Consider the following 71,437-nt stretch of genomic DNA (forward strand, 5'->3'; position numbering starts at 1 on the left):
TCCTTCAGGGTCTCTGGGCTCCAGATTGTCTGGGTCTGACAAGAGTGACTTTTCTGTTGATATTTGAAATTTTCACAGCCCTTTATAGAAAAAAGTTTGCCAACCCCTGCTGTACATTCACCTCACATCACTCTCCAGCGTAGCCAAGCCAAACGGAGCTATTACACTTGCAGTTCCTAACAGACTACCCTTTTGTCTCTGACCTGTACTTCCCCCCACCTCCCCCAACCTGCTCCCACCGAACTAACCAACCCCATCTTGGCATTTAACAGTCATTCTAATTATCTTTTCACTTGTCTGGTGCACATGTTCCCCACTGAATCCTCAGCACCCAGCATGATCCCCTCATTTGGTGCTTAATAAATGTATTTTGATTGAATGAGCAGCATCCTGAACAGATGAACAAGAGTGGGTCACAGGCTGGGCGAGGTGGCTCACGCCTGTAATCCTAGCACTCTGGGAGGTCGAGGGGGGCGGATTGCTCGAGGTCAGGAGTTCGAAACCAGCCTGAGCAAGAGCAAGACCCCGTCTCTACTATAAAAATAGAAAGAAATGAATTGGCCAACTAATATATATAGAAAAAATTAGCCGGGCATGGTGGTGCATGCCTGTAGTCCCAGCTACTCAGGAGGCTGAGGCAGGAGGATTGCTTGAGCCCAGGAGTTTGAGGTTGCTGTGAGCTAGGCTGACGCCACGGCACTCACTCTCGCCTGGGCAACAAAGTGAGACTGTGTCTCAAAAAAAAAAAAAAAAAAAGAGTGGGTTCCAGCTTGCAAAGAGCTTACAAAGGTAAGTTAGACATATGAACAGCAAATTAATCTACAAGTTAGAAAGAAAAAGCACTAAAAAGCACCCAGTACCCTGCAGCAGAACCAAAAAGAGATAATTCCACCTAAGGAAAGGTGCCCCTTCCTTAGAATTCTTTCCGATTTATTTATTGGCATGGAGTGTCTTCAGCTGTAAAATAAGGCTGAATAATTCTGACTTCGCAGGATTATAATGAATATGGCTAATTATCGAAATAAAGCATGGAAAGCTCGCGGCTCAGTGCGTGCTTCACTAACAGCGCTCAACTGTTGGAGCCTCTAAAACGCTGTTTGATGTCAACGGAGTCCGTATCCATCCACCGGGCTCTCCAAGAATGCACCGCCAAGTGTACGGCCCAGCATCCAACGCATGCCTTCTGGAAGAGCAGCGATCTCTCAGAACTCCCTTTGTCACAGGACAGTCCTCCGCTTGGGGCGTCGCTGCTGGGCTGCCCGCAGGGAAGAAACTCCCTAGAAACCGCCCGGAGCTCCGCTGGGTGGGTGGGTGGGTGGGGCAGCGCCCGCGGAGTGGAAGAACTACAACTCCCGTCGTGCTTCGCCCGAGCTTAGGGCTTCTCTACATTTTATCACACCCAGCCTCTGCCGCGCAGTCCTCGGTGACTCCGCCCCAGCAGGGCTCTCTTGTTTCCTTGTGTGTAGTTCAGGGCGTGGCCACGCTCCGGCCACCGGAAACCTCCTTGTGACGACACGAAAACCTACGCGTCACGCGGGGTGCGGGAGTTGGTGGACGGTCCCTGGCTGGCTTCTGGAGGCCCTGAGACCGCGGAAGAGGCTTCTGAGGGCTGCCGCAATGCCTCGCCCACGGCGGGTCAGTCAGCTTCTGGATCTGTGAGTCCACCCCGCCGGCCTTCCCTTCGCGCCGCCCGGGCACCTCCTCCGAACGGCCAGGCCCCGCGCTGCTCTTCCTCCCCGCCCCTTTCCCACCTCCCGGCCTGTGAAGAGGCCCCGATTGTGTTTCCATCCCTGGGTTTCTGACGTGTCGCCTCCACGCTGAGGACAGCTGTGCGGAGTGGGCTGCCGGGCGGGCTGGGCCCTCCGCCCTCTGCCCTGGGCGCGCCTGGGTGAGCGTCCCGGGTCTGCAGTCAGCCTGGACAGCTCCGCGCCTCGTCGGTCGTCCCGGCAGTGGCTTGTCTCTGACAGGAGCTGGAAAGCCGGGTTAGAACAAAACAAAACACTAGATGGGGCTCGCAAAAGCCTGCAGCAAAATGCCACCCGGTTACTGTCCGTGGGATAAATACGGAGTCTTTGTTTTTTGTTTGTTTTTTTTTTTTTTTTTTTTTTTTTTTGAGACAGAGTCTCACTTTGTTGCCCAGGCTAGAGTGAGTGCTGTGGCGTCAGCCTAGCTCACAGCAACCTCACACTCCTGAGCTCAAGCGATCCTGCTGCCTCAGCCTCCTGAGTAGCTGGGACTACAAGCATGCGCCACCATGCCTGGCTAATTTTTTCTCTATATATATTAGTTGGCCAATTAATTTCTTTCTATTTATAGTAGAGACGGGGTCTCGCTCTTGCTCAGGCTGGTTTCGAACTCCTGACCTGGAGCAATCCCCCGGTCTCGGCCTCCCAGAGTGCTAGGATCACAGGCGTGAGCCACCGCGCCGGCCAAATACGGAGTCCTTGAGGCAGTGGGTAGCCGAGCTAAGGGCGCCGATCCTTGACGGGGACTGCGGGCCTCAGCCCCCGGCTCTGCCAGTCAGCAGCCACGTGACCAGGGACGGGTAGCTTACCCTCTCCCCGTTGCCTGGGTCCTTTATCTCTAAAGTTAGTACAGTGAGAGTACCTGTCTCATGGAGTTGTCCTGAGGAATAAATGTAACACAAGCTCTTGGGAGGCTGCCTAGCAAATAATCAACCCCGCTGAGTGCCGATTATTTCACATCGGAAATTGTGCTGGAAATTGCGGTTACGCGGGCAATGAATGGTATCTCTCCAGGAGCTTTCAGTCCACCAGTATTGCCATGTAAAAAGCAGACATCATGACGCTAAGGAGAACAACCTCCTTAATCTGTCGAAGGTTTTCTGAAACAATGGGGTTTGACATTTTACATTATATCTCAGAAACTCCTGGCCCACAGTCCACAGTCTTTTTTTTTTTTTTTTTGACAGAGTCTCACTCTGTTGCCTGGGCTAGAGTGCCGTGGCGTCAGCCTAGCTCACAGCAACCTCAAACTCCTGGGCTCAAGCGGTCCTCCTGCCTCAGCCTCCCGAGTAGCTGGGACTACAGGCATGCGCCACCATGCCCAGCTAATTTTTTTTCTATATATTTTTAGTTGACCAATTAATTTCTTTCTATTTTTTTTTTAAGTAGAGACGGGGGTCTCTTGTTCAGGCTAGTCTCTAACTCCTGACCTTGAGTGATCTTCCCACTTCGGCCTCCCAGAGTGCTAGGATTACAGGCGTGAGCCTCACTTTTCATAACAGAGGAATCACTTAGTTCTCCTTTCTGTAGGCTCAGGCTTGCGTAGAGTCCTGAGGAAAAAAAAAATCTTGCTTTAATTCTTGGCACAAATTTTACACCTGATCCAAATGGGAGTTTATTTCTGTCAGTAAAGGCGGTTTAAAGTAATAGTACAAGCTAGGGCCAGGCTCACACCTGTAATCCTAGCACTCTTGAGAGGCCAAGGCGGGTGGATTGTTTGAGCTCAGGAGTTCAAGACCAGCCTAAGCGAGACCTCGTCTCTACTAAAAATAGAAAGAAATTAGCTGGACAACTAAAAATGTATAGAAAAACATTAGTTGGGTACAGTGGCGTGTGATTGTAGTCCCAGCTACTTGGGAGGCTGAGGTAGAAGGATTGGTTGAGCCCAGGAGTTTGAGGTTGCAGTGAGCTAGACTGACACCACGGTACTCTAGCCTGGGCAACAGAGCGAGACTATGTCTCAAAAAATAAATAAAGAGTACAAGCTAGGAAGACAGACTATCTGGGTTCTATTCATAATCTAACATTTACTAGTGATACAATCTTGAGCAAATAATATAATCTGTCCGGGTTCCAGTTTTCTTGTCTGTAAATGGAAGACAGTAGTAATATAACCTACCTATTGAACTGTTGTGAAGATTAAAAGCCAGTATATGTAATGCCCATGGAACAGTGAGTGGTTGGCCATAGTTAAATATTCATTTGTGTTAGTTATAGATATTATTTTCTGCCTACCATGGAAAGTTTATAACAAGGGCTATGCTACCTTAGTCCTGACCTTTCTTCTAAGGCTTAATTACACTCTCTTAATTCCTATCTCTTTCCTGAAAGCTTCCTAATGGGTCCATAGAAATTATCCTCTGTACTCCTGTGGCTGGAATCAAGTCTTCCGTCTCTCTGTACCCATGGTTCCTAATTTTTAGGATTTGTTCAGTATTCAGTTGTTCAGTATTCAGCGTGTATTTAAAGAGCATATGTGGCATGTGAAACATTATGCTGAAGATTGTGGGAAATAGCTAGCATCAAAGACATGCAATCTTAGAGGACTCATGCAAGACAAATATGTAAATATCTATGATATAGGTAGAATAATACCACAAAAAAGAGATTAATAAAGTGTTTCAAATTTTCTGATGAGGGAAATAATATATGACTTTAGGAGAAAGCTTTGTAAAGGGGTTGCATTTGAAGATTGGTAGCATCTAACAGTTGCAAATGGGAGGAAATACATCCAAAAGAGAGTAAAATAATAAGAGTAAAAACTTGACAGGCAGGAAAGTTAAAAATATATGAGAAGAACAGAAAGTAATTTTCCAGTTTGAATGAAAGATACAATATGAATAGCAGAGTAGTGAGACATAAAGTTAGATAATTAGGAGTAGGGACCAGAATGAATAAGAGCATTTAATTTTGTAGCAGTTGGAAGCTATCAAAGGTTTTGAACTTTACTGGGAGCAGAGAGAGATTTGAATTAGGGAGAGGTTGGGAATAGAGAGATACTTAGGAAACTGTTACAGAATCTTATGAAGAGGTAAGGAGAGCCCAGACTAGAAGACATGTGAAGATGTTCTTTGCAGAATTATTTCTGATGACAAGAAGTTGAAGTGGGAGAGGTACCATGGAATATGCAGCTGTTAGAAAAGTAAAGGGTAGATATATACAGATTTATACGGATGGAACTTTAAAACACAGTGTTTAGTGAAAAAGGAGGAAACAGAATAACATATTTAAGAAAAACTATCCAGAACTTGGGGGTAAGGCAAAATGATGAGGCTATATGACCTTCAATGCCATAATAGTGTGTTGTCCCCATGTAAGAGTCCATTTTTGCCTTTAGAACCATATTTTATACCCTTTTGGGACAAGGTATGGTCTGAGATTGGGAGCTGGTCAGCAAGCTATTTCTAGTTTGTAACAAAGTAAGGAGCTTGAGCCACAATAGTGATCAACTGTGTCACTAAGCACACTATTTAGTCCTGCTGGTAGGAACTTCTTTTTCTTTTTTTTTTTTTTTTGAGACAGGGTCTCACTTTGTTGCCCAGGCTAGAGTGAGTGGCTAGAGTGAGTGCCGTGGGGTCAGCCTAGCTCACAGCAACCTCAAACTCCTGGGCTCAAGCAATCCTGCTGCCTCAGCCTCCCGAGTAACTGGGACTACAGGCATGTGCCACCATGCCCGGCTAATTTTTTCTCTATATATTAGTTGGCCAATTAATTTATTTCTATTTATAGTAGAGATGGGGTCTTGCTGTTGCTCAGGCTGGTTTTGAATTCCTGACCTCCAGTAATCCACCGGCCTGGCCAGGAACTTCTCTATGAAGGAAATAGTGCTTGGTCTACATTCTTGCATAATCTCCTTATTTCCTTTGGATCTGGGACATGATGAATAGTTTTGAATAGAGGGACCAAGGAAAGGGAAGAATTAGAAATTACTCCAAAGTTTTCAGTTTTGTTGATTGGGAGAATTGTGGTTAGACAGTTAGGAGGAGGAAGTGTCTTATGGGGAAAATGAATCAGAACATCTAGTAGAAATATCGAGCAGGCTGTTGGAATATAATTTTGAATCTTGAAAGAGAGATCAGGGATTGAGACTAAGATTGGGGATAAATATAGATGATAGGTGAAGCCATGGTTACGTTTAAGGGAGAGGACATAGGAAAAAAGAAAGCTGAAGACAAAATTTTATGTAACACTTAGGTTAGAAGAAGACCATTTTGCCAAAAAGTATTTGTTTATTAGAGCAATTCACCATATAACCGATTGGCCAAATACTAATAAGTTGTTTCTTTTAACTGTAAAATTTAGAGCATTGCATATTGGATAGGATATCTCCATGCCCCTACCCCCAGCCCAATTGTTTTACAGCTTTTCAAGATTTTAAGTTTTAGCTGACTGCTTTTCATTTTGTTTTGAGGAATGAGACCACGTATGTTGACTGTTGGGCCTGAGAATTGAGACTACTTATGTCAACATTAACTTATTGCTCTAGGAAATTTTTACAAATCAATATCTAAATAAACAGCTATCAAGACAGACATTTTGATGGTTTAGGGCAAACATGTTTATCATGCCCATATACATAAATTAGAAATGAATGCATACAACAAATATCTTAAAAGGAAACACAACAAAAGGATATGCATTAAATATTAGAATTGTTTCCTGGATTAGTGGGGAATGGGAGTGGGAAATGGAGATAACAAATAAATGGAAAAATAAATGTTATAAAATGAGCTGTAAAACCTATTGCTGGAAGAATGTGGAGGAAAGGAACCTTCCAGCACTATTGATAGAAATTGAGGTGTTACAAACTTTCTCGAAAATAATTTGACAATATATGTTAACATATCCTAGAAATAGTGGTAATTCTCATCAATAGGAAAATGACTAAATAAATCATCCATACAGTGAAATATTATGTAGCCATTAAAGGAGAATTAGAGCTATTCTTGATACCTTAAAGAGATTTCGTAAGATATTGAATTGAAAGAAGGTGTAGACAAGTGAGTATACTGTGATGCAATTTTAGGAGACAATGACCCCCTCCCAGACCTTTAAATGTGTGTGTGTGTGTGTGTGTGTGTGTGTGTGTGTAATAAGCATAGAGAAAAATAAGAAAGAATATGTATTAGGGTAGCATTGGGAAGTAAGCTAATGGGGGAAGAAGGATAAGAGAGGGAAAGGCATAGATAATCAAAGGAGGAAAAGAAAAAATAAAAATTGCATTAAAAAATGATCACAAGTACTTGATCACATTCATTCATGAATGTAAAATTTTGTATATGTGAAGGTATTTATAGACAGAAATGAAATAACATTTTGAAAAATGTACTTATTTGCCTAAAGTATGAGTTTCTCAGATGGTTGGAATTTCAGGGTACAACTGAGAGATATTGGTCATATGAGTCTTGCTTGTTGCCTGCTCTGATAACTATATTTTCATGCATATATATCAGTCAGTAGGTTCCTAGTTTTATGTTTATTTGACTGAAATCTTTTAAAAGAGATGAGGTCTTGCTCTGGTTCCTATGCTGGAATACAGTAAAGTGATTATAGCACATTGCAGCCTCGAACTCCTGAGCTCAAACAATTCTCCCACTTCAGCCTCCCACGTATCTGGGACTACAATGCATGCCACCACGTCTGCCTAATTTTTAAAATATTTTGTAAAGACTATGTTGCCCAAGCTGGTCTCCAACTCCTGGCCTCAAGTGATCCTCTCACCTTGTCCTCCCAAAGTGCTAGGATTACAATTGTGAAGCCACAGTGCCCAGCCTAAAATGCATTATGATAAATTAGGTATGCTGAGAAAAAATATAAGAATGAGCATCTTATTGGTAAAATTTTTTAAAAATAGGCTGCTCTGGAGGTAGTGAGTTATTTCAGTTGATTGTTCATCATGGTTAGAAATAAAACTCCTTTTTCTATTCTTGCCCCTATTTTCTCACTACTATATTTGAGTAGTCTTTAAAAAATTGTAAATAACAGTAATCATCCTATCTCATATAGGAGTAAACTTTCTATGCTACCAGGGGGAGGGGAAATCTGTCAATGTAGGGAAAAGCAATGGAAAAGCACGAGGGATGGGATGGAAAGATCAGTTAAAACAGAAAAAATGCAAAAGCGAAACTCATCAAGAGAAGGATATTTCATAAATTTTATTGTTTATCTTGATGTGAATCTTAAAACTTTTATATTAAATATTTTTCCTTTGAATACTAAAAAGAAAAAAAAAGAGCATCTTGTCCATAACTGAGCAAAGACTAAGCTTTTTAGTCTTCCTGAGCTGAAGTTGTAAATACAGCATTAATATAAAATGTACACTTCTTAATGAAAGGGCTAAGTGCTAAGAAAAAGCATTAAGCCAAGTGTTAGAAATCAGTACAAGAGTTTAATTGACCATATTGTATTTGTATTTCAGGTGCCTTTGGTGCTTCATGAAGAATATTTCCAGATACATCACAGATATTAAACCTTTGCCTCCCAACATAAAAGATAGACTGATTAAAATAATGAGCATGCAGGGACGAATAACAGATTCAAATATAAGTGAGGTAAGAGTATATATAACTGTAAAGCAAGCATACTATATTTTACTGTTTAGATATGATTTTAGTTTTTCAAGCAATGGTATATACTAGGATTGGTAATCATTTAAAAATATTATAAAGCATCAGGGTTTTTTAACTCCAGATAACCAAATTGTAATTCAAGGAGCACAGATTCCAGAAGCATGTGAAATTGTATCCTGACTAGCTAATTTTGGATAGGATTTTTTAAAGAAACATGAAGAAATTGGAACTTATTAGTTCATTCATAACCTATTGTTTTGATTGGTAGGAAACTGTTATCAAAGCAATTCATTGGTTAGAGTAAGGGTTTCTAGGCAAAAGTCCTTGATTCAAGGGTTAGAAAAAGTTCTGTCATCAGCATAAAGTCTTTTTGTAAGTGGCAGCAATTTTGCCTGCAGCATCAGCAAGTATATTCTGGGGTCCGGCAATCACGAAATGGCATTCAGGGACAAAATGGCATTGCTCTGGTCAGCTCAGTTAGCCTTCCATCCATTCTTGTCTTCATGGTACCAGCACCCTTGATCTCTGTGTTTTCAAAATGTTTAAAGCTTTTTGGTCAAGACTCACAAGAAGAAATATGTGTTACATCACGACTCCAGTACATAAACCACGCTTATGTGTAACAATACTGTGTGGAGTATACATTGATATTTTCTTTTATTCCATTTCATCTTATTTCATTTAAAAAAAAAAAACAACATTGATCACAGCCTACTAAATTAACAACCAGCAGTTAAAAATCACTCTTCTAAACTATGGTAGTCTCATTCTTCTGGATACCTCATTTCTTACTGCTAATTTATATTTACTCCCCTTCCCTACAACTAAGCTAACCTTCTTCAGGACACCTATGCCTTTCGTTGGTGGCTTTTCTATAAGGCAGCAAGTCCAGCAAGGGCCTCCAGTCTGAATTAAAATTCCACCTTTGCTGCTTTTTCTGACATGGCGCCTCAGTTCTCCGAACTGTCAAACAGGAGGTGAAAGCAACTATTCGCAGGGATTTGGGGAGGACTCCTTCATAGTGGCTAATTGTTGCTTGGAAAACCAAGTGATCTTAAAACTGAGGGCATAGCTGGACCAGTAGTAGGAACACAGGTCCTCAACACAAGAACAGGTGGGAAGCCGGGCGCGGTGGCTCACGCCTGTAATCCTAGCTCTTGGGAGGCTGAGGCGGGCGGATTGCTCAAGGTCAGGAGTTCAAAACCAGCCTGAGCAAGAGCGAGACCCCGTCTCTACTATAAATACAAAGAAATTAATTGGCCAACTGATATATATATAAAAAATTAGCCAGGCATGGTGGCGCATGCCTGTAGTCCCAGCTACTCGGGAGGCTGAGGCAGAAGGATTGCTTGAGCCTAGGAGTTTGAGGTTGCTGTGAGCTAGGCTGACGCCATGGCACTCACTCTAGCCTGGGCAACAAAGCAAGACTCTGTCTCAAAAAAAAAAAAAAAAAAAAAGAACAGGTGGGAAAAGTGCTAATAATGGAAGGGAGGTGGCCTAATGTTAAGAGACTGTTGTTAGAAGCAGTGGGAGGTTGATTATTTTCTTGATTGAAAGAGAGGGTTCGTACTTTTTACATTTACTAAATAATTTATTAACTTTATGAAAGTCATGTTGTGGGAAAACTATCCTTTTGCGCTAATCTTTCAGTCAAATTATGTCAAAATAGAATTTTTAAAATGTTAAAAACAGGCCGGGTGCGGTGGCTCACGCCTGTAATCCTAGCACTCTGGGAGGCCGAGGCGGGAGGATTGCTCAAGGTCAGGAGTTCGAAACCAGCCTGAGCAAGAGCGAGACCCCGTCTCTACTATAAATAGAAAGAAATTAATTGGCCAACTAATATATACAGAAAAAATTAGCCGGACATGGTGGCGCATGCCTGTAGTCCCAGCTACTAGGGAGGCTGAGGCAGAAGGATTGCTTGAGCCCAGGAGATTGAGGTTGCTATGAGCTAAGCTGACGCCATGGCACTCACTCTAGCCTGGGCAACAAAGTGAGACTCTGTCTCAAAAAAAAAAAAAATGTTAAAAACATAATTCTTACACAAATAGTAAACATGTGCCTAAGTTTTAAATAACTCATTAATAAAAGAACTAGTAGGCTCACGCCTGTAATCCTAGCACTCTGGGAGACAGAGGGGGCAGATTGCTCGAGGTCAGGAGTTTGAAACCAGTCTGAGCAAGAGTGAGACCCCCGTCTCTACTGTAAATAAAAAGAAATTAATTGGCCAACTAATATATATAGAAAAAATTAGCCGGGCATAGTGGCACATGTCTGTAGTCCTAGCTACTGAGGAGGCTGAGGCAGAAGGATTTCTTGAGCCCAGGAGTTTGAAGTTGTGGCTGACGCCACAGCACTTACTCTAGCCTGGGCAATAAAGTGAGACTCTGTTTCAAAAAAAAAAAAAAAAAAAAAAAGAACTAGCAGGAATGCAAAACTAGTTCACAAGAGTATTCAAGAAACTAAGATCTATTTATCTATGCATGAACACCCATACACACACACACACACAAATGAAGCTGGAATAAGTTTACTGAATTAGATACAAAATTAGATAATATTTTACAGGACAATAAAATGAATTACTAAGGCTGTTTTTTTTTTTCTACTGAACAGAAATCTTTGCATCTCTATAGAAAATATAAACATTTTCATTTTTTCAGTTTCTACAAGTTAACAACTCACTTTACAGAATTATAAAATAGAATCTTTGCTTCAATTAATAGGGCTGGGCACAGTGGCTCATGCCTGTAATCCTAGCCCTCTGGGAGTCCACGGTAGGAGTTCAAGATCAATTAATAATAAATAGGAGATCAAACAATGCTATATTTTCCTAGAAATTGATCACTAGGTGGTGTTAGGTATTAGGGGTTGAATTGTGTCCCCCTTCCAAAAATATGTTGAAGTCCTAATATTCAGTACCTCAGAATGTGACCTTATTTTGAAATACGTTCTTCGCAAATGTAATTAGTTATGGTGAGGTGGTGCTGGAGTCGAGTCCCTAATCCAATATGCCTGGTGTCCTTATAAGAAGAGGGCCATAAGAAGACACAGAGATAGATACAGATAGATAGAGAACACCGTATCTTCAGATGGAGGCAAGACTGGAGTGATGCTTGTACAAGTCAAGGAATACCCAGGATTGCCAGTCATTATCAGAAGCTAAGAAGGCAACATGGAACAGATTCTCCCTCAGAGTCATCAGAAGGAACCTACCCTGTCAGCACCTTGATTTGGGACTTCTAGCCTCCACATCTATGAGAGAATAAATTTCTGTTGTTTTAAGCCACCCAGTTAGTGGTACTTTGCTATGGCAGTCCTAGAAAACCAATACAGGTGGGCTTCTTAAGACAGCTCTCTAGCTTGTTATTAAAAGTGGTGTAGGGCAGGACACAGTGGCTCTTGTCTGTAATCAAACTCTGGGAGGCTGAAGTGGGAGGATTGCTTGAGGCCAGGAGTTCGAGACCAGTCTGAGCAAGAGTGAGACTCCATCTCTACCAAAAATTAAAAAAAAATTAGGCAGGCATGGTAGCACACGCCTGTAGTCCCAGCTACTCAGGAGACTGAGGCAGGAGAATAGCTTGAGCCCAGGAGTTTGAGGTTTCAGTGAGCTAGGCTGACACCACTGCACTCTAGCTTGGGCAACAGAGCAAGACTCTTATCTAAAAAAAACAACCCTGATGTATCTTTAATGCTTTATTTCCTTTGTATTACCTTGCATTTGAACATAGACATTTTAGTGGTGTAGTCTGCTTGACTTTATGGAGGTAGGATGATATCTCTGGGTTCTTATTGTTGATAGTTCTGTTGATGTATGTAATGTTGTGCGTGACTCATAGATGAAACATTATGACACTACAGAAAACTGGTGGTTTTCTTCTCTCCCCCACCATATCCATTTCTTTTTATCCCTTTAGCTTATATTTCAATGACTTATGTTTTTGTTGATGGCAATCTTTAACATTTAAACCTAATTTTATCTGAATAGAAAGATGTAAAGGGGTAAATGAGATAGAGAAACAAAACATGATTTTTCTTGGTGCCCTACCACTAATCCCCATCCTTGCAATAGTCCTACTTGTGAAATTACTCAAAAGTTAGATACAACATTTGTTAAAAAGCTACACACATCTTTGGATGGTCTCCATACTTTTTGAAGTATTTCCTAAATCTTTTTATAGTCTCTGGATGAAGGCAGCCTTTTAAAATATGATTCCATAGTTAGAAACCAAGAAAAAATTAATGGATAGATTTGATTACATAACAATATAAACTTCTTTATCAGAAGAAGGAAAAAAGAAACTAAGTCAAATAACAGGCTTGGAAAGTATTTGCAGTATAAAATCTAGGGTTTTTAAAGCAATCTTGACAATATAAAGAATCCCTACAAACCAATTAAAAAAAAATCAGGAAATACGCAAAGGAAAAAATGCAAAATTTTTTTGCCAGTAACATTATAAAAAAATATTTAACCTCAGTAGTAATAAAAATCATAGTTTGCCTTTCAGTTTGGCAGAGATTTAAAAAAATAATACCCAATGATTTCAATAGTGTGGAGAAACTGTCACTTGTATCCCATGTTAATGAGTGTTAATTGATAAAAAAAAAAACCTTTTAGGTGAACAGTTTGGCATTAACCTATCAAAATTACTTCTGTTAGAAATCTCAGGAAAATAATAGAAAAGCACACAGGGTATGTTCATCATAATATCATTTATAATAATAAAAAGTTATGTATAATATATATTATAAATGAGGCACCTTTATTTCTCATAATATATTATCCCTGTTTTAATAATGGGGCTAGTGGAGCATAGAGAGAAAACAGAGCTTGGTCACAATCCTTGGGTTCAAACTCAGGCAGTCAGCCTCCAGAGCACATGTTCTTAATCATGACACTGTATTGTCTTCCAAAGCAACCTAAATGTTCAGTGTTCGCCAGTGTAGGATGCATTTACTAAGTATGGTACTTGTATAAAATGGAATAGGATACAACCACAATCAATTGATTTTATAAAAAGTACTCATATATGATCTGATCCCATTTTTCTTCAATGGATCTTTTTATTTTATTTTATTTTATTTTATTTTATTTTATTTTATTTTAGAGACAGAGTCTCACTTTGTCTGGGCTAGAGTGCCATGGCGTCAGCCTAGCTCACAGCAACCTCAAACTCCTGAGCTCAAGCGATCCTTCTGCCTCAGCCACCCCAGTAGCTGGGACTACAGGCATGTGCCACCATGCCCGGCTAATTTTTTCTCTATATATTTTTAGTTGGCCAATTAATTTCTTTGAATTTTTAGTAGAGATGGGGTCTCACTCTTGCTTAGGCTGGTCTTGAACTCCTGAGCTCAAAATGATCCGCCTGCCTCGGCCTTCCAGCAACAGATCTTTTTAAAAACTAAAAAAACACCAAAACTAATGTAACTTTATCTGTGGATATTGGTATTAAGGGTAATTTTAGTTATAGTAGTTAAAAGTATAGGATTTGGAATTAGAAGGACAGAGGTTCCAATCCCAGCTCTGTTCCTTTTGGCTGTGTTCTTTATGTTAGCTACTTAAGTTCTTGGGGCCTCAATTCCATCATTTATCAAATGGCAATGACCAATCCTTCAGGATGCGTGTGTGTGTGTGTGTGTGTGTGTGTGTGTGTGTGTGTGTGAAAGAGGAACAGAGAGACTGAGAAAGAGAGAGAATATGAAATAACATAATGATACTTAGTACCCTTCCTGGTAAGCATCTAATAAATAGAAATAGTTATTCTTGTCATTTATTATAATTTTTCTAGACTGTCTGAATGTTTTGCAATAATAGTACATTATTTTTATATTCAGAAAGATAAAGTCATTTCTATTTTGGAAAAAAATAAAGTAAGAGAAAAGAAAAATACCTCCAGGAAAGAACTCAGATTTCTTAGAAATTTATCTTTATTAATTGTTGGCCTCAAGAAAATGCTTAATAATGCTAGGTTTGTACTGGCTCCCCAAAATAATGATGTAGAAGGTAAATGTTCTAGATAAGCAATACACCTAGGCATTTGGCAGATAGTGATTCAAGACTTAGCTCTGCTGAGCAAAGAGGCACATAGGTAGAGTCTCTGGTAATAGTCAGGAACTACCAGAAGATAATTACTCACTACCTTGGTTATTCTTCTCAGGTTAGGGGTCTTTGCTCTGTACAAGCCATCTCAATAGTGCTTCATGTCCCAGTAAGGACTTTAGGGGCACTGAAAGCTGCACCTCCAGCTGGAAGTACACTTGGTTTCCTTCTCTTTACGTATCTGTCTCCACATGGATGTTTCCATATTCTTTGCCGTATTTTGCACCAGCCACTTGTCTGTTTTGACTACCAAAAGACTGAATATGGAATACGTATTTATAGAAAAAGTTACTTTTTGAAAATCATGTCTATGTTACAGATTTTACATCCTGAAGTCCAAACTTTAGATTTAAGGAGCTGTGATATTTCAGATACTGCTCTCCTGCACCTGTGTAACTGCAGAAAACTGAAGAAACTTAATTTAAATTCCTCAAAAGGAAACAGAGTTTCCATAACTTCAGAAGGTATGTGTATTAACACTGAATAAATTGGCAAATTACTACTCACCATCTGGTATAGTTGTGGAACAAGGAAGGGGAAAAATATGTCAAAAAAGAGTATGATGATATCAAAGAAATAGAAATTATATTTGTTGGGTCCAGAGCTGAGAGACATGCTAAGCCTCATGTGTAGCAAGTGCTGTTTATCTTGAGCATCTGGGTGCAGATGGACGTCCAAGAGAGAAAATGGGAGAGCCTTGGGTTTTATAGAGAGTTTTTCCGGGGGGAGCAAGTAAGCAGGCCAGAACAGCAGTTTGCAATTAATTCTTTCTCAAACAACCAGCTCCTAGCACCCCTGCCTCAGTCACATCCATCCTTCAGCTCTGACATGGTCCTTATCAGGAGAGCTAGGGAGGGATAAACTTTGTCTCTATCAGGGAGAGGAGGAGAGAATGCTGGCTGCAGCTATCTGTTAGATTTACAAAGTCCGGAACTCTCCAGACTCCTGTGGCTATTATTTTACAAGTCTAAGTTTTGTATTAACCAAATTGTATCCTATACATACTTTTCGGGTTCCCACCTGGAACAAATCTGACAAGATTTATTGGTAAAAATATTCAGAAAATGGCCAGGCGCAGTGGCTCACGCCTGTAATCCTAGCACTCTGGGAGGCCGAGGCAGGCAGATTGCTCGAGGTCAGGAGTTCAAAACCAGCCTGAGCAAGAGTGAGACCCTGTCTCTACTATAAATAGAAAGAAATCAATTGGCCAACTAATATATATAGAAAAAATTAGCTGGGCATGATGGCACATGCCTTTAGCCCCAGCTACTTAGGAGGCTGAGGCAGAAGGGTTGCTTGAGCCCAGGAGATTGAGGTTGCTGTGAGCTAGGCTGACCCCACAGCACTCTAGCCCAGGCGACAGAGCAAGACTCTGTCTCAAAAAAAAAAAAAAGAAAAGAAAAATAATCCAAATTAGAATTCTTGCTTATAATCAGTGCTGCAAGTTAGGAAATACATTGAGTAAATCATTCCCTTGTATATTAGACATATTTAAATAAACAAGAATGTATACATCTATATTTTAAATATTTTCCCTGGTGTAGCGGAATAAGAAATGACCAGTTAGTATTTTGTTGAGGGCTTTTTGATGCCATATTATTAATACAACAGAATTACTCATCAGATTAAATTTGCAAGCACTTTCCTATCAGTCTGTTCGATGCATAGTTTTTTATAGCCAAATTACATTTTTCATTGTTACTATTACATGAATTAGTAGATTTTTGTTTTTTCTTTTTAGACCATTTGTGTCCAATATAGGATTTGTACTTCTTTTTTCAGTATAAGAAAGAGGGACTTATTTGGCTAAATAGGTTTCTGGAAAATTTTGTGGGTAGCTGGGTATATTTTGCACTCATCTTGGTTAGCGAATTAGGATATTCATAATATTAAAAACAAACATAAGGTTTTAAATGTTTACATAACTAATAACTCACTAGAAGGAACTCCTCCCCCAAACAAAGCATTTTCCTATACTCACACAACACTTCTACAGCAAGTGTGTGGGTTTTTTTCCATACCAGTTCTCCAACTCTCAGGATACCAGCTGAGTGTCCTACAATTGAATTTCAATTTTGACACTATCTACCTGGAGTGAGCATCAGATACCACAAGTTAAGGGCTCAGTCCCACAAGACTGCCCCCACTTCAGATGCCAAACACAAGTCTGGGCCTCTGGTACTTCCGACTGACCAGCTATAAATCAGGGGTTCCCACAACCTCCTCTCTGAGTTCAGTAACTTCGCAGAATGGCTCACAGAACTCAAGGAAACACTTAGATATACCAGTTTATTATAAAAAATTATAAAGGATACAGATGAACAGCCAGAAGAATTCATAGTGTAAGGTCTGGAAGGGTCCTCAGGGGCAGGAGCTTCTTGTTAGGGGTACACCATGTGAAGAAAGCTCATCAAGTCTTTTTCAAGAGCTTTTATAAAGCTTATTCCCCATACCTCCTTCCCAGAGGTCAGTGGGTGGGGCTGAAAGTTCTAACCCTCTAATCACTTGGTATTTCTGGAGAGGACCCCACCCTGAAGCTAAGGACCCTACCCATCACCTCATTAGCATAAACTCCAGTGTGATCAAAAGGGAGTCATTATGGGTTTTTTTTTTTAGTTTTTTTTTTGAGACAGATTCTCGCTTTGTTGCCCAGGCTAAAGTGAGTGCTGTCAGCCTAGCTCACAGCAACCTCAAACTCCTGGGCTCAAGCAATCCTCCTGCCTCAGCCTCCTGAGTAGCTGGGAATACAGGCATGCGCCACCATGGCCAGTTCATTTTTTCTATATATATTAGTTGGCCAATTGATTTCTTTCTATTTATAGTAGAGACAGGGTCTCGCTCTTGCTCAGGCTGGTTTCGAACTCCTGACCTCGAGCAATCCACCCGCCTTGGCCTCCCAGAGTGCTAGGATTACAGGCATAGGGAGTCATTGTGAATAATGGTAGACACTCCTGTCATTCAAGAAATTCCAGGAGCTCTGTGCCAGGGACTGAGGACAAAGACCAAATATATGTCTTCTTATATCACAGCTTCCATGCTGGACACTGGTAAATAAAATAACCATTCTTTTTTTTTTTTTTTTTTTTTTTGAGACAGAGTCTCGCTTTGTTGCCCAGGCTAGAGTGAGTGCCGTGGCGTCAGCCTAGCTCACAGCAACCTCAAACTCCTGGGCTCGAGTGATCCTTCTGCCTCAGCCTCCCGGGTAGCTGGGACTACAGGCATGCGCCACCATGCCCGGCTAATTTTTTATATATATATCAGTTGACCAATTAATTTCTTTCTATTTATAGTAGAGACGGGGTCTCACTCTTGCTCAGGCTGGTTTTGAACTCCTGACCTTGAGCAATCCGCCCGCCTCGGCCTCCCAAGAGCTAGGATTACAGGCGTGAGCCACAGCGCCCGGCCTAAAATAACCATTCTTTAAAAAATAAATAAATATTCTTTCTTAAGATATGAAAAATTGTAAAAATGACCTACCCATGAATTTACTCTTCTATTTATGGGGCAGTGTTGTGCACCCATCTCCAATGTGCATTTATATCATCAGTTCACTTGGATTTAAGAACTTCTCTTTTCTTGATCCTCAGGAAAATATAAGGTTGGTCCAGGCTAACAGAGGAGCATGGTGGTAGAAAAGAAATCCACGTTTGAGGACAAAGTGGGGCGAGAGAGAATGCATAGGTATAGCTATGAATTTCTAACAATAAGCATGAAGACCATTACTTAAAACATTTGGGCAATTTAACTTTCGATTTCCCTCCAGAGTGCTCAAGAAAGTTAACTTTACTACTTTAAAATTTTTGTTTAACCAAAAGGAGAATCATCTACTATTTAACTAACTAATTTAGTTTCTGATTCTTGGCTATTTCCTAAAAGCAAATCTACCTGTGCACAATAAAGGCTCGCCATTAATTGCAAATACTACAGGCTGTGTAGGGAATTCCAAAAGAGTTTTGAGTAATGACAGCATCACTGGAAAATAAATATATTCTCACAGAATACTTTGAAAAAGGATAACCTACAATTGGTGATTGCTAAAATGAAAATCAGTCAGATTTCTCATAGATATGTACATACATAGCTCATCAACATATAATTATGTTTTCCCCAGGAATAAAAGCTGTGGCTTCATCTTGTTCATACCTGCATGAAGCGTTGTTGAAAAGATGCTGCAATCTCACTGATGAAGGAGTCCTTGCTCTTGCACTCAATTGCCGGCTGCTAAAGATCATTGATTTAGGTGGCTGCTTAAGTATTACTGATGTGTCCTTACATGCATTAGGAAAAAACTGCCCATTTTTGCAGTGTGTGGACTTTTCAGCTACTCAGGTAAATGAAATATAGGCTTGAAACATATAATGATGTGTTTGCCCAGTGTATCTCCATGACCAATAAAAAGAATACAATTAATTGTTTTCGTTTTTGTTGAAATTTTTGACCACTTCATGCTTTTGGTGGTTAAATTACTGCAATATGATTTTGCATATTTCCCTCAATTATTTTAAGTAACAAGGGTGGGAGGTATGTATGGCTAAAACACATGGTTGTTGAATGGGAGGCAATAAAACTATATTTACATGATTACTTTTAGAAAATCTATTTCCACCATTTATGGGCTGTTTCTTTTTCCCTTTGCTTAGGTATCTGACAGTGGTGTGGTTGCGCTTGTTAGTGGACCTTGTGCCAAGATATTAGAGGTAATTTAAAAATAACTATGAAGGTAATGGTAACTAAATTTTTGTATTATTCTTTGAAATTATTTTTTAAACCTAGCAGACAACCAGTGACTTATCAATTGGGTATTTTACGGACTTTTTTTTTTATTTTCTTCTTTTTCCTTTTTTTGGCCTCCACCTCTTTATCCCAGAGTAAAGAAAAACTGGTAAAGTTAGGAGATAAAATAAATGTGCTTTAAAAGAAAAACTTAGATGGGTGCAGTGGCTCACACCTGTAATCCCAGTGCTTTGGGAGGGCAAGGTGGGAGGATCACTTGAAACCAGGAGTTCAAGACCACCCTGGGCAACACAGCAAGAACCCATCTCTACAAAAAATTTGAAAATTAGCCAGACATAGTGGTGTACATTGGTAGTCCCAGCTACTCTGGAAGCTGAAGTGGGAGATGGCTTGAGCCCAGGGGTTGGAAGCTACAGTGAGCTACGATTGTACCACTGCACTTCAGCCTGGGTGACAGAGTGAGACCCTGTATAAAATAAAATTTAATAAAGTAAAGTACATGAAATGAAATAAAATTTTAAAAATTTCATTTTACTTCCAATGAAAGTTTTCATTTACCAGAAGTTTTAGTTTCTAACAGATTTAAGGATGGTCTTATTATGGGAGAACATTGTGAAAGTTTATCGATGTGTTCTTTAGGATTAATATATTCTTTAGGATTTGATGTCTGACTGATATTTCTACTAGGACTACTAATTTTCTTGGTATCCTATTTATTTATTTATTTATTTATTTTTTTTTTGAGACAGAGTCTCGCTTTCTTGCCTAGGCTAGAGTGAGTGCCGTGGCATCAGCCTAGCTCACAGCAACCTCAAACTCCTGGGCTCAAGTGATCCTCCTGCCTCAGCCTCCCGAGTAGCTGGGACTACAGGCACAAGCCACCATGCCCGGCTGATTTTTATATTATATATATTAGTTGGCCAATTAATTTCTTTCTATTTTTATGGTAGAGACGGGGTCTCGCTCAGGCTGGTTTTGAACTCCTGACCTTGAGCAATCCGCCCGCCTCGGCCTCCCAGAGTGCTAGGATTACAGGCGTGAGCCACCGCGCCCGGCCTGGTATCCTATTTATTTTGATAGCCACAGTGTACAGCCATTTAAGAAGATCTTAAATTAGTGTTCAGCCTTTGAATTTAATGATTGATGTAGCACCTATAACCTGTTTCTAACTCTGTTCGGAAGGCTTTTATCCCAGGATTTTGTTTTCTTCCTTTCCCAATTGACAGTGGTTTGTTTGTTTAATATAACTGTGCTTTTTACAGTAAACCACATCAAATCCTTTTTTGGAAGTAGGCAGGCTATTATTAAAGTTATTAATAATAACTGTTGTAATAGAATGACAGTGCTGTATTTTTGCCAAACTATTTCTCCTTAAGTTATTGCTCAAAGAGACTCTTTTTTGTGATATTTATATATCTGGGTCCTGCTTGCCTTGTTAACATATATATTTCTAGAAATCTTTTTATTAAGAAATTACCATATTATTCTTACACCAAGTTCCAAATTCTAATAATTTTTTTTTTTTTTTTTTTTTTTTTTTTTTTGACAGAGTCTCGCTTTGTTGCCCAGGCTAGAGTGAGTGCCATGGCGTCAGCCTAGCTCACAGCAACCTCAAACTCCTAGGCTCGAGCGATCCTTCTGCCTCAGCCTCCCAAGTAGCTGGGACTACAGGCATGCGCCACCATGCCCGGCTAATTTTTTTATATATATATCAGTTGGTCAATTAATTTCTTTCTATTTATAGTAGAGACGGGGTCTCACTCTTGCTCAGGCTGGTTTTGAACTCCTGACCTTGAGCAATCCGCCCGCCTCGGCCTCCCAAGAGCTAGGATTACAGGCGTGAGCCACCACGCCCGGCCTAAGTTCCAAATTCTAAATTGCATCCTAAACCAGGGGCAGTAATTTTTACTATTTTATTTTATTTTTTTATATCACAGGCACTGTCAAGTTTTATTAAAGAAAACATTTGCACAATTTACTTTTCACCAGTCTGGCATGCTTCTAATGACATCAGAGTCACCTGGATCAATGATAGCCAGTGTGCATACTCTGTAGTATTTTCCACATGCTGTGCCCAGTTCAATATTATTTCCTACTTCCAAAAAAGGATTTGATGTGGTTTACTGTAAAAAGCACAGTTATGGCCGGGCGTGGTGGCTCACGCCTATAATCCTAGCACTTTGGGAGGCCGAGGCGGGCAGATTGCTCAAGGTCAGGAGTTCGAAACCAGCCTGAGCGAGACCCCGTCTCTACCAAAAATAGAAATAAATTAATTGACCGACTAAAACTATATATACAAAAAATTAGCCGGGCATGGTGGTGCATGCCTGTAGTCCCAGCTACTCGGGAGGCTGAGGCAGTAGGATCACTGAGCCCCGGAGATTGAGGTTGCTGTGAGCCAGGCTGACGCCATGGCACTCACTCTAGCCTGGGCAACAAAGTGAGACTCTGTCTCAAAAAAAAAAAAAAAAAAAAAAGCACAGTTATATTAAACAAACAAACCACTGTCAATTGGGAAAGGAAGAAAACAAAATCCTGGGATAAAAGGCTTCCGAACAGAGTTAGAAACAGGTAATAGGTGCTACATCAATCATTAAATTCAAAGGCTGAACACTAATTTAATAACACTGTAGTGATGGACACCAGTTTTGGCTAACATGGCATAATAGTACTCTATTTCAGATTACCTCAACGCTGGGCAGTTGTTGGCGAGGATGACCAATTTCACTTTGCTTTGTCTGATAATCTTTAGAGTCTGCTTGTACCCCAGCATATACTTTCCACTTTTCATAACGAGTTGGAGCCTTGAGTTGATCGACTCCAACGACTTTTTTGTCTTCTTTGCAGCCACCATCTTCCTGCCTTAGGTGCCGGCCAAGATGGCTGGGGAACCAGTTTTCACTATTTTTAATGTGAACGTTTGTTGAGCACTTACTATATTTCAGGCTCCGTGCTAACTGCCTTACATTAATTAGGTTGTTTAATTATTGTAACATTATCCTATAATCACCATAATTTTCAGTAAAATTGTCAAATAGTTAACTTAGTTTATCACCATCTAATAAAACCATGAGGAAATTAGTTGTTATGTAGTGCTATGCTAGAAAGTATACTTACATATTTATCTCAATATTATAAAATTAAGAATACCAACCTAAGCAGAATTAGGAAAAAATACAATTACCAATAAGTGTTCGTGATTGTAGTGCCACATCATAGATTTTTTCAATTTTCCCAGCTACTTGGGAGACTGAGGCAGGAGTTTGAGGTTGCAGTGAGCTATGATGACACCACTGTACTCTAGACCAATAGACAAAGCAAGATCCTGTCTCAAAAAAAAAAAAAAAAAGATTCATCAAATGCTTGATATGTACATTTGTTGTAGTATTGTTTCTTTTCTTCTGAAAAGTTGATACTAAATGGTATACATATTATAATCAATCACATCTTACAAATAAAGGAAACCTGTGCATTGAAAACTCATAAAAATTGAGGCAAAAAGCATCCTATGTTATAAATTGGCAAAGATAGCCTATGATATAAACTGGTAAAGGCTACAAAGAAATTTTTTTTTTTTTTTTTTTTTTTGAGACAGAATCTCACTTTGTTGCCCAGGCTAGAGTGAGTGCCATGGCGTCAGCCTAGCTCATAGCAACCTCAAACTCCTGGGCTCAAGCAATCCTGCTGCCTCAGCCTCCCAAGTAGCTGGGACTACAGGCATGTGCCACCATGCCCGGCTAATTTTTTCTATATATATTAGTTGGCCAATTAATTTTTTTCTATTTATAGTAGAGACGGGGTCTCACTCTTGCTCAGGCTGGTTTTGAACTCCTGACCTTGAGCAATCCACCCGCCTCGGCCTCCCTGAGTGCTAGGATTACAGGCGTGAGCCACCGCGCCCAGCCTACAAAGAAATTTTTATACTGCCGTGTAAACCACCACCACAATCAAGATATGGAACATTTCCATCATATTAAAAAGGTTTCTCCTGTCCTTTTGTAGTTGATCCCTTTCTGTGACCCTCTCCCGGGCAACCACTGGTTTACTTTGTCATAGTTTTTCCTTTTCTACAATTTCGTATAAATGAAATAATGCAGAAAATAGTCTGTTTTTTACTTCTTTCTTTTACTTTACTTTTTTCACTTAGTGTAATGTTTTGAGATTGATCCATGCTGTTGCATGTATTGATATTTCATTGCATTTTATTGCTGAGTAGTATTCCATAGAATGGATATGGCACAATTTGTTTATACTTTCACCTGAATCTGATAGACATTTGGGTCTTTCCAATATTATACTATTATGAATACTGCTACAGACATTTTCATGCAAGTCTCTATGTAGACATACATTTTTATTTTTCTTTGGCAAATACCTCGGAGTAAAATTGTTAGGGCATATAGTAAGTACATATTTTAGCTTCATAAGATACTACCATACAGTTTTCCAAAGGGTCTGAACTGACATGCTTGAGATTTATGACTATTAGTACAAGTAGATATTTTTCATTTTAAATGTTTTATCTTAATCTGTTATATTAATAAACCATTTATTTACCCATTCTCCACTTCTATACTATTACATGTAATATTGCAATGGGCATATTTATTAATTGTTTCATTGTGCACATGTTTCTCTAGAGTATACATCTATAATTGGAATTGCTGGGTTCTAGGGTATACTTATATTCAGCTTTAATAGATATTGCCACATTTCTTTATAAAATGATTGGGCATTTAGCTTTTTTTTTTTTTTTTTTTTTGAGACCAAGTCTCACTTTGTTGCCCAGGCTAAAGTGAGTGCCGTGGCGTCAGCCTACCTCACAGCAACCTCAATCTCCTGGGCTCAAGCGATCCTTCTGCCTCAGGCTCGCGAGTAGCTGGGACTACAGGCATGTGCCACCATGCCCGGCTAATATTTTCTATATATATTAGTTGGCCAATTAATTTCTTTCTATTTATGGTAGAGATGGGGTATCGCTCTTGCTCAGACTGGTTTCAAACTCCTGACCTGGAGCAATCCGCCCACCTCGGCCTCCCAGAGTGCTAGGATTACAGGCGTGAGCCGCCACGCCCAGCCTGGGCATTTAGCTTTTAAGGCTGCTTTACCTTCTAAATTTCTTCAGACTTATATTGGTTCTTTTCTATATAGTTTTTTTCTTATAAGTAGACGTTTGGTTCTTTTTGTGTCAGAGTGTTTTCCAAACTTTTCCATACCACTATACCTCCTTTTGTTTTGATTTTGTTTTCTTTATTTTTAAATAGGAAATCCACATGGGACATTGTGTAAATCTAACTGATGGAGCTGTAGAAGCTGTCCTTACTTACTGTCCTCAGATACGTATATTACTCTTCCATGGATGCCCCCTAATAACAGGTTAGTTTGATAGACTGCTTGGGTTCAAATCCTGGCTTCATCTTTTACTGTGTAACTTTGAGTAAATTATTTAACCCATTGCATTATTCAGTTTCTTCATGTGTAAAATGGGCATGATGATGGTACCTACTTCATAGGCTTGGTTATGATGATTATCTCACAACTCTTTATATGGTGCCTTGCACATAATAATAGCTCAATAAATGTTAATTATGATGGTGGTGGTAGTGGTGATGGTGATGGTGGTGGTGGTAAATGCTCAATATTATCTATGATGAGGATGGTGATGGCAGCAATGGTCATGATCATGATATTGAATATGATGCTTCATGCAGACAATAAAAATTTTCAAGTTTATGTATATTGCATTTATCAAATGTGCTAAATGATCTATTAACTGTTATCAAGCTGTAGATACTGAGATCAGAATAATTTGGATTCTTAGGCTAATGTGGTTCTTCACTAAAGGAGAACAAAGTAGACATAGCCCATTTGGCCTGTTTGAGAGCCATGATACTATATATCACCCTACTCTAGAAACCATGGTACCTCGCTGTTTCACATTACCCCTATAATGGTTCCATAGCATAATATAAACTGGATCTCACTTGTAAGTCAGTGGTTATGCCCAGTCCTTCCCACTCATTTCTCTAATTATAGTCTAAACAATTATTCTCTAGCTCAAGTTACTATCCTGGAAATCTCTTTGACAACTTTTCTATCCTTTCTTATGTTTGGACTCCCAGTCTTAACCAAGGCAGTAACCTTGAGTTGTATTTGGGTACCAGTGGCATCTGTAGTGCAGATTAGATCTTGTTTTAGGCAAAGAAATTTCTCAAGAAACTAGAGCCAAAAGAGTGACATAAGAAGCTGTTAACAGTGGTTACCTCTAAGGAAAGTTGTGAAGGGACAAGAGTAGGAAGACTTCACCATATACCCTTTTATATCTTTTGAATTTTGTATCATGAATAATAAAATGAATAATAATAATGCAGCCCACATCTACCCATAGGAAACTCATGCTTTAGACCAGCCAACTGCAGCCTGGGGTTTGAGGACAAAGGTTTAGACAATGAGTTTGCTGGTATTTTCCAACCTCAGTCCTCTCTTTAGCTGCCTGGACTCTCACTACAGCCTTTTGCCCTTTAGTTTTCTTAGGTGTGGCTCTGATATTAGCACACTGTGTCCCCCAAGCTCCAAGGACATATCAGACTCTCCAACTAATCTCCGTAGAGCCCCTTTTACTAGGCTTGAGGGGAAGAGAAAGCATCCCCAGCCTTCTTTCTAAAACTCAAATTGTAGCTGTCTTCAAAGAAATACTCTTTTAAATTTCTAACTCTCTATCCCTTTCTACTTTAACACTTTCATATATTTTAATGGATGAAACCATGGATTCAAAATACATTTTAAGCCAAGCATTTACAAATAGTCATGAATAGGTTTATCTGGTATCTCATTTTGGAATAAGAGTACCTGGTACCTCTAATCCTGGAACCGTAGCTAATAGTTCTATTTTAATGATCTGTTATATTTATCTTAGGGTAGCTTGGGCTACACAGCATGTTATAAAATCAAACTTTATTAATTTTACCTTAATTGTCTTTCTGATTACCATTTGAAAATAATTAAATTGGCATTTTCCTTCTACTTTTAATAGATGTCAAGTCATAAAAAAATATGCAATCAACTAAGAAAACTTATTCTTAGGTAAACTGCTTAAAGCAATTATCAAAGAACTTATAATTAATGAAATCTTTAGAAGGAAATACCAAAAATTTGTACATTTAAAACCAATATTAAAAGTTTAGGCCAGGCGCAGTGGCTCACGCCTGTAATCCTAGCATTCTGGGAGGCTGAGGCGGGCGGATTGCTCAAGGTCAGGTGTTCGAAACTAGTCTGAGCAAGAGCGAGACCCCATCTCTACTATAAATAGAAAGAAATTAATTGGCCAACTAATATATACAGAAAAAATTAGCCGGGCATGGTGGTGCATGCCTGTAGTCCCAGCTACTCAGGAGGCTGAGGCAGGAGAATCGCTTGAGCCCAGGAGTTTGAGGTTGCTGTGAGCTAGGCTGATGCCATGGCACTCACTCTAGCCTGGGCAACAAAGTGAGACTCTGTCTCAAAAAAAAAAAAAGTTTAAATGTTTATGGATTAATATACAGGTGGTTCCTGACTTATTAAGCAATGATCCAATTTATAATTTTTCACCTTTACAATGATGTGTGAAATCGTGACACATTTGGTGGAAATTATACTTCACGTACCCATGCAACCATGCTGTTTTTCACTTTCAGTATAGTATTCAGTAAATTATATGAGATAGTCAACATTTTATCATAAGATAGGCTTAGGGTAGGTGTGATGGCTCACTCCTATAATCCTGGCACTTTGGGAGGCTAAGGAGAGAGGATCATTTGAGGCCATAAGCTCAGGACCAGCCTGACAAACATAGCAAGACCCTGATCTCCACAAATAAATAGGAAAAAAAAAATTAGCTGACCATGGTAGCACACAACTGTAGTCCCAGCTACTTAGGATACTGAGGCAGGGGGATCATTTGAGCCCAGGAATTTGAGGGTTGTAGTAAACTATGATGATACTACTGCACTCTAGCCTAGGCAACAGAGCAAGACCCTGTCTCAAAACATAATAATAACAATTAAAAAATATGTTTTGTGTCAGATGATTTTTTTTTTTTTTGAGTCAGAGTCTCACTCTGTTGCCTGGGCTAGAGTGCCATGGCATCAGCCTAGCTCACAGCAACCTGAAACTTCTGGGCTCAGGCAATCCTTCTGCCTCAGCCTCCTGAGTAGCTGGGACTATGGGCATGCACCACAATGCCTGGATAATTTATTTATTTATTAATATTTTTGAGACAGAGTCTTACTCTGTTGCCCTGGCTAGAGTGCTGTGGCATCAGCCTAGCTCATAGTAACCTCAAACTCCTGGGCTAAAGCAATCCTTCTGCCTCAACCTCCCAAGTAGCTGGGACTACAGGCATGCACCACCAGGCCCGGCTAGTTTTTTCTATATATTTTTAGTTGGCCAATTAATTTCTTTCTATTTTTAGTAGTGACAGGGTCTCGCTCTTGCTCAGGCTGGTTTTGTTTTGTTTTGTTTTTTCCTTTAGCACGTGAAGCTAAACTCAGGCTGGTTTTGAACTACTGGCCTTGAGCAATCCACCTGCCTCAGCCTCCCAGAGTGCTAGAATTACAGGCACAAGCCACTGCGCATGGCCATTTCACTCTTTTTCAAGAAATAGTCTGCCAAGTACCCAAGTGAGAATAACCTTACGCTGTCAGCCATTCAAGTAAAAGTGGTGGTCCATGAAAAAAGTGACGTTCAGTTCACAATAGTATACACAGACCACACTTTGTGAACCACTCCTTTATGGTAAAGAAAAATCCTCAGTCAACTTTAGCATTTTAAGTAAAAACAGCATACCCTTTTCAAATCATTTCTTACATTTCAGGTGATTGCTGGAACTGGTGGAAATAGACATTGAAATAGCAGGAGTTCAAAATATTTGGGATAGAATACTTTTTACCTGGAAGATCACTTAGTTTAGCACTTCCCAACAGTGTTATTATTATGTGAATGATCCAAAAGTGGCCTTTGGGGCCCTGTGTTGTTTACTTCCTCACAGTAGTCCAGGACCATTAGTTAAAAGCCTGCCAGTACCAAACTCTATTTTTCATACATCCAGTTGTTTTAAATATAGCCGAAGTAAGCATATTTTTAGCCATCTAGAGCCTACCTGCTTTGCATACCCTGCAAAATAAAAAACCCCAAACCATGGCTGCCCTTCGGAGCTCTCTAAGCCAAAGATTCCCCGTCTTGCTGCAGAACAATATCATGACACATAAACCCTGTCCAGCCCTCCAGGAATTCCCTTATCCCCCTCCCTTTCTGTGTAGTGGCTCCCATACACTGCTGCCCTTGGAAAAATCACATGCTGTGAGGGACTTCTCCTGTATGCAAACCTGTCAAAGTACTGCCCAAATAAAACTTGTTGTGTCCTACTGCCACCTTGTGGTCATGCCTTTTCCCTTGTTTTGCCCTGAAATCCTTTCAAATTCACTACATGGCTTGGCATTCTAGAAGATGTGTGTAGGTATAGCATAAAACAAAAAGTCTTTATATGTCCAAAAGGTTTGCAAAGTGCAACATACCTACGATGAATGTTAATTTATCAAAGTCTCTGAGAAATACCATAGCTAAGAACTGTTTGTTTATCCAAGCATTTTCCAATTTTTAGCACAGAACACTTTTTTGACCTAGCCAAGTTATTCATCAAAAAAAATTTTTTTTTGAGACAGAGTCTCACTGTGTTGCCTGGGCTAGAGTGCAGTGGTGCCCAGATCACAGCAACCTCAAACTCCTGGGTTCAAGCAATCCTTCTGCCTCAGCCTCCCAAGTAGCTGGGACTACGGTCACACGCCACTATGCCTGGCTAATTTTTTCTATATATTTTTAGTTGGCCAATTAATGTCTTTCTATTTTTAGTAGAGACGGGGTCTCACTCTTGCTCAGACTGGTTTGGAATTCCTGACCTTGAGCAATCTGCCCACCTTGGCCTCCCAGAGTGCTAGGATTACAGGCGTGAGCCACTGTGCCCAGCCTCATTCATCACATTTTATCGTGTTATTTTCCTGATCCCTGATTTCACAGAATAGGAAAGTGAGATACTGAAATGTTACTGACCCAATGTGACACCTTATTTAATAATAGTGCCAAGACAGAAACTTATATCAAGATATAGTGAAATGAGCACTGATCCTGTCCCCTGCCATCTCTCCAAGACTTTAAATAAATCACTTAATTTTTATGTATCTCAGCTTCCTCTTGTGTGTAATGATCAATCATCATAACTTTGAGAGAGCTGATAATAATGCAACAGCTCATACACAATAACTTTTATTATATAGAAAGTGTTTACTATGCCTGCATATGTAAGTGCAATTATATGTTATCTACAAAGCAACCTGTCCCCCAAACAAGCAGCGTCCACTGTAATCTCCCACCAGATTCCCTGGCTAAACCTACCTTTTCTACTATATTTCTAAATATTTATAAAATTTCTTAACCTTCATCAGACTTTAAGCAGAGTTCTGCATTACAAATTAGATTTTGAAACTGTTAGAAGCAGTCTGACTTGATTTCTGCAAAAGAGATAAAAACTAAGCTGCTATTTGAAATATTATAAATCACACTGTTGTTTGTTTTTTTTATTTGAGACAGAGTCTCGCTTTGTTTCCCAGGCTAGAGTGAGTGCCGTGGCATCAGCCTAGCTCACAGCAACCTCAAACTCCTGGGCTCAAGCGATCCTTCTGCCTCAGCCTCCCAAGTAGCTGGGACTACAGGCATGTGCCACCATGCCCGGCTAATTTTTTCTATATATATTATTTGGCCAATTAATTTCTTTCTATTTTATAGTAGAGACGGGGTCTCGCTCTTGCTCAGGGTGGTTTCGAACTCCTGACCTCAAGCAATCCGCCCGCCTCGGCCTCCCAGAGTGCTAGGATTACAGGCGTGAGCCACCGCACCCGGCCACACTGTTGTTTTTATAAATGTTATGAGAGCATGAAAATTTTTTAACTTATTAAATTATTTTTAATTCCATTATGACTGTAGTGGTTATCAGTAAGTTCAACTTACATACCTTTGTTAATCTACAACAGACATGCATTTCAGTTTCTCATAATTATCTAAACATGTTTCATGGTTTTCAAAGACATGGAGGCAATAAAGCAATCAGACAGCAAGAGAGTCCTGATGTTTTACATTGAAAGGCAAGAAAATCCAACAGGAAATCTGCCACTTTTAACTGAGTTCATTTGAATTTTGGTAATATCTAAGGATTTGTTTCAGCCTGATTATAGGCAAGTTCTTTGGGGTTTTTTTGTTGTTGTTTTTGGGTTTTTTTGAGACAGAGTCTTGCTCTGTTGCCCGGGCTAAGTGCCATGGCATCAGCCTAGCTCACAGCAACTTCAAATTCCTGGGCTCAAGCAATCCTCCTGCCTCAGCCTCCCGAGTAGCTAGGATTACAGGCCTGGGACACCATGCCCAGCTATTTTTTTCTATATATTTTTAGTTTATAGGCAAGTTCTTTACTTAGATTTTTTTATAATACATATGTCAAGATTTACCACAAAGAGCACCAAAGAAAAGTATTTTAAGACCAGAGTGATTTGCTTGAGAGTTTCCCTTCAATTAAAGCTGATTCTTTGCTTAAAAGACAATTCACTTTTTTTAATTTCATATTTTTTTATTTTTCTTAATCCTGTATTATTTCCTCATTTTATTCAATCACTCATTACTAATCCACCATGACAGACTGCATTATGCCAGACTATTGTAATGAAGCATTTGAACTTAGATCATTATTTGTAAATACGTGCCCAGCCTTACTTTTTTCACTATATTCTACAACAATGTCTAAATTACATTTTCCTTGAATATTTGAAGAAAATTACTTTGTTAAATGTTTATATTCCCCATAGTTTCTTCTTATTCTTGGTGTTTTAAATGCTCCTGCAATGAATCTTTCAAAAAAAAAGGTCTCTAGTTGTCATAAATTTTTAGAGAGTTGGTGAACAGTTCCTTAGAGGTGGTGGGGCAGAAAGGTGGAATACCTTCCGTCACCCATCATAAGGGTCAAGGCTGACAGTCTTATAAACAAAAGACAGGTTAACAAGAGAAAAGAATAAAAGATCTATCAAATCAAAGTTTTATGGGAGACTTCAAAAATGAAGAAGAATCAAAGACCAAGGGAAAACTGTTGGTTTTTATGCTTAGGTTCCATGAAGTATGGACAGCTATCTACTCAGAAATGTGATTGGACAAAAAGGGAATGATCTACCATGTTTCCCCTAAAATAAGACCTACCCATAAAATAAGCCCTAGCAGGATTTCTAAGGATTTGCCCAATATAAGCCTTATTCCAAAAATAAGACCTAGTGATGGGTGTGGCTATGCAGCAGCATATCTGCACAACCCATGCATTTCGTCATGGAGCGGTAAAGAAGATGAGAAGCCCTTCTCATCTGCCCAATGAGAGCTCTATTGCTCGACATGAGAGACTGGGGCCAATGGTTCTAAAGGAAATAGAGTCACAAGAAATTCAGGATGGAATTTGGGGTTTGGAGAGTTATGATGATGTTCCAGTAGATGACTTAACTATATTTGAATAAATGTAGATTATTGTACCGTACTTAAATAAAACAATACATCCCCTGAAAATAAGCCCTAGGGTGTCTTCTTGAGGAAAAATAAATATAAGACCCTGTCTTATTTTCAGGGAAACACAGTAATAGTAACAGACTGAGTGGAGAAAACCAGCAAGGCCTGTCTGTCCAGATACTTCTTGGCCTTTCTGTGTGACATTCCTTTCTCCAGGGTATAGGGTAGGACTTCTCTGGAATGAGGGTTTTATGACTTCTTATCAGACAAGGGTCAGAGCATTTCTTTATGGCCAACTCCTAAGCAGAAAGGTAGGAGAAAGTTAGAGTAATATTTCTAGGTTTTGCAGTTTGCTTTGGGAAAAGGGGGTTCCAGTTTCTATGACCTACTTCTGGGAAGAGGTATCCTAGTTTCTATGACTCACTTTGGGGGAAAATGAAGGGCAAGAGACAGAGGGGGGTTGGAGACCTTGGTTCTGAGGCCGATTTTAGACCTCCTAATGTCCATTAGTTCAAAGTACTCAGCATAACAAAGTGCCATACTTTGGAGTATCATTTTCTGAGCCCCAACAAGATCATTTATACAACTCCCTCCTTTTAAAGGTAAGGGAACAGAGAGATACAGCCAATTTAAATGGCTTGCCACAGATCTTAGAAATAGTCGATAGAAGTGGAAGTAGAGACCAGGCGCAGTGGCTCATGCCTGTAATTCTAGCACTCTGGGAGGCTGAGGCAGGAAGATCCCTTGACTTCAGGAGTTCGAGACCAGCCTGAACAAGAGGGAGACCCCCACCTCTACAAAAAAATCAAAAAATTAACCAGGTGTGGTAACATGCACCTGTAATCCCACCTACTTGGGAGGCTGAGGCAGGAGAATTGCTTGAGCCCAGAGTTTGAGGTTGCAGTGAGCTATGATGACACTACTGCACTCTAGCTGGGGCAATAGAGCAAGACTCTACCTCAAAAAAAATAAAATAAAAATAAAAAAACAACTAGGCTGGGTGCGGTGGCTCACGCCTGTAATCCTAACACTCTTGGGAGGCCAAGGTGGGTAGATAGTTTGAGCTCAGGAGTTTGAGACCAGCCTGAGCAAGAGAGAGACCCCGTCTCTATTAAAAATAGAAAGAAATTAATTGGCCAACTAAAAATATATAGAAAAAATCAGCCGGGCATGGTGGTGCATGCCGGTAGTCCCAGCTACTCGGGAGGCTAAGGCAGGAGGATTGCCTGAGCCCAGGAGTTTGAGGTTGCTGTGAGCTAGGCTGACGCCACAGCACTCTAGCCGCCGGGGCAACAAGAGTGAGACTCTGTCTCCAAAAGAAAAAAAAAAAGCAACTAGAAGTAAAACCTAAGTCATCTGATGCACAGTCTATAATTCTTTCCTGAGCCTTTAGTGTAAAGTGGCTTAACTGTTATCAGGAAAGGGAAGGCAATAGGAAGATGACATCAACCATCAGTAGTATGATTGATATAAGTGACCTTTTAGCTCTTTTCCAGTCTGGAGAGTCTGTGTTTGTATAAAGTGTTCTGCCAAGGGATCATAAAATACTTAGAGACCCCACAGTTTCTCCCTATAGCATAATAAACTCACAGGCATTGAATATTCCTACTAATTAAACCCACAGTACTGACACTGTTTCATGGGAAGAAACTGCCTAAGGAGGCTGTGATGTAATACTGCCATCTAGCATCAAAAATTTTAAATTGTTATATGCTTTCTCTGGAGGGAAAAGCATCTTATTATGTGCACTAGTAAATTTCTACAGAGTGTAACAAATGTAATCAAAAAAAATTGTATGTAATGTTTGATAACATGTTCACAACTAGGAAAAAATGTCAAAATAATCCCAGAAACACCTGCTAAAATGAAATCATAAAGTATAACTTTCCAATTTTGTTCTTTTTCAAAATTGTATTGGCTATTTGGGTCCCTTCAATTTTCATATAAACATTAGAATCATCTTATCAATTCCTGCAAATAATAAAAAAACAGCTGGGATTTCGATGGGGATTACATTGAATCTGTAGATAATTTGGGGAGTATTGCTATCTTAACAATATTGTCTTCTGGGAGGCCTAGGTGGGCAGATTGCTCGAGGTCATGAGTTCGAAACCAGCCTGAGCAAGAGTGAGACCCTGTCTCTACTATAAATAGAAACAAATTAATTGGCCAACTAATATATATAGAAAAAATTAGCCGGGCATGGTGGAGCATGCCTGTAGTCCCAGCTACTCGGGAGGCTGAGGCAGGAGGATCGCTTGAGCCCAGGAGTTTGAGGTTGCTGTGAGCTAGGCTGACGCCACGGCACTTACTCTAGCCTGGACAACAAAATGAGACTGTGTCTCAAAAAAAAAAAAAAAAAAAAATATTATCTTCTGATCTGCAAACACAGATGTCTTTCCATTTATTTAGAATTTATTTCTTTCAACAATGTTTTATAGTTTCCAGAGTATAAGTTTTTCACTTTTGTTAAATTTATTACTAAGTATTCTATTCTTTCTGATGGTAACATAAATGGAATTATTTTCTTAATTTCATTTTTGGATTATTCATTGCTGGTATACAAAATGTATATAGAAATACATATATAGAAATACATATACATATTATGTATACATAATCAAATGTATAGAAATAAAATGTATATAGAAATACATTTGATTTTTGTATATTGCTCTTGTAACTTTCACCCTTGCTAAACTCATTTATTAGTTCTAACTTTTTTAGGGAATTCCTTGGGATATTCTATATACCCTAATACATTATTCACAAATAGTTGTAGATCATCCTTCCAATCTGAATGCCTTTTATTATTCCTTTTTCTTGCCCAACTTCTATGGAACCTTGGGTACAATGTTGAATAGAAATGGCAAGAGTGGATATCCTGTTCTTGTCATGATTTTAGAGGGAAAACATTTAATCTTTTGTCATTAAGTATGGTATTAGCTATATTTTTTTCATATATGCTGTTTTTTAAGTTGAGAAAGTTCCCTTCTATTCCTAGTTTGTTGAATTTTCTTTTTTTTTTTTTGAGACATAGTCTCACTGTGTTATCTGGGCTAGAGTGCCTTGGCGTCAGCCTATCTCACAGCAACCTCAAACTCCTGGACTCAAGCAATCCTACTGCCTCAGCCTCCTGAATGGCTGGGATTACAGGCATGCGCCACCATGCCCAGCTAATTTTTTCTATATATTTCTTTTTTTTTTTTTTTTTTTTTTGATTTGGTCAGTTCTATGGATTTCTATATATTTCTACTTGGCCAATTAATTTATTTCTATTTTTTAGTAGAGACAGGGTCTCACTCTTGCTCAGGCTGGTTTCGAACTCCTGACCTTGAGCGATCCTCCCACCTCGGCCTCCCAGAGTGCTGGGATTACAGGTGTGAGCCACCGCGCCCGGCCTATTGAATGTTTCTATCACTAACATTGGGTTTTGTCACATGGTGTTTCTATGTCTATTGAGATGATCATATGGTTTTTGTCCTTTATGTTATACATGGTATATGATGTAGGTATAATAATGCTCCCACCCAAAGATGTCCATGTTCTATTGCCCCAAATGTATGTTATGTTACATGAAGTTGCAGATGGAATTAAAGTTGCTAATCAGTTAATCTTAAAATAGGGAAATTATCCAGATAGGCCAAATGTAATCATAAGGGTCCTTAAAAGAAGAGGGCGAGAGAAGAACCATAGAGATGACGACATGAGGACTTTGCCCAATTTTGCACACTTTGAATAAGCAGGAATGCAAAGAATATGGTGGTCTCTAAAAGCTGGAAAAGTCAAGGAAGTAGATTCTCCTGTAGAGCCTCCAAAAAAGAATGCAGAACTGTTGATAACTGATTTTAGCCCAGTGAGACACATTGTGTAATTCTGACCTTCAAAATTGTATGATAATAAATTTGTTGTTTTTAGCTACTAAGTTTGTGGTAATTTGTTACAGCAGCAATAGGAAACTAATACAGTATTATCACACTGATTTTTAGATGGATATTAAGCTAACCTTGCATTCCTAGGACAAATGCCAGTGGGTTATGGAATGTAATCCTTTTCATAGTTGCTGGATTTGGTGTGCTGGTGTTTTGTTGAGGAGTTTTGAATCTGTATTCATAAGAGATCTTGGTCTGTAGTTTTCATTTTATGTGATGTGTTTGTCTGGCTTTGGTGTCAGGGTAACACTGGCCTCTCAGAATGAGCTGAGAAGTATTCCCTCCTCTTTTATTGCTACTCAGCTTTGTATGCTTGCTGTTTACATGTCCTTGTCCACCCTTTTACTTTTAACTTATTTGAAACCTGTATTTAATCTAGATTTCCTCTATAATAGCTGATGATATTTTTATGATCATGAATAAAACTGCATTTATCTTACTAGATGCTTTTTTTAAAAAGTTGAGGTAAACCTTGGATTTTCAGATGATAATAACTTGTCATTTCGGCCAGGCACGGTGGCTCACGCCTGTGATCCTAGCAATCTGGGAGGCTGAGGAGGGAGGATCGCTCAAGGTCAGGAGCTCGAAACCAGCCTGAGCAAGACCCCATCTCTACTAAAAATAGAAAGAAATTAACTGACCAACTAAAAATATATATACAAAAAATTAGCTAGGCATGGTGGCACATGCCTGTAGTCCCAGCTATGAGGCAGTAGGATCGCTTGAGCCCAGGAGATTGAGGTTGCTGTGAGCTAGGCTGACGGCACGGCACTCATTCTAGCCTGAGCAACAAAGTGAGACTCTGTCTCAAAAAAAAAAAAAACTTGTCATGTCAATGTACTCTGGTTGTCTTGCTGATAATAAACTTTGGTATTTTTCTTTTTTTTTTTTTTTTCTTAAAATGTAGTAACTTTTTTTTTGTACTGGACTCTGAAACCTGTAAATCTAGGAACCACTAAATTAGAGAATTTCCAAGACTAGGTTAGAGATACGATGTACATATTACATCGGTTGTAACGATGGAAACAAGTTTGTTAAACTTACAATTTTTTTTTTTTTTTTTTTTTTTTGAGACAGAGTCTCACTTTGTTGCCCAGGCTAGAGTGAGTGCCGTGGCGTCAGCCTAGCTCACAGCAAGCCTAGCTCACAGCAACCTCAAACTCCTGGGCTCGAGCGATCCTTCTGCCTCAGCCTCCCGAGTAGCTGGGACTACAGGCATGCGCCACCATGCCCGGCTAATTTTTTAGATATATATCAGTTGGCAAATTAATTTCTTTCTATTTATAGTAGAGACGGGGTCTCGCTCTTGCTCAGGCTGGTTTCGAACTCCTGACCTTGAGCAATCCGCCCGCCTCGGCCTCCCAGAGAGCTAGGATTACAGGCGTGAGCCATCGCGCCCGGCCTAAACTTACAATTTTTAAGGTAATAAAATTTGATCAGTTTTTTGGCTTTAATTCAGATTTTTAAAAGATATTCTAAAACTGACTTTGCAAAAGAGATAGAAACCATATCAATATCACTACTATACATTGTGAAAAATTGGAAACCATTTAAATGTCTAATAAGAGGTTACAGTAAGCTATAGTCATGCCACTGCACTCCAGCCTGGGTGATAGAGAAAGAACCTGTCTCAACAAAAAAATGTCCAATAATATAAACTGGTTAAATTACAATGCATTCATATAATAGTTATTTATTAAAAGTCATGGTTTATAATAGTATTGAACAGATATGGAAAAATACTCAACTATAGGTCAGCTTGCCACATTTTATTATAGTAAATGTTTTCTTTTCTAACCCTTCAGGTATGTTGTAGCTTCTGAAAGTGGTTTAACATACCCGCTGGCTTTCCTTAATCCAGCTCATTCCTTTGTAAATACTACTTTTATTAAGCCCTGTTCAGTCACCCCACTATAGTCTATTATCTATTTCCTGCTGAGACCCTGAAAAAGGTTATACACAGGTTAATGGTGAAATTAAACTGGTACTCTCTGGTTGGTGAAACTGAGATGAAATTACAGAGAAAAATAACAAATGCCTATTTTAAAAAAGTATGACTGTGATAAGTATACTATACCTAATAGTGATAGCTATCATTAATTATTAATGAATTATTCAGTTGTATACTATGCCTTACATATCATCTCATTTAATCCTTTAAATAATTCTATCAGATGTAATAGCCATCATCTCTCCCAGTTTATACATGAAGAAACATTAAATATTTTTGATTATTATGAATTAATATATTATCATTATTTTCTTTTATAGATCATTCTCGAGAAGTCTTGGAGCAATTAGTTGGCCCAAACAAACTTAAGCAAGTGACATGGACTGTTTATTGATGGCACTGAAGCTTATCAAAGCTGTGAAAGCTTATCAAAACTACTTTCCCAGGAAATGGTCTATAGAGATTTTATTTTCCACTTAATTTAACACTATTTTATTATTTTATTGTTTAATTTAAGCTATAACTCTCAGAGAATCAGCTAAATTTCAGTATATACATGGTTTGTGCTTTAACGTTAACAAGACTCTCAAACATTTTAATGGTGTTATCATTCTATATCTGTTGGCTGAGTCATTATTTTTGAAATAGTAATCCTAGCATGAACTCTGATATGGGGGGGTGGGAGTTGTTTCTTAAATAACAAAGTTTTAAATTATCTGTTTCCCCTCAAGATTTTCCTCTCCTACATAGATGTTTGAGCTGTTGTAAGAAAAATTTGCCAATATGGATAAAGTTTAGGAGAATTCTAAGTAAAAATATTTCTAAAGGCAAAATTACCTTCCTAACTATTTTCTGGCTCTTACCTCCCTGAAGTATTTAAATGTCCATTTGCCAAAAGCACAGCTGAACATCAGGCCTATTAATTCTTCTCAGAATTTATATATTTCTTTGTTTCATTGAAATGAAGTGATTTATTAGTCATTCAGCATATTAATATTACTGAGGCCCTTACCCTTACCCACTTAATTCACTGATTTTTATGGCTACTCTTCCCAAATACATTTTATCCATCTGTAAACTTTTCTTCCTCAGCAAAATTGCATTCAGAAATGTATACAAATGAGTAAATACAGAACATCATTACAGAGACTATTCTTGAAGCTCTATTTAGTTCACATTTTGAAATAAACAGCAAAGGTCTTAGTCTTTGGTAATCACAAAATTATCTGACACATACCATGCTGAAACTAACCCCTAATTTAGCATTCTCCCTGTGCCATGAGCCTGTCTCACTGGAACTGTCTTAAACATTTTTTGTTTTACCTCTGCTATAGTAAAAAACAGGGAAAAGTATGGTATGGTGAGTTTCTTGTACATGTTTAGTGGGAGGGGACATATTCAACTCCATTTCTTGTAAATGTGGTATGTTTACAGTGTGAATTTATATAGTGCCACTACAAAGGTGGTACATATGCACATATGTGTAAAATAGGCAAGACCTGTTCTATCTATGAAATTTTCCTAAAGACAAATTCAATAAAATTTAATATTGAATGTCTAACCAAGTCAATAGCATTTTCCTCTTTTCACAGAAACTAGTTCCAAGATCTAAGGTGTGAGATTCTTAGGGTCTATAAAAGATTTATCTTCCTAAAGAACTTTATGGCTTGATCTTATTTTGTATTGCTAATTATATTAGCTATTTCTCACCACTCTATTTAAAATATCAGTACCCTATCCCAGACCCAGTACTCCTTATCAGCCTTACCTCTTTATTTTTCTCCTTACTGTCACCATCTGATATCTGTTTTATTTTGTTTATTATCTGTCTCCCTACCCTAGAATATGAATTTCATGAAGATAAAATATTTATCTCTTTTTATTTTTTCATTCCTGTATTCCCAGTGCCTGGAATAATGCCTGGTACATAAGCACTCAAATATTCATTGAATGAATGAACAGGAAAGAAGTAAAAGAGGAAAGAAACAAAAGTAATGCCCAGATTTCCAGTGTCCAGTCTAATTTGGATCTTCCAATGTAAAGAGATTGGAAGTCATTGCTCCCATCCTCACAACAAGAAACAAAGCTGAATAAACTGAAAAATCAACTTTGTAGATCTATCAGAGAATTGAGGTCAAAGGGAAAACCAATGCCTCACAAATTGGAAAGACAGATGAAAACAAAGAATCACAGCAGAAACCTGCTGCCGGACCCTGTACCAGCAGGAACACTTAAACTATACTTTACGAGTTGCTGGAGGCTCACTGTGGATGAACTTGGGAGTTAAAAACTCCAGGAGTCTATAAATGTCATCCAACCATGTGGTAGCCCTGGAGTCACTCTGAACTTATTCTGATTCTGGGGCGTGCCTGATTCACAAATCATTCTTTGCTCAATTAAACTTCCTTAAACTAAAACAAATACTCGAGGGGGCCCAGTCCTAGGGGAGATGACACCACACTTTCATGAGTTTTACCTCCAGGAGGCCTCCCAGGTTCTCAGGGAGAAGAACAGACAGAAACCCTCTTACTTCCAGCGCAGGGTGGGGAAAAGTAACCATTCTGAATATGACCAAGCATCCTGTTCTCCTTAACAAAAGCCAGGTCTCAAGGGAAACTACTTTACCAGAGCCTAACTGACCTGGGGGAAAGAGTACCCAACTCCAGCCCATCTAGATTTCTTATCTCACCAAAGGGGAGAAAATAAAAGTTGAGAAGCACTTGGGAAGGTCACAGCTCAGGGGCAAGGACTGACTCAAAGGCTGAGACCCAACTGCTGGACTACAGAACACATCCCCTTCTCCCATAACTTACCACCATATCAATTGGGCTACTGTGTAATAAGAGGGATTACAGCTGGAAGAACAGCAAGCCTCAGACTCTATTTAATAAGGAATTTCTTCAGTCATTTTTTCACTAGGAAAAAAAAAAAAAAAAGGAATTTCTAGGGAAACCAAAAAATAACAGGGGGACAAAAACAAGAACACTAGAGGAAATGTTAACCTCTGACACCCATGCTACAGCAAACAATAACTCTACCAAGATTTAAAAAAAAACTCACACCACCTCAGTTTAACTGTTTCTTTTTACCTAACACGGCATGTCCAGCTATCAGCAAAAAATTACAAGGCATGCTAAAAGACAAAAAACAGTCTGAAGAAACCAAACAAGCATCAGAACCAGACTCAGATATCACAGAGATTTTAGAATTATCAGATCAGAAATTTAAAATAACTATGATTAACAAGCTAAGGGCTATAATGAGAAAAATACACAACATACAAGAACAGATAATATAAGCAGAGATAGAAACTCTAAACAAAAAAAATTAAAAGGAAGTGCTAAAAATCAAAAACACTAGAACAGAAATAAAGAATTCCTTTGATGGGTTCATCAGTAGACTGGACACGGCTAAGGGAAGAAGCAGTGAACTTGAAGATATGTCAAGAGAAATTACCCTAACTCAAATGCAAAGAGAAAAAAGAATGGGGGGAAAAAACCTGAACAAAATAGCTAAGAACTGTGGGCCAATTACAAAAGATGTAACACACATAATGGAATCCCAGAAAGAAAAGAGAGAAGGAACATAAGAAATATTTAACTGAGACAATAATGGCTGAGAATTTCCCTAAATTGACAGATACCAAACTGCACATCCAAGAAGCTCAAAGAATATCAAGCAGAATAATGCTCAAAAAACTACTACACCACCAGGTGTGGTACCTCACACCCATGATCCCACCACTTTGGGAGGCCAAGGCAGGGGTATCACCTGAGGTCAGGAGAGTTTGAGACCAGCCTGGGCACCATAGCCAGACTCCATCTCTACGAAAAATATAGGCCGGGCACGGTGGCTCACGCCTGTAATCCTAGCACTCTGGGAGGCCGAGGCAGGCGGATTGCTCGAGGTCAGGAGTTCAAAACCAGCCTGAGCAAGAGGGAGACCCCGTCTCTGCTATAAATAGAAAGAAATTAATTGGCCAACTAATATATATATAAAAAATTAGCCGGGCATGGTGGTGCATGCCTGTAGTCCCAGCTACTTGGGAGGCTGAGGCAGAAGGATTGCTTGAGCCCAGGAGTTTGAGGTTGCTATGAGCTAGGCTGATGCCATGGCACTCACTCTAGCCTAGGCAACAAAGCAAGACTCTGTCTCAAAAAAAAAAAAAAAAAAAAAAAAAAAAATATATATATATATATATTATCCAGGTGTGGAGGTGCATGCCTATAGTCCCAGCTACTCAGGAGGCTGAAGCAGGAGGGTCGCTTGAGCCCAGGCATTCGAGTTTGCAGTGAGCTATGAGGACACCACTGCACTCTAGCCTGGGCAACAGAGGGAGACTGTATCTCAAAGAAAAGAAATTCTAAAAATAAAAAAAAAAAGGAAAGAAAGAAAAGAGGGCGAAAAAAGGTAAGAAGAAAAAAAGGAAAGCCTAGACAACATAACAAGACTGTTTCTACCAAAAATAAAAAATCTAGGCATATCATAATCAAACTATAGATAATCAAAGACAAAGAGAAAATCTTGAAAGAAGCCAGAGAAATAAAACACCTGCAGAAGAACAAGGATAAGAATTAAATTGGACTTCTCTTCAGTAATCATGTAATCAAGAAGAGAGTGGAGTAAAATATTTGACATGTTGAAAGAAAAAGAACACCCACCAAGAATTCTGTATCCATTGAAAACTTTGATCAAAAGTAGAGAAGAAACAGACTTTCTTAGACAAATAAAAATTAAGGGAAATTGTTCAGGAGACCTGCCTTGCAAGAAATGTTAAAAGAAGTCCTTTTGCCCAGGTGTGGTGGCTCACGCCTGTAAGCCTAGCACTCTGGGAGGCCGAGGCGGGTGGATTGCTCAAGGTCAGGAGTTCGAAACCAGCCTGAGTGAGACCCCGTCTCTACTATAAATAGAAAGAAATTAATTGACTAACTAAAAATATACATACAAAAAAATTAGCCGGGCATGGTGGCGCATGCCTGTAGTCCCAGCTACTTGGGAGGCTGAGGCAGTAGGATTGCTTGAGCCCAGGAGTTTGAGGTTGCTGTGAGCTAGGCTGACGCCACGGCACTCACTCTAGCCTGGGCAACAAAGTGAGACTCTCTCAAAAAATAAAAAAGAGAGAGAAATCCTTTTGAGAAAGGAACACAATGTAGATCTGGAACACAGAACTACATAAGGAAAGGGAGAGCATTTTAAAAACAGTAAGTGGGCCAGATACAGTGGCTCAAGCCTGTAATCCTGGCACTTTGGGAGGCTGAAGCGGGATGATAGCTCGAGCCCAGGAGTTGGAAGCTAGCCCGGGTAACATGGCGGGACCCTATCTATACAAAAGAATTTAAAAATTAGCTAGGCATGGTGGCTTAGGCCTGTAGTCCCAGCTACTTGGGAGGCTAAGGCAGGAGTTCGAGGCTACAGTGAACTGTGATTGCTCCATTGCACTCCAGCCTGACATAGAACAAGACCATGTCTATGAAAAAGGAAAATTTAAAAAGAAAAGGCTGGGCGTGGTGGTTCACACTTGTATCCTAGCACTCTGGGAGGCCAAGGCAGGCAGACTGCTTAAGGTCAGGAGTTCAAAACCAGCCTGAGCAAGAGTGAAACCCTGTCTCTACTAAAAAAATAGAAAGAAATTAACTGGCCAGCTAAAAATATATAGAAAAAATTAGCTGGGCATGGTGGTGCATGCCCATAGTCCCAGCTACTCGGGAGGCTGAGGCAGCAGGATTGCTTGAGCCCAGGAGTTTGAGGTTGCTGTGAGCTAGGCTGACGCCATGGCACTCTTGCCTGGACAACACAGTGAGACTCTATCTCAAAAAAAAAGACAGACAGACAGACAGACAGACAGAAAGAAAGAAAGAAAGAAAGAAAGAAAGAAAGAAAGAAAGAAAGAAAGAAAGAAAGAAAGAAAAGAAAGGAAAGAAAGAAAGAAAGAAAGAAAGAAAGAAAGAAAGAAAGAAAGAAAGAAAGAAAGAAAAGAAAAGACAAGACAGAAAAAAAAGATAAAAAAGAGTAAATGAAATTAAAATATTTTATTTTTCTTATTCTTTAGTGATCAGACAACAGTTTGTTCAAAATAATAATAGCAACAATGTATTTGGTGATTATAGCTTATAGATAAGTGAAGTGAATGACAGCATTGTTATAAGGGACAGGAAGGAGGAATTGGGAATACTCTGTTTAAGGTACTTGCACTACCTATGAAGTGGCACAGTACTTTTTGAAAGTGGACTTGGATTCGTTGTATATACTGCAAGCTCTGGGGCAACCACTAAAAGTCTTTTTAGTAAATATAATTGTTAACCTATCTGAGGAGAGAAAATAGAATCATAAATGCTTAATTAAAAACCAGAGAAGAGCAGAGAAAGAGTGGAAGACAAAAAACGAAACAAAGAACAAAGGCAATGAATAGGCAACATATACAAATATGGTAGATATTAATCCAACTATATGAATAATTGCTTTTTTTTTTGAGACAGAGTCTTACTCTGTTGCCCCAGGTAAAGTGCAGTGTTGTCATCATAACTCACTGCAAACTCCAACTCCTGTGCTCCAGCTGGGACTACAGGTGTGCACTGATCCTCCCGCCTTGGCCTCCCAGAGTATTAGGATTACAGGTGTGAGCCACAGGACCTGGCCAAGTGCATCAACTCTTGCTGCATGAAATTTTCATTAGTCTATTGGGGCTTAAAAATTATAAATCCCAAATTTGGATTCAGCCTTAGTTAATAAGAATTATAGGCTACCATGGCACTGGATGATATTTTAGAGGAAATTATTTTGTTGACATGTTCTTTGAAAACTAAGGGTACTCTGCTTGATTATTGCCCTTCTCAGCAAGATAAAATTTGAGAAAATTATTACTATGGAGCACCGTTGGAAATCAACTTGATAACACAAAGAATAGATTTAATTTAAATATCTACAAACCCTACCTAATTCTGTTATCTTCTCTTAATGATTTATGAGGATGGCACAAGAAGGTCTTTGAAGTATCTAAATGTTACTTAAAATATTTTTTAGTCTCTCATATATATATATATATCAATGAACCCTGAAATGACTTTATAGCTTAACATACAGATTTCTATTAAGACCATTCACAATGGGCATTTATTGAAACCTTAAAATCTGTACCCCCACAATATGCCGAAATTAAAAAAAAATAAATAAATAAAAAAGCAAAAAAAAAAAAACAAAAAAAAACCTTCCACAGATGTAGCCAATCTAAAAATTAAAATAAAATAAAATAAAAAAAAAAACCCGACCATTCACATTTAAAGTAATTATTAGGCTGAGTGCGGTGGCTCATGCCTATAATCCTAGCATTCTGGGAAGCCAAGGCAGGAGGATCCCTTGAGCTCAGAATTCGAGACCAGCCTGAGCAAGAGTGAGATCCTGTCTCTACAAAAACTAGAAAAATTAGTCAGGCATGGTAGAGCAAGACTGTCTCAAAAAAAAAAAAAAAAAAAAAAAAAAAAGGTGATTCACTGACTTGTAATAGACTTGCAAGGGAATTCCAAGATCCTCTGCAACTCTAGCTTCAAGAATCCCATCTAATTATCCTATTTTCCTGTCTAAGCAACAACTCGTCCTTAATTCTTTTTCTGCATTTCTGCTGTATGACTATAACTCTGATCATATCTCTCTGGTATCCTAATCCTAGGGCAGTGAATAATATTAGAAAGCATAGAAAGCAGGTGTCGTAAACAATTCCGAAGCAGTCTGCAAGAACTGGAGGGTACGTTAGAAAGACTACATTTGATGTTTCACTTGTAATATTGTTCATATAACGAGAACAGTTACATGGCTGGATACTTTCCGGACAGCCCTTGTATGGTAGTGGAATTTAGTTTTAAATTAAAGAATAGGAAATACAGTACATGTAATTAGTATAAAATTCTAAGACCCAAAAGTAAAAACTAAATCTCCATCCACCACCCAGTCTACAAGCCATTTGGTTCCCTCTCAGAAAGCAACAATTCTTACCAGTTTATTTACCTTTCCAGAGATATTCTATGTATACAGTAAGCAAGTATGTATTTTATTAATATATATATATACATGTATGGGTAAATATATACATTTTTATAAAAATAGTGGCATAATATACATATTCTTCTTCACATTATTTTTCACTTATGTAATAGTATTTTTATTGATAACATCCTGACAACCCGGGGACATGTAATGGTGGCATAACCAGTTTCTAGCTAACCTTAGTAAACCATAAAGAGGAATCACAAGGTGTCACAGCACAGAATATGTAGGAAATTCTAAAATCTTTATTTTTCTCCATGATTATTAATTGAGGCCCTACTATGTACTGCATACTATATTAGACACCTTATACTTTCATTTAGTACAATAACCCTTTGAGGTAAGGTTTATTGAGTTTTGTTACTATTTTCTAGATGAGAAAATTAAAGTTTCAAGAGCTTAACTAGCCCAAAATTCTGGCTAGAACGTGACAGAGTTGCCTGACTCAAAAGCCTATGTACTCTGTTATGATACTAACTGTATATTTGATCTTTACAAATAACTTTTTAAATATACAATATTCTCCTAAGCCAGATGCAGTGGCACAAGCCTAGAGGCCCAGCTACTGGAGAGGCTGAGGCAGGAGGATCACTTGAGCCTGGGAGTTTGAGATTGCTGTGAGCTATGATCACACCTATGAATAGCCACTGTACTCCAGCCTGGGCATCATAGAGAGACTCCATCTCAAAAAAAAAAAAATCCTTCTACATTTTGTATTTTGTTTGTTTAATTCAAAGATTCATCACAGTTATCCTCAACTATAGAAACAAATTCAGCTAGAATTTCTTTTCTTTTTTTTTTTTTTTTTGAGACAGAGTCTCGCTTTGTTGTTTAGGCTAGAGTGAGTGCCGTGGCGTCAGCCTAGCTCACAGCAACCTCAAACTCCTGGGCTCAAGCGATCCTCAGCCTCCCGAGTAGCTGGGACTACAGGCATGTGCCACCATGCCTGGCTAATTTTTTCTATATATATTAGTTGGCCAATTAATTTCTTTCTATTTTAGTAGAGACGGGGTCTCACTCAGGCTGGTTTTGAACTCCTGACCTCGAGCAATCCGCCTGCCTCGGCCTCCCAGAGTGCTAGAATTACAGGCATGAGCCACCGCGCCTGGCCCAGCTAGAATTTCTAATTCATTTCCACTACTTAAATCACATGTTACCACCACTGAGTATTGCCTTCCATCATAATATTTCTATAACAGTAAAACTAGGGAAAAAATTGCAGACAGAGAATTGTATAATGAGCAAGCACAGAAATGCAGAACTAACAAAGATGCAGAGTAACAAAGGCTGATACAACTTTAAACCTTCATATTTGGAAACTAGATTTGCCATTTAACAGGAATTGCATTCTTTTTTTTGTTTGTTTGTTTGAGACAGAGTCTCACTTTGTTGCCCAGCCTAGAGTGAGTGCCGTGGAGTCAGCCTAGCTCACAGCAACCTCAATCTCCTGGGCTCAGGTGATCCTGCTGCCTCAGCCTCCCGAATAGCTGGGACTACAGGCATGCGCCACCATGCCCAGCTAATTTTTTCTATATATATTAGTTGGCCAATTAATTTCTTTCTGTTTATAGTAGAGACAGGATCTTGCTCTTGCTCAGGCTGATTTCGAACTCCGAGCAATCCGTCCACCTCGGCCTCCCAGAGTGCTAGGATTTCAGGCGTGTGCCGCCGCTCGAGGCCAGGAATTGCATTATTTAAACTAGAGAATATCTCCTGTGAAGAAAACTTTTAGGGTTAAATCCAAACATAACTATATTCATACTTGGAAGCACTTTGACAACTCAAGGCTGAAAATCCCACACTGTGCTTGTCGTCAGTCCATTGTTTTCCTGCCTGGTAGGCTCTGGAAGTGAATATTCTACCACTTTGTGCAGCTGATGCTGAATGCTGTGTCCACTGAACTGGGGCCTCCCAGGGTCCCCAATCAGTACTCGAGTTCTGTAGGTCCAGACGCAATTCTTCAGCCACTGATGAAGACTATCTGCAAGACTTTCATCATAAAACATATCTCCAAGAACAACAAGGTCCCACTTATCTTGTTTCAAATCCAAAATGTTTTTGGTTAAAATGGGCAAAGGATTCAGTCGGTTCAATTCACAATTTAGTGTAATAGCCATTCCTGCAACTTTAAAAAGGCATATAATGATTGATACATGGTAGGCTGTTATAATTCCCTATTGATTAATTTAAATAACTTAGAAAATCTCCTAGCAATATGGGTTTTTTTCCCTTTTTGTTAAAAGGTTTCTTTTTTTTTAGGCAAACAGTCTAAAGTTTATGGCAATATAAGCCATATACTAGAATTTCTGAATATATGACAAGATATCCTAAAAACAAAACAACCCAAAATACCTAGAAACATTGGGATTTTAGGAACATCTGCTTATCTCTTTTTTTTTTTTGAGGCAGAGTCTTGCTTTGTTACCCTGGCTAGAGTGAGTGCCATGGCGTCAGCCTAGCTCACAGCAACCTCAAACTCCTGGGCTCAAGCAATCCTGCTGCCTCAGCCTCTCAAGTAGCTGGGACTACAGGCATGCGCCACCATGCCCAGCTAATTTTTTTCTATATATATTAGTTGGCCGATTAATTTCTTTCTATTTATAGTAGAGGCGGGGGTCTCGCTCTTGCTCAGGCTGGTTTCGAACTCCTGACCTCAAGCAATCCACCCGCCTTGGCCTCCTGGAGTGCCAGGATTACAGGCGTGAGCACTGCGCCTGGCCATTTGCTTATCTCAAACCAAGAGTTTTGGATTTTCTGTGGACAAGGAAACAAGCCTTGGGTTTGAGCATGACAGCAAATTAGAAATGAGATCCCTGTATAAGATACAGATCTTCAAGGGCTATATCCTCATTGAAAGGGTGGATCAGAAGAAAATCAGATAAAATAAAAACTTGTCTCAACTTGAGTTCTATTGAAATAAAAATCTCCCCTAAAGACACAGGTCTATCCCCACTTGGGTTTGGGATCAAAGAAACACTATTTCAGGCAGGGCTCACACCTGTAATCCTAGCACTCTGGGAGGCCAAGGCAGGCAGATTGCTAGATGTCAGGAGTTCGAAACCAGCCTGAGCAAGAGCGAGACCCCCGTCTCTACTATAAATAGAAAGAAATTAACTGGCTAACTAAAAATATATGTATAAAAAAATTAGCAGGCATGGTGTTGCATGCCTATAGTCCTAGCTATTCAATAGGCTGAGGCAGGAGGATTGCTTGAGCCCAGGAGTTTGAGGTTGCTGTGAGCTAGGCTGACTCCACGGCACTCACTCTAGCCTGGGCAACAAAGTGAAACTCTGTCTCAAAAAATAAATAAATAGGCCGGGCGCGGTGGCTCACGCCTGTAATCCTAGCACTCTGGGAGGCCGAGGCGGGCGGATTGCTCAAGGTCAGGAGTTCAAAACCAGCCTGAGCGAGACCCCGTCTCTACCATAAAAATAGAAAGAAATTAATTGGCCAACTAATATATATAATATAAAAAAAAAAATCAGCCGGGCATGGTGGCTCGTGCCTGTAGTCCCAGCTACTCGGGAGGCTGAGGCAGGAAGATCGCTTGAGCCCAGGAGTTTGAGGTTGCTGTGAGCTAGGCTGACGCCACGGCACTCACTCTAGCCTAGGCAAGAAAGCGAGACTCTGTCTCAAAAAATAAATAAATAAATAAATAAATAAATAAACAAACAAACACTATTTCAGGAAATTCCTAGCCCAGAAATTAACATAAGTGCTTCCTGGTTGGTATACTTCCAGGATGTCTGGCAGATGCAAATGCAAATCCTCTTGGGAAAAATGTACCATCAACTCAGGCTTCAGAGGATTCTCACAAATAATGTCCCACTGAACAAAAATTCATAATATCAGATTACAAAAAGAAAATATCAGATGGCAATAAGCTATCACATTGACATATGTGTACATATTTATCCCAGAAAGAAAAAAAAGAAAAGATGAGCTTTAAATTTTTGGACTATGAATACTTACTAGGATCTATGTCATTGGCCAAGATCCTTGATGCTCCACTCATCTTAGCAGCAATGGCTGTAGCTCCACATCCACTCCCCAGATCTAATACAGATTTCCCTCTGACAACATCAGGATGATCCAGAAGATACCTACATTAAAAAGAAGGGGGGAAACGTGGGAATAGGTCAGTAAAAGGTATTAAAAGAGAGAGAGCGATAGAGAGAAGAGATGTCTTCAGGTTGACTGGACAAAAGAAATAGTGGAACCTAGCAGAAGAACTTGGTCCAACTTTGGCAAGTTTGGTCTGACTAGAGTGAGACAAAGACCATCTTCAGAGCTGGGCAGTGGTGGCAACGGAGAAGACCTAGTCATTTGGTCTTTCTCTTTAGCAGGTGTGAAGAGTAGTTCCATACAACTGACCAATCATGCTCTTCAGCTTAAAAAAGTTGTAAAGAAAAATAAAAGTCTCAGGATCCCCCAAACCAATTATGTAAAAGTTAAGCCTGGAGACTGAGTCATGCAACACTGTTGTCCTTTTCTCTTAATAGACAGCTGTCACTTTGCAACCTTGTGTCAAAGCACTATATATTAGCCAGACCCCTACAAAAGGGAAAAGGCCTCATGCATCTCCAGATGACTGCCCTCACACAGAAGTAAATGTGGGGCCAGCCCCTAAACCCTTCAAGATGTATATCCTCCCATAAACAAGGACATGTCAACTGGAACCTAAGTCTAACTTCTTGTCCATGAAACTAAACTAAATTAGTCAGGAATGGTGGTACACCTGTAGTCCCAGCTACTTAGGAGGTTGAGGCAGGAGGATCGCTTGAGTCTAGGAGTTTGAGGTTACAGTGAGCTACGATGATGCCACGGCACTCTAGCCCAGGCAACAGAGCAAGACCCTGTCTCAAAAAAAAAAGAAAAAAGAAAACAAAGAAAAAGACAAAATGTGGCAACACAACCAGAAAATTGGCATTGTTTGGTACCACCTGGAAAGCTTCCTAGTCCTTGGATTTCCCCCCAAAAGACCTATACTTTCTTTTTTTTTTTGCACAAAAACAGATTTATTGCTTTTAAAACAAAATAAGATGCTCTCAAAAAACTTTTTTTCTTTTTTTTACACCCCTGGGTGGGCATGAACAGAGAACTTTTTTAGTGAAGAAAATATTTTCAGAACTTTGAAACTTTTCTAACATATTTTGTCAGCTGATGACGGAAGTATTCCAATATTGACAACTTTCCAGAGGCAAGTGCCAGGCTGGACCACATGACCGTGTGGCCCCACAGCTGTCCCACTGGGACATGGCCACTGCTTAGAAGCGTGGCTCGCGCGTGCGGCTGGTGTACTGAGTGTCAGGTCTGACTGCCTTGCCCTGCCGCCGGCGCCGCTCCTTCTTCTCCAGCACCCACTCTCGGCTCTTCCTCGCCACTGCCCGCCTCGCCATGCTGAGCCGGACCCTTCCATTCCACAATGACAGGACCCACTCTGGACACTCGCCTTCCTCATAAACGCTGGGGCCAAAGAAGTGGCGGCAAGAGGGCTATCTCCCTCACAGGCATCTTGGTGGCAGATGACCGACCACTAGCTTGCTGGCCATGCAAACATCCCACCTGTGGGGCAGACAGGTCGCCACACACTACACTGGTGGCAACCCAGGCCAAGATCACCTGACAAGAGCCTGGCAGTGTCCAAGGAAAGCCACAGGCCCCGTGCCCAGTAATGCCACTGAAGGCCCCAGTGTGGTCTTGGGGTCAGCATGCCTTGTGTCAACCAAGTGGGGCCTCCCAGTAACTGGGAATGTGTGAGGCAGGAAAACAAGGCTGCCCAGCTCGAGGCAGTCCTGACAGTGATCCTCTGGGGTTCATCTCGGCCTCTGTCCTTGGCTGCGGAGAAACTGGACCCCCGACAGCCCCAAGGGAGAGAGGCCCTGAAGACCTATGCTTTCTATATTTATAGACTTTGCATTTAAAACAGAAGTCCTTAACACCCTTTTAAGGTTTTACAGCTTTATAACTTCATGGCATAAAGAGATTAAATCATTTGCCAATCCCTGAACAAAGACTGCATGCAATACTTAAAAAGCATAGAAAATGTCCTAAGAAGACCTTTATGGTATGGAGAGTAGGAAGGGGTGAGGGAGGACCTTAAAAATGCAAATTTAAGTCCAGAGTGGGCCTAAGTTGTCAATAAGCCACTAGAGAAGAAAGAATCCTTGAGCAACTCACTAGCATCGCTTTTATTTATTTATTTATTTATTTATTTTAGACAGTCTTACTCTGTTGTCCGGGCTAGAGTGCCGTGGCGTCAGCCTAGCTCACAGCAACCTCAAACTCCTGGGCTTAAGCGATCCTTCTGCCTCAGCCTCCTAAGTAGCTGGGACTACAGGCATCCGCTACCATACCCAGCTAATTTTTTCTCTATATATTAATTGGCCAATTAATTTCTTTCTATTTTTAGTAGAGACGGGGTCTCCCTCTTGCTCAGGCTGGTTTCGAACTCTTGACCTTGAGCGATCCACCCGCCTTGGCCTTCCAGAGTGCTAGGATTACAGGCATGAGCCACCAAGCCTGGTCTAGCATCTCTTGTTTTATGGAAGAAGAGGCAACTACGGAGGGAATGTGAGAGCAGCTATTTCTGGATCATTTATAGCTGTCTCAGGTCTTTTATTTTTTGAGGCAGAGTCTCACTATGTTGCCCAGGCTAGAGTGAGTGCCATGGTGTCAGCCTAGCTCACAACAACCTCAATCTCCTGGGCTCAAGCAATCCTGCTGCCTCAGCCTTCCGAGAAGCTGGGACTACAGGCATGTGCCACCATGCCCAGCTAATTTTTTCTACTTATTTTTAGTTGGTCAATTAATTTCTTTCTATTTATAGTAGAGATGGGGTCTCGCTGGTTTCGAACTCCTGACCTCGAGCAGTCCACCCACCTCGGCCTCCCAGAGTGCTAGGATTATAGGCATGAGCCACCTCACCTGGCCTGTCTCAGGTCTTGACAGCTGACCTTAGGATGCTCTTGGGGAGACAGCTATATTTGGGGAAATATCTTGAAAAGTTTGGGTTAGAAGGGGAAACTATACAACAAAACAACCAAAAAAATATTGCTAACCTGTTCTAAATAAGAAAACAAGTAGACTTTTGCTCTGGTTTTTTGTAGGGGCAGGAGAATGAGGAGTGGGCTGAAAAGAGAAAGGATCTGTAGCAGCCGTAAAGGTTCCTATTTCAAGAGGGCAGTACCTAGACAGGGCTTGGCCTCCTGGCCAGTAGATTGCCCAGTAAGGATCACTGTGGGGCCACAGGTCAGCTCTTTCCCACCACAACTTGCACCTGGGGGTCAAGAGCCGCAATTGGATTTCGGGGGTGAGGCTGCCACTGCCGGTGACTTCAGTGTTCTCCTCCAGGAAAGCTCTCATCTCAGGATCCAAAAAGCTTCCAGCTCCTCTCCAGGAACAGTTGGCCCAGGGAAACAAAGGAGGACGTCTCACAGCCTGCAGAAGGAGAACACAGCAGCTCCTGCGAGCTTTCCAACCTAGACTCAAAGCCATCAGGCCTTACCCTAAACGCAGGTTCTGTCAGTGTTGCTGTTGATAAGGGCTGCTCCTCATGGGGAAAGAACAAGGGGTGTCTTTCAACTTGATCTCAACTGGAATTTCTGGATCTCTAAATAACAAATAAAAAAAAATACTAAAAAATCCAAGGCTGACCAACATTTCCAGATCTTATTCCATGATAAGAAAACATTACAGTGTAAGTTCTGTATCTGATGATTCACAGGTGCAAGTTCATTTCAGGTGGAAGCTTTTGATGCATCAACTTGGGGAAATCAAATCTTTTAAAATGATGCATTTTCTTAAAAGAACCATTTTAATAATTTAGAACAAATATATAAATATTAGGTTTTGAGAGAATCCTCAAGAAAATGCCTGTTACATAAAATAAGGTATACAGTTGTCCCTCGGTATCCACGGGGGGTTGGTGGACCTTGTGGATCCACTCAGGAACCCCAGGACCACCCCCATACTAAAATCCAAGAAAACTCAAGTCCCTTACATAAAATGGCATAGTATTTGCATGTAAACTATACATATCCTCCCATACACTGTACTTTTTTTTGAGACAGAGTCTCTCACTTTGTTGCCCAGACTTGAGTGAGTGCCGTGGCACCAGCCTAGCTCACAGCAACCTCAATCTCCTGGGCTCAAGCAATCCTGCTGCCTCAGCCTTCTGAGTAGCTGGGACTACAGGCATGCGCCACCATGCCTATATATATTAGTTGGCCAATTAATTTCTTTCTATTTATAGTAGAGACGGGGTCTTGCTCTTGCTCAGGCTGGTTTTGAACTCCTGACCTCAAGCAATCCCGCCTTGGCCTCCCAGAGTGCTTAGGATTACAGTCGTGAGCCACCACACCTGGCCAATTTCTTTCTGTTTTTAGCAGAGACGGGGGTCTCCCTCTTGCTCAGGGTGGTCTCGAACTCCTGACCTTGAGTGATTCACTTGCCTTGGCCTCCCAGAGTCCAGGATTACAGGCTAGGCGCGGTGAGCCACCGCGCCTAGCCTGTACTCTTTTTCAATGTATTACAGGGTACAAATAATTTTAGATACATGGATCAGTTCAATACACTCTATTAATACTTTAAATCATCTGTAGATTATTTATAATAATTTTGCAGGTGGGGGAGATAAAAAAGGAAAATAGATTACTTATAATAGTTAATATTAATACAATGTCCTGTAATCCTAGCACTAGGGGAGGCCGAGGAAGGAGGGTTGCTCAAGGTCAGGAGTTCGAAACCAGCCTGAGCAAGAGCGAGACCCCATCTCTACTGAAAACAGAAATAAATTAATTGGCCAACTAAAACATATATAGAAAAAATTAGCCGGGCATGGTAGCGCATGCCTATAGTCCCAGCTACTCGGAAGGCTGAGACAGAAGGATCGCTTGAGCCCAGGAGTTTGAGGTTGCTGTTAGGCTGATGCCACGGCACTGTAGCCCAGGCAACACAGTGAGACTCTGTCTCAAAAAAAGAAAAAAAATACAATGTAAGTGCTATGTAAATAATTGTTATCCTGTATTTTTTGTATCATTTTTATTGTTGTATTGTTATTGTATTATATTATTATTATATTGTTTATGTTGTTATATAGAAGGATGATTGTAGCTTTAAAGTTCTTTCATGCATTTAACAAATCACTTACTTTTAAGTGGGCATGCTTGGCAACTGTGAAGAAAATAAACAAAAGTCCTCCATCTTCAGGAAGCTTACAGTCTAGTGGTGGGACAGAGCAGTTAAGGCAAACAGATTTTGCCCTTATAAACTCTAGCCAAGAATTGTGGGGGTTAACAAACTATAATTGTCTGTAGGTAGAGATATACAAATTATACTAACTATACTATTTCATTAAAGATTGTCACATCATAAAACAATCGAGTTTCAGAATTTTTTCTTAAAAAAAGAAACTTTATGGATTTAATTGTAATAAAATAACATCAAATCCCAAATCTTTTTCTGTAAATATCTCTGATGGTTCAATTTTACCAAGCCTGGACTGAAAAGATTTGTCCTAATAGAAAAACACCTTGATAAGTATAAGTGGGAATGAGGAACAGCAATTTAAACACAAATTATACACCCAGTTGTTTGGGACCTCTGATCTGTTCTTCACAAATGTTTTATTTTATTTTTTTTTTTTTTTGAGACAGAGTCTCGCTTTCTTGCCTAGGCTAGAGTGAGTGCCGTGGCGTCAGCCTAGCTCACAGCAACCTCAAACTCCTGGGCTCAAGCGATCCTCCTGCCTCAGCCTCCCGAGTAGCTGGGACTACAGGCACAAGCCACCATGCCCGGCTGATTTATATATATATATATATATTAGTTGGCCAATTAATTTCTTTCTATTTTTATGGTAGAGACGGGGTCTCGCTCTTGCTCAGGCTGGTTTTGAACTCCTGACCTTGAGCAATCCGCCCGCCTCGGCCTCCCAGAGTGCTAGGATTACAGGCGTGAGCCACCGCGCCCGGCCTCCACAAATGTTTTAAATAGTCTCACATCCACCCAAGTATTTAGAGTAGGGGTCAAAAACTCAACTGCCTACAAGGTCCCAGACATCAGAAACGAGTGAGGCAGGCTGGTTGAAAGATAACAGAGAGGCTGTGGCAAACTGGAGACCGTTTCTAAACAGACCAAAAGGGCCAGACAGGAATGTATTGCCAGACCTTCCAGTTTCTTAAAATAATCCAGAAATCCCGATATTTACACATTAGCTCCGGCTTTTGAACACTGGCGACTCATTCATATAGCAAATGACAGGGCAGGCCAACACGCAGGTCAGGTCACTAGTGTGTGAACTCCGGGTAGACAGTCAGCAAGGTAGTTACCACACTTTTATGCTCTGGGGACCCCAGGGGTCTCTAAGAGCCTGACATCCCATTAGACTAATTCTTTTTTTCTTACCCTCCACTGGAGCAATGCATCATTAGACCAATTCTGTCATCACGCAGCTTTGGGCTATCCCTTGAATGATACGAGCCTAAGGTTTAAAATTAAAGCAGAGCAAACAGGAGATTATTTTGGATTCGGACACCAGGCCATTCAGACCGATGCTTCCCTCTCCCTCCCCAGCTCCAATGACGACGCCTCGGTTATGCGGCGTGTGGGTAAGTGGTGGACACTTGGTTAGTACCAATACTAACAGATAAGGAAAGATGATGGGATAGACAGGGTCAGGTTCCAAAAACTGTTTCTGACCCCTTTATTTTCCTGCAAAGGACGACAGGAGCCGATCCTTAAAGGGGCAGGCACAGGCCTGCTCATCCTCTCACCTGGCTTTGCTAACACCGCGCTCGACAGTAGAGCACAGGCCGCGTCTGTCACTCGTCCCTGCGAGTCGTTCCGCGCATTCTTCCCGGCCCCGCGAGGCGGTCTCGCTTCCCTAGATGCGAGTTCGCGCGAGAGGCGGGGCTGCGGGAGGCGGGGCAGGGCTGTGGAGACAGGGCGGGGCTGCGAAGACAGGGCGGGGCTTCTGGCTGCAGGGCGGGGCTTCTGGCAGTGGGGCGGGGCGGGGCTGAGGAAGGGGGTGTGACTGACCCGTGCGGCCCCGCCCCACCCGCCTTCTCCCAGGGTGGTGCTTTCCTGTTCCCTACACTTTCTTAAAGGGGCGGAAGTGTGAAAACCCAGGGACATCTTCACTTCACCTGGAAAGTAAGGGAATGTTAAATGTGTGCAATGTTTATCGAATTCTGATTTCTAAAAAATTCATTCTGAAACTATGTAATGTTAGGGACCGACCTTCCACAGCCCCACTGGACAGAAAAGCAGAGACATCGAGGATGCAATCACACAAGAGGAGGTTTATTTTCTGGCTAGCCAGGGTCCAAGCCCCAGAGCACCAATGCAGTGGCCACTCTCACAGGCAAGGACCCCGACCAGAACAACGGCATGCCTTTTATCCCCATGGTGCACAAACTTCGCACAAGCTGACTACGCATGGATCATGAGTTGACCTTTAAAATGATTGGTTGCCCACTATTGCCTTTTTTGAAATAATTGGCGGGTTGGTTGCCCCCTATTGCCTGATGGGCCAGTTGCCTGTGCTTTAATGACCTCATCCCATAATTCCCCTTACAACGGTGTAGCAAGCAAGCAATGACCAGAAGCAAAGGTTTGCGGTTAGCTCATTGCCCCACCCAAATAAATTCTTGACAATTGGAAAAACTCCTCTGCCCTTCAAATTCCTCTGCCCTACAGTATGTGAACATCTACTATGTGCTAGTCACACTTCTAGGCACTGGGCATAGAGTGGTGAGCAAAATAGACGCAGTATAAGCCCTTTATGGTGCTTACATTCAGCTGCAATCAAATCATAATGAATGTCCTCCCTTCTATAACAATTTTCATGAATGCAGTACCTAAATCTATTGGCAGTCTGTACAGCTCAAGTCTGGATCCGTGTAGCTGCCTTTCGGCTGCACTCAGCTATCTCGCTGGCCCCTTCAACACACCAAAATGAACTTACCATCTCACCTGACAACAATTAAAACTTGCTGTGGCGAGCCAGAGGGAGAAAAAGTTATCCAAAACCAAAAAGAAATGGGCAAACGGATGAAGGAGCTCAGGAAATTTCACCCCCAAATATGACTCCTTGGGATAAAGAGTATTTGGCCCAAATCATTTAAATATAATACCCTTGCCTCAGGTTAATTTAATTTGCAAAAAGAATCATTTGCAAGTCAATCTGTTTCCCCATACCATTTGTCCTCCCTTGCAAGATTTGTCACCCCTCAATGAAATTACCTGTGTTCCTCATTTCCCCCGCTCCCCTACAAAGCAGGTATAAAAATATCTGGATCCCACTGGGATGTTGAGTAAGCAATCTGTGATTCTCCCCATGTGCATGGTAAATAAACTCTTCTCTTATTAATCGGCCTTAATTGTGAGCTGATCTTTCATAGAACTCTCTGGGGGAAAGGCAAGCTTCCCTTCCTTCCCTTCGCTCCTACACCATGTTTCTGCATCTTAGTTTGCAGTTTCAGGAATGCACTGGCAGCTGCCTGTTCAAAATCAGAACTTGTCACTGGGGTTCTCTGATCCTTCCATGGGTTTAACAGGTTTTCGGCTTTCCATGCATGGATGGAAAAATCCAAACTCCGAAATAATTTAAAGAGATTTATTCTGAGCCAAATTTGAGGGCTATGCCTGGAGCCACACCCAAGAAGCCTTGAGCAAGTGGACTCGCTGAGCTTGGGTTACCGTTTGATTTTTTTTTTTTTTTTTGTGACAGAGTCTCCCTTTGTTGCCCAGGCTAGAGTGAGTGCCCTGGCGTCAGCCTAGCTCACACCAACCTCAAACTCCTCAGCTCAAGCAGTCCTTCTGCCCCGGCCTCCCAAGTAGCTGGGACTACAGGCATGTGCCACCATGTGCGGCTAATTTTTTCCATATATATTAATTGGCCAATTAATTTTCTTTCTATTTATAGTAGAGATGGGTCTTGCTCTTGCTCAGGCTGGTTTTGAACTCCTGACCTCGAGCAATCCGCCCGCCTCAGCCTCTCAAGTGCTAGGATTACAGGCGTGAGCCACCGAGCTCGACCCCGTTTGACTTTTATACATTTTCAAGGAGACAGGAATTACAGGTACATGGAAGGCGTGCATTGGTTTGGCCCCAAAAGGTGGGACATCTCAAAGTGGGGGCTTACAAATCATAGATAGGTTTAGGGATTAAGCCATGACAATTCGAAGGGTGGGGGAGGGCTTACAAATCATAGGTAGATTTTGGGATTCTTTAGTTGACAATTGGCTGAAAGAGTTAGGTTTTGTCCAAAAGACCAGTAATCAGCTGAAAGGAATGTTTAAGGGTTTTTTATCTTTCTAATGGTATTGTTACAGGGTCAGGTCTCAGATAGCTAATGCCAGCCAGGTAATAGGGTAGTTGATGAGCCAGGTAATAGGTTTGGTGTTATGTTGATGCACCAGGAAATAGATGGGGGTTTTCCTTGTCACTGAACTGGAATCACGTTGGGAAGTAAACATCATAAAAACCTGTTTGCTGAGATTTTATCATTTGTAGACATGACTCACCATGCCCCCTTAGAAAGGAAAATTTTTCTTGGGGGGGGTGCAAAGAAAAATCAAGAGTTCAGTCCTCACATGCAAACTGTAATCCTAGGAATTACTACAGGAAAGTGAAGCTTGTTATTCCAGGTAACAGTCCCCCAGAAGCATCCCTAACATTTGCTTCTTAGATGAATGGCGTATTTACTGTATTTCTGTTGATGGGCTACACACCTAGCATTTCAGAGTATTCTGCCTTAGATTTCCTCTGTAATAACCAACATGATATTTTCATGACCTGCATTCATCAACTGATGAGCTGTCTTTTTCTTAGTTGCTGATGTAAACCTTTGTTTTCTCAACCGTAATAATTTCTCGTTTCCACAGTTTATCCAATTATCCTGCCAGCAGTTGTGAAGCCTCGGGCTAAGTGCTTTCTTTTAGCTTATGTATATTGCTTGTTTTTAGGAAGTTGGGTTGAGCGGGCTGATCACAGTAAATTTTGGGATGAAACAAAAGGGCAAGCACGTGGGCACAAGGGGCCAACCAATCAATGTAAAGGTCAAGCACGTGGGCACAAGGGGCCAACCAATCAATGTAAAGGTCAAGCGCGTGGGCACAAGGGGCCCACTCTTTATGGGCCGGGTCTTTGTCCCAATACTGGCTGCCATATCAGTGCTCTGAGACTTGGACCCTAGCTCGAGCTAGTTGATAAAACTCCTTTTGATGATTTGGGCCTCAGTCACCCTGTCTCTTTGTTCTGTGGTTGTACGGTTTCCTGCTCTAACACAATGAAGCTTGATACGTGTTCCAGATCAAATTGTATAAGAAATGTTTTTAACCAGCTTTTGTATTCTATCTCAGTGAATAGCTGGAACATCCCAGTCATTTCCCAAGAAACCAGAGAGAAGAGACAGGCCTAATATTTCTACAAAGGAGGGTCTCCAGCAAAAAGCTTAGTGGGAACCACTGAAGATGCATTTGATGATGTTTGAATAACACCTTATCCAAAACTTGGAACTAGGCTAAAGGGATTGCTGCATTTCTCCCCCACAAGCCCCTTAAATAGTTTTAAAACTGGCCCTTTTGGCCGGGGATGGTGGCTCACGCCTGTAATCCTGGCACTCTGGGAGGCCGAGGCAGGCGGATCATTTGAGCTCAGGAGTTTGAGACCAGCCTGAGCAAGAGTGAGACCCCGTTTCTACCAAAAATAGGAAAAATTAGCTGGGCATGGTGGCGCATGCCTGTAGTCCCAGCTACTTGAAAGGCTGAGGCAAGAGGGTCGCTTGAGCCCAGGAGTTTGAGGTTGCTGTGAGCTAGGCTGACGCCATAGCACTCTAGCTGGGACAACAGAATGAGACTCTGTCTCAAAAAAAGAAAAAGAAAAATGTTTTAAGCTGCAGGTAGCAAATAGTTTAGAGGGAGGCAGGACTGAAGACAGGATGACCCCAAGTTGGATGATATTATGGGAATCCAAGCAAGCAATAATGGAGACAGAGCTAAGGCAATTGCAGCGGGGATGAAAAGAATTGTTAACATCTGAAAATGCTCAAGGACAAGCTATTAGCAGGACTTGGAGACTCATGAAATAAACTTACTTAACTAATATATATAGAAATGGCCAACCTGAGTGCAAGATGTTGATTTTTCTTTCTCACCTGGACCTACTTGTGCTCTTAACTGTTGGGCCGCAGAAATGTACAGCCCGTGTGGGGGAGAGACGACCGCTCAAAAAAAAACTCAGAGTCCAGAGACTTGATGCAATAGCATGAGGATTCATTTACCAGCGCGTGCAGGGGCAAGCGAGCTAAGGAAGCTGCCGCACCAGCCCTTTTTTCCTTAGGATTTTTATAGACAGAAACCACACGCAGGTGGCTAGGGGTCACAGGGTGGGGGGAAAGTTTCATGGGCTTTGACCTTGCACAAACATGTACCACATTAGCTAATGTCGGGAACTTCTAATCTTGGTCAGTAATTTCCAAGGACTAACGGCTAGGGAGTTACAGAGTGGCGCCAGCGAGGGGAGGGAGTAGGGTTGAGCGAGCGGAGTTTACAGAAGCAGAATGGCAGGTTAGATTTTTCTCCACATAACCACCATGCCACCTGGTGGCATTTGCCATCTAGAGGTATTGCAGTATGGTTTTAATTTTCATTTCACCAATGACTAACAATGTTCGATCATTTTTTTTTTTTTTTTTTTTTTTTTTTTTTTTTGAGACAGAGTCTCACTTTTTTGCCCAGGCTAGAGTGAGTGCCGTGGCGTCAGCCTGGCTCACAGCAACCTCAATCTCCTGGGCTCAGCGATCCTACTGCCTCAGCCTCCCGAGTAGCTGGGACTACAGGCATGCACCACCATGCCCGGCTAATTTTTTGTATATATATTTTTAGTTGGTCAATTAATTTATTTCTATTTTTTTGGTAGAGACGGGGTCTCGCTCAGGCTGGTTTCGAACTCCTGACCTTGAGCAATCCGCCCGCCTCGGCCTTCCAAGAGCTAGGATTACAGGCGTGAGCCACAGCGCCCGGCCTCGATCATTTTTTCATGTACTTATTTGCCATCCACACATCTTTTTTGCTAAAATGTCTATTCCAATTGTGTCTCGTTTTATTTATTTATTTTTTGAGACAAGATCTCGCTCTGTCCCCTGAGCTAGAGTGCAGTGGTGCAATCATAGCTCACTGCAACCTGCTTAAAACCCTCTCAGGCTCCCCAGGCCTTCAACGAGAGAGCAAAACTCCTGCTCACGGCTTTCCAGGCCCTTAGTGATCAGTCCCTACTTACTACCCTGCCTCCTTTCAGAACACCCTCTTCTCCCCTCTCAGCTACACTTGTTCTTCCCCCACAGGACCTTGTTCTCTCACCCCTAGGCCTTTTTTAAGACACAAAGCTGCCACCACCACAACTACCCATAGGCACCCCTCCTCCCTGTCCCTAACCACCTCCTCCTCCCTCAAACTCAGCTCGCTCAGGGTGAAGGTCCTCTGAAAAGCCTTCCCCAACACTTCAACACACACTGATCCTCATGTTTTCAGAGCTTCCTACGGGCCTGTGTTCCGGCAGGTGTGAACAGCCAGCCCTTGGCCGAAGAAAAACCCGAGCAGCACGCGAAGAGTTGCAGAGTCAGCTTTATTTCTCTGGCAGGCTCAGAGAGGCCTATCTGCCACCAAACTCTGAGCGCCCCTTTTTCATTTTCTTTTAATTTTATACCTTGTTGGGGGTTACAGTTAGCCAATGGCAAGTTTTCACAAAAGTCACCTCATTTACATAGTAGTCAGCCAATCAGAAGTATGTCCCAAAATCACCTTGTCAGCTGTGAGTAATAGTAGTGTAGGGCAGAGGAATTTGTAGGACAGAGGAAGGGCAGAGGAATTCTTCTACTTGTCGGGAATTCACTTGGGTGGGGCAATGAGCTAACCGCAAACCTTTGCTTCTGGTCATTGCTTGCTTGCTACACCGCTGTAAGGGGAATTATGGGATGAGGTCATTGAAGCACAGGCAACTGGCCTATCAGGCAATAGAGGGCAACAAACCCGCCAATTATTTCAAAAGGCAATAGTGGGCAACCAATCATTTTAAAGGTCAACGCATGATCCATGCGTAGTCGGCTTGTGCGCAGCTTGTGCACCATGGGGATAAAAGGCATGCCGTTGTTCCGGTCGAGGTCCTTGCCTGTGAGAGTGGCCACTGCGTTGGTGCTCTGGGGCTTGGACCCTGGCTAGCCAGAAAATAAACCTCCTCTTGTGTGATTGCATCCTCGATGTCTCTGCTTTTCTGTCCAGTGGGGCTGTGGAAGGTCGGTCCCTAACAGTAGCTGCTCAGTTTAGGAGCGGGATAAGCAAAACAGGCAAGATTTGGTGGAATGCCTTGACACCTGTCCCACAAGAATATCAGGCAGAATTGTCATTGCCTGGCACCCCTGCTAGGCTTGGAGGAAGACCGACTCATTCTTTTATAGCAAGTGTTACAGCCGGTGGTTCCAAAGACAAACCGAGCAGCACACAGAGAGTTGACGCGCCAGACAATAGGTTAGTATTATGTTGATGAGGGTCTTCCAAGGGGCTAATGAGCCAGGTAATAGATGGGGGTCTTCCTTATCAATTCCTCTTCTCCTCTAGCACAGTTAGCCACTCAGTACATCCTGTTCAATGAAAGAAAAAGCAAATAAATGAGTAGATGAACAAATATTACATATCAGTGCCTTATTTTTAGCAGCTTGATTGAGGCGTAATTGACGTACAATAAACTTCACATGTTTAAAGTATACAATTTGGCCGGGCGAGGTGGTTCACACCTACACCTGTAATCCTAGCACTCTGGGAGGCCGATGTGGGCGGATTGCTTGAGGTCAGGAGTTCGAAACCAGCCTGAGCAAGAGCGAGACCCTGTCTCTACTATAAATAGAAAGAAATTAATTGGCCAACTTGTTGGAGACTAAGACCCTCCACATTCCAACGACTAGTCCTGACTTGTCCTACCCACGGGCCTCGCCCGGAAAATAGCCTAAGACGAAAATAGCACCCAGCCCCCCAGCTATAGTTCCGAGAAGAATGCATTCCATGCTGTGCTTGCTCCAGGGCATGCTACCTGCAATTGTTCCCAACCCCCTGCCAGGTTGGGGTTGAGTGATCCATCACAAACAGCTTCTGTTGCCATTGGGATGCTGATTGGGGCTGATTAGCCCACAGGAAAGCCTCATCATTCCCCCACTCTATTTTTCTGTTTCTACTTCCTTGTTTCTGTATATAAAACCTACTAAAAATCCAAGTAAAGTAGACCTTGACAACCCTTTGCTTGGTCTCGTTTCTTTCTCTCCCCCATCTCTTTCAGGCACGGTCCCCCTCGCCCCCGCGAGTAACAGAAGGTCCCGCGGGCCGGGACACCAACTAATATATAGAGAAAAAAATTAGCCAGGCATGGTGGCACATGCCTGTAGTCCCAGCTACTTGGGAGGCTGAGGCAGGAGGATCGCCTGAGCCCAGGAGTTTGAGGTTGCTGTGAGCTAGGCTGACGCCACAGCACTCACTCTAGCCTGGGCAACAAAGCAAGACTCTGTCTTAAAAACAAATAAATAAGTAGAAATAAAGTATACAGTTTGATGTTCTGACATATGTAGATGTCCATGAAACCAAAATCAAGATAGTGAACACATTCGGTGCCCTTGTGTGATCCCTTCTCTGGTCCTTCCCCACTCGGCCCATCCCCAGGCAACCACCCATCTGCTTTCTGTCACTACAGTTTGTATTTTCTACGTTTCTGTATACATGCAATTATGCAGTTTCTGCTTTTTGGTCTTATTTCTTTCACTTGCCTTTCACTTTCAATTATTTTGAGATTCATCCATGTTGTTTCCTGCATCAATAGTTCACCCCTGGCTGGGCACGGTGGCTCACTCCTGTAATCCTAGCATTCTGGGAGACCGAGGTGGGTGGATTGCTCAAGGTCAGGAGTTCAAAACCAGCCTAAGCAAGAGCGAGACCCCATCTCTACTATAAGTAGAAAGAAATTAATTGGCCATCTAAACACACACACACACACACACACACACACACACACATATATATATAAATTAGCCGGGCATGGTGGTGCATGCCTGTAGTCCCAGCTACTCGGGAGGCTGAGGCAGCAGGATTGCTTGAGCGCAGGAGTTTGAGGTTGCTGTGAGCTAAGCTGATGCCACGGCACTCTAGTCCAGGGAACACAATGAGACTCTCTCTGTCTCAAAAAAAAAAAAAGAAAAAAAAATAGTTCACTCCTTTATATTGCTAAGTAGTGTTTCATTGTATGTATATATAAATCTGGTTTATCCATTTATCTGTTCATGAACATTTGTGTTCTTTCTTTTACTATTACAAATAAAGCTGTTATAAATATTTGAGTACAAATCTTTGTATGGATATATGCTTTCTTTTCTTTTGGATAAATATAATACTTAGGAGTGGAATGGCTAGATCATGTGGTAGGTGTATGATTAACTGCAAGCTTTTTCCAAAATGGCTGTATCATTTGACATTGCCACCATTATTGTATAAGAATTCCAGTTGCTCCATACGCTTGCCAACACTTGTCTATCTTTCTCATTACAGCCATCCTGGTAGGCACGACGTGGTATTGCATTATGGGGTGTTTTTGTTTTTGTTTTTTTGTAGAGACAGAGTCTCATTTTGCTGCCTGGACTAGAGTGCTGTGGCATCAGCCTAGCTCACAGCAACCTCAAACTCCTGGGCTCAAGCAATCCTCCTGCCTCAGCCTCCCGAGTAGCTGGGACTACAGGCATGTGCCACCATGCCCAGCTAATTTTTTCTGTATATTTTTAGTTGTCCAGCTAATTTCTTTCTATTTTTAGTAGAGATGGGATCTCGCTGTTGTTCAGGCTGGTGCCTTATGGTTTTCATTTGCATTTCTCCAATGACTTAACTGTTATATTTGAGATTCGCAAGGCCGCAGGACAGAGAGACAGAGTCACCGAGGCTGTAATTATCAAAAGGAGTTTTATTGTCTAGCTCGAGCTAGGGTCCAAGCCCCCAGAGTGCCAGCACAGTGGCCTCTTCTCCGGGCAGGGACCCTCCTTTGTGTGTTAGTCCTCTTTTATAACTTAGTTGTTTTTTTTTTTTTTTTTTTTCACGTCAGACGGGTAATGTGCCGATGTCGTAACAAGGTTTGAGGGAGGCACATCTCACGCATGCGCGTGAAAACCCAATCATCACGCTTATGAACTACAAAAGGATCTATAACTTAGTTGTTTACACACTGGTCATGCATCCACCCCCACAGTGATTCTTACTTCAGCCTGCCCCTGATAGGCCCTAACCTGTTCCGGGTCCTAGCTGAGAGACTCAGGTTTCTGCTCTCTTGGTCTTTTTTTTCTCTGCATCCCATAATGTACTCATAATGCCTTGCGGTTAGCAAACAAGCAGTAAACAGAAGGTGGAAGGTGTCCATTGTCCTTATAGCCCAGTATCTTACAGCCCCGTCTCTCTGTCTGTCTGTCTCTTTTCGTAGTCAAAAAAACCTTACAGAATGCAAGAGGGAAACTTACTTTCCCTATCCCTCAGGGTTGTTTGAAAAGTATTTACTCCTCCCAGAAAATCCCTCTACAAAACCCAAGGCTCCCTCTTTTCTCTCATGGACACCTTTTTCGGCCTCCACCCATCTGCACAGAGATGCTCAAAATAAACATTTTGCTACACATGAGACTTCATGGGTCTCTCTCTTGACTCCAGACCTAACAATTTTATTTGTTGAGGTAAAGTCTTCACTCCGTCCCCCAGGCTAGAATGCAGTGTCTCAATCATAGCTCACTGCAACCTCAAACTCTTGGGCTCAAATGACTTCCTAGCTCAGCCTCCTCAGTAGCTAGGACTACAGGTGCTCAGCTAATTTTTACATTTTTTGTAGAGACAGGGTCTTGCTATATTGCCCAGGCTGGTCTCAAACTCCTGGGTTTAAGCAATCCTCCCACCTCAGCCTCCCCAAATTCTAGGATTACAGGCATGAGCCACCGTACCCAGGCTTTGTCTCATTTTAAATCCAAATTGTTGCATTTTTTCCCAATCTTCCATAATTCAGGTACATTAAAAATAGGAGCTTTGTATCTGTTTTTTCTCAGTGCGGGGAGAACAGTTCAGTAAAGCTAATGGAATTATCTGAAATGATGAAAAAAAAATAACTTTGCTTGCCATTTTGGGAGAGTAGTATTGTTTATAAATAGAAAATTTATAAATGTTCATAAATGTAAATTCTAAATAAATTTATAAATATATTCCTAATAAATAGTTTAGTTCATCTTACAAATCAGCCTTGAGATACAAACAACAGATAAATTACATTGTACCCAAGCAAGTGGGATTTGTCTCTGTAATTCTAGAATGTGTTTCTCCCCAGACTTTTGAAGGAAGTTTGAAGTTTTGAATTTTCTAGAGCTGCAGCTTCCTTCCCACTTCTCTTTCTGCCAAACTGCCCTGGCGACTATGGGGGTAAGGGGAAACTTACACTTTGCTCCAGAAGGTTCCATGAAAGTTCAACTCACAATAAGGCAGATTAGTAAGAGAAAGAGATTTGTTTACCATGTGCAAGAGGAGAATCACAGAGTGATTACCCAGCAACACATAGGTGTCTAGAAATTTATATATCCTCATTTTGAAGGGGTGGGGGAGATGAGGAATTCAGATAATTCTGTTTAGGGACAATAAACAGGGAGGATGAATACTTGGGAGAATGAATGGATGGGAGGAAAAAGGTTGACTTGTAAATGATTCTCTTTGGAAATTAAATTAATCTGAGAGACAGGTATTATATTTAAGATGATTGGGCCAGGTCTGGTTGCATTCTGGATCTTCTTTCCAATAATATATTGAGATATCAGGGAGGGGAAAAGAAGTCCATTGCTCTTTTTGATGGGTCTGTCTGGATTTTATGCAGATAGAGGGAAACCCCCTTCTAAGGCCTGTTCAGCTTAAGGGCCTTTGATTCAAAATATTCTTTATACCAAGGGGTGAAATTTCCTGAGCTCCTTGACAACACATCTATAGCACTATATCTACATAAACTTGTGGGTTTCCTTTTTCAGTTCCTTTTTTTTTTTTTTTTGAGACAGAGTCTCGCTTTGTTGCCCAGGCTAGAGTGAGTGCCATGGCGTCAGCCTAGCTCACAGCAACCTCAAACTCCTGGGCTCCAGCGATCCTTCTGCCTCAGCCTCCCGAGTAGCTGGGACTACAGGCATGCACCACCATGCCCAGCTAATTTTTTGTGTATATCAGTTGGCCAATTAATTTCTTTCTATTTATAGTAGAGACGGGGTCTCGCTCTTGCTCAGGCTGGTTTTGAACTCCTGACCTTGAGCAATCCGCCCGCCTCGGCCTCCCAAGAGCTAGGATTACAGGCGTGAGCCACCGCGCCCGGCCTTCAGTTCCTTTTTTATTTTTTGTTGAGACAGAATCTCACTCCGTTGCCCGAGCTAGAGTGCCATGGTGTCACAGCAACCTAAGACTCCCAGGCTCAAGCAATCCTCCTGCCTCAGCCTCCTGGGTAGCTGGGACTACAGGCACACGCCACTGTGCCCGCTAATTTTTTCTATTTTTAGCTGTTTGGCTAATTTATTTCTGTTTATAGTAGAGATGGGGTCTTGCTCTTGCTCAGGCTGGTCTCAAACTCCTGAGCTCAAGTAATCTTCCCGCCTTGGCCTTCTAGAGTGCTGGGATTACAGGCGTGAGCAACCGCACCCGGCCCCTTTTTTTAGTTTCTTATCTGCAGTTTGCAGTTGCTCGGTTAGTCACCAGGCAAACTTTTAAACACAGGTCATTGAGTCATGCCTACAAATCCTGACAGCTGAGTCTTTAGGACAAGAATATTATGAAAGGGATTGAACTGCTTCCTGGAAAACCCAGAAATCGTCAGCTAACTAAGGCTATGGTGCCATCTAGTGATAATTTAGCTTAAAATCGGCCAAGAATGGCTGTTTTTGGTTGTTTTTGTTGTGTTTTGTTTTGTTTTTTTGAGAATACTTGCCATGAGAAATCTCAGGAAGAACAGTCAACTTAGAGAAGGAGGGTAAAATGTTTTCTGGGACTTTAGCAGGAAGGGTCTGTCAAAGTTCAGCTTGTTTTGGAAACACAGGAATGGTTCTTGAGGATTAGCGGCCACAGCGTGAGGAATCTGGATTTTACCAGTAATGATGGGGAGGAACAGATAAAGATGGGGAGGGGATAAAGTCCTGTGCAAGAGGACGGGGACCACAGGAGCTGTGCAGGACAAACCCCTGCCAGGTCATCAGTGGAAAATTCCCACTTGCAATCGCTTTTCTTGGTCAACAGGTGCATTGAGTCTCATGTCTTGCTTTGACCATATCGTGCTCAGTTCACTAGCTCTACGCTACTCCTCAAGATTGCTATCGTAGACTATGGTAGTGACAGGCATCAAGCTTGCTCGTGGCTTTTGCCTTTCCAGTTTAATTCCAGTGATTTGGTAAGGGAGTAGTTGCACAGAGAATACGGTCAATGGCTGTGGAAACAAACGCTAGCATAAGATGTATCAGAAAGCTTAGAACAGTACCTCTCAGTACTTTTGAGACTGGCTGTTATGGACCGCATGTTTCTGTCCCCCACAAAGTTGCTATGTTGAAATCCTAATGCCCGAAGTGGTGGTATTTGGAGGTAGGACCTTAGAGAAGTAGTCAGATCATGAGGGTGGAGCCCTTGTGATGGGATTGACGCCCTGATAAGAAGGGACGTGAGAGAGCCTGTCTCTCCTTCTGCTCTCCACCACATGAGGACACGGCAGGAAGACAGACATCAGCAAGCAAGGAAGAGGGCCCCCACCAACAGCCTGTCCACGTTGGCACTCTAATATTTGACCTCCAGCCTCCAAAACTGTGAAAAATAAATGTTTGTTTAAAACACCCAGTGTAGGCCGGGCGGGGTGGCTCACGCCTGTAATCCTAGCGCTCTGGGAGGCTGAGGCAGATCGTTTGAGCTCCGGAGTTTGAGACCAGCCTGAGCAAGAGCAAGACCCCGTCTCTACTAAAAAAATAGAAAGAAATTAACTGGACAACTAAAAACATATATAAAAAATTAGCTGGGCATGGTGGCACGTGCCTGTAGTCCCAGCTACTCGGGAGGCTGAGGCAGCAGGATTGCTTGAGCCCAGGAGTTTGAGGTTGCTGTGAGCTAGGCTGATGCCACAACACTCTATTCCCGGGCAACAGAGTGAGACTCTGCCTCAAAAAAAAAAAAAAAAAAAAATGGTAAAACACCCAGTCTATGTCATTCTGTTGTAGCAGCTGAACTAAGACCCTGGCCCACTAGGATTAGGCAGGAAAACAAATCTCACCACCACTCTGAGTCCGTGCAGAAATGAGATTTGATATTGACAGGTTCGTTCACACTTTCTTTGTTCATCCTCCTTATTTACCCAAATTAACAAAGATTAAGGAAAGAAACTTTAAGAATCTCACTCTAGCAATAAAAATTTTAACAGAGAGAGAAAAGATAGCCAAGAAAGAGAGGAGAAAGACAAAGAAGGGGTGGAAGTCGATGAATCATGGTGTGCAGGGGCCTGGTTCCAAGGTCTCAGGTAGAGCCTATTCTCACCCAGCTATCTGCTGCTGCGTCTGAGGCTCTCCGGGAAATGGCCTCCTTTCTGATGTCTGCTGTTTCTTTTCTTTCTTTCTTTCTTTTTTTTTGAGACAGAGTCTCACTGTGTTGCCGGGCTAGAGTGCTGTGGCGTCAGCCTAGCTCACAGTAGCCTCAATCTCCTGGGCTCAAGCAATCCTGCTGCCTCAGCCTCCCGAGTAGCTGGGACTACAGGCATGCGCCACCATGCCCGGCTAATTTTTTCCATATATTTTTAGTTGGCCAATTAATTTCTTTCTATTTATAATAGAGGCGGGGTCTCGCTCTTGCTCAGGCTGGCTTCGAACTCCTTTCCTTGAGCGATCTGCCCGCCTCGGCCTCCCAGAGAGCTAGGCGTGAGCCACCGCGCCTGGTCCTGATCACTTCTTAAATGTCCCTGTTTTTTTTTTTTTTTTTTTGAGACAGAGTCCCACTTTGTTGCCCAGGCTAGAGTGAGTGCCGTGGCGTCAGCCTAGCTCACAGCAACCTCAAACTCCTGGGCTCAAGCAATCCTCCTGTCTCAGCCTCCCGAGTAGCTGGGACTACAGGCATGCGCCACCATGCCCGGCTAATTTTATATATATATATATATCAGTTGGCCAATTAATTTCTTTCTATTTATAGTAGAGACGGGGTCTCGCTCTTGCTCAGGCTGGTTTTGAACTCCTGACCTTGAGCAATCCGCCCGCCTCGGCCTCCCAAGAGCTAGGATTACAGGCGTGAGCCACAGCGCCCGGCCAAATGTCCCTGTTTTAATCCTGTTACAACAGCAGTTGAACTTCAACATGAGTTTTGGAGGCGACAAGTATCCAATTTATGTCAGCCATAATGGACTTTAAAAGAGCAGAATCAGGCCGGGCGTGGTGGCTCACACCTGTAATCCTAGCACTCAGGGAGGCCGAGGCAGGAGGATCGTTTGAGCTCAGGAGTTTGAGACCAGCCTGAGCAAGAGCAAGACCCCATCTCTACTAAAAAAATAGAAAGAAATTAACTGGACAACTAAAAACATATAGAAAAAATTAGCCGGGCATGGCGGCACATGCCTGTAGTCCCAGCTACTCGGGAGGCTGAGGCAGAAGGATCACTTGAGCCCAGGAGTTTGAGGTTGCTGTGAGCTAGGCTGACACCCCCATGGCACTCTAGCCTTGGCAACAGAGTGGGACTCTGTCTCAAAATAAATAAATAAATAAAAAGCAGGATCAA

The 71,437-nt window shown here is 41.2% G+C and overlaps 2 protein-coding genes and 2 non-coding genes across 7 annotated transcripts; 1 reads left to right on the top strand and 3 right to left on the bottom strand.

Annotated features, from left to right (window-relative positions):
- Nucleotides 1-1,527: 1,527 nt before the first annotated feature.
- On the top strand, nt 1,528-39,153 carry AMN1 (antagonist of mitotic exit network 1 homolog). Of its 2 annotated transcripts, none has more exons than XM_012789267.3 (7): nt 1,528-1,635; nt 8,164-8,296; nt 14,734-14,878; nt 18,526-18,743; nt 19,055-19,111; nt 24,413-24,524; nt 37,913-39,153. In XM_012789267.3, the coding sequence occupies exons 2-7, from the start codon at nt 8,180-8,182 to the stop codon at nt 37,984-37,986; spliced, it is 723 nt and encodes a 240-aa protein (XP_012644721.1). In that variant the 5' UTR covers nt 1,528-1,635; nt 8,164-8,179; the 3' UTR covers nt 37,987-39,153. The 2 variants fall into 2 exon arrangements, with proteins under 2 accessions (XP_012644721.1, XP_012644720.1); XM_012789266.3 differs by having other exon boundaries at nt 1,529-1,655.
- Nucleotides 39,154-45,080: 5,927 nt separating this feature from the next.
- ETFBKMT (electron transfer flavoprotein subunit beta lysine methyltransferase) lies at nt 45,081-56,522 on the bottom strand. 3 transcript variants are annotated; one of them, XM_076007505.1, is made up of 5 exons: nt 56,402-56,522; nt 56,034-56,109; nt 52,819-53,241; nt 49,602-49,732; nt 45,081-47,754 (listed from the first exon to the last, which is right to left on the bottom strand). In XM_076007505.1, exons 3-5 carry the CDS (start codon nt 53,124-53,126, stop codon nt 47,411-47,413), a joined length of 783 nt encoding a protein of 260 aa, XP_075863620.1. In that variant the 5' UTR covers nt 53,127-53,241; nt 56,034-56,109; nt 56,402-56,522; the 3' UTR covers nt 45,081-47,410. The 3 variants fall into 3 exon arrangements, with proteins under 3 accessions (XP_075863620.1, XP_075863622.1, XP_075863621.1); XM_076007507.1 differs by lacking the exon at nt 56,034-56,109; XM_076007506.1 differs by having other exon boundaries at nt 56,034-56,522.
- On the bottom strand, nt 51,380-51,511 carry LOC142873627 (small Cajal body-specific RNA 20). Its single transcript, XR_012921620.1, has one exon.
- A 9,228-nt stretch (nt 56,523-65,750) lies between the features above and the next one.
- LOC142873637 (small nucleolar RNA U13) lies at nt 65,751-65,854 on the bottom strand. The gene has a single exon (XR_012921627.1). It is a non-coding gene; the product is annotated as a small nucleolar RNA U13 (small nucleolar RNA).
- Between the last annotated feature and the right edge of the window lie 5,583 nt (nt 65,855-71,437).

Source organism: Microcebus murinus, chromosome 10, assembly GCF_040939455.1.
Source record: "Microcebus murinus isolate Inina chromosome 10, M.murinus_Inina_mat1.0, whole genome shotgun sequence".
NCBI lineage: Eukaryota > Metazoa > Chordata > Mammalia > Primates > Cheirogaleidae > Microcebus > Microcebus murinus.

What these genes read in the sequence shown, in the direction of transcription:
- AMN1 (XM_012789266.3), top strand. Translation starts at nt 1,618, where the DNA reads ATGCCTCGCCCACGGCGGGTCAGTCAGCTTCTGGATCT. An exon ending in GTCAGTCAGCTTCTGGATCT is followed by an intron (nt 1,656 to 8,163) that starts GTGAGTCCACCC and finishes TTTGTATTTCAG; the next exon opens with GTGCCTTTGGTGCTTCATGA. An exon ending in CTTGTGCCAAGATATTAGAG is followed by an intron (nt 19,112 to 24,412) that starts GTAATTTAAAAA and finishes ATTTTTAAATAG; the next exon opens with GAAATCCACATGGGACATTG.
- ETFBKMT (XM_076007507.1), bottom strand. Translation starts at nt 53,126, where the DNA reads ATGGCTTTGAGTCTAGGTTGGAAAGCTCGCAGGAGCTGCTGTGTTCTC. An exon ending in GGAGGCCAAGCCCTGTCTAG is followed by an intron (nt 49,733 to 52,818) that starts GTACTGCCCTCT and finishes TTTTTAATGTAG; the next exon opens with GTATCTTCTGGATCATCCTG. An exon ending in GGCCAATGACATAGATCCTA is followed by an intron (nt 47,755 to 49,601) that starts GTAAGTATTCAT and finishes GCCTTTTTAAAG; the next exon opens with TTGCAGGAATGGCTATTACA.